The 72,089-nt window shown below is 42.8% G+C and overlaps 2 protein-coding genes across 3 annotated transcripts; one reads left to right on the forward strand and one right to left on the reverse strand.

Annotated features, from left to right (window-relative positions):
* The first annotated feature begins 293 nt into the window (after positions 1–293).
* LOC104028951 (gamma-aminobutyric acid type A receptor subunit rho1) lies at positions 294–33,489 on the forward strand. Of its 2 annotated transcripts, XM_075706940.1 has the most exons (10): positions 294–415; positions 15,388–15,441; positions 17,177–17,283; positions 18,636–18,703; positions 21,614–21,837; positions 27,984–28,066; positions 29,288–29,428; positions 29,869–30,021; positions 31,596–31,792; positions 33,202–33,489. In XM_075706940.1, exons 1-10 carry the CDS (start codon positions 294–296, stop codon positions 33,487–33,489), a joined length of 1,437 nt encoding a protein of 478 aa, XP_075563055.1. The 2 variants fall into 2 exon arrangements, with proteins under 2 accessions (XP_075563055.1, XP_075563056.1); XM_075706941.1 differs by lacking the exon at positions 15,388–15,441.
* A 7,005-nt stretch (positions 33,490–40,494) lies between these two features.
* Positions 40,495–57,260, reverse strand: PM20D2 (peptidase M20 domain containing 2). Its single transcript, XM_009480126.2, has 7 exons — positions 56,808–57,260; positions 56,574–56,722; positions 52,740–52,882; positions 49,560–49,714; positions 47,384–47,519; positions 42,813–42,920; positions 40,495–41,987 (listed from the first exon to the last, which is right to left on the reverse strand). Exons 1-7 carry the CDS (start codon positions 57,258–57,260, stop codon positions 41,785–41,787), a joined length of 1,347 nt encoding a protein of 448 aa, XP_009478401.2. The 3' UTR covers positions 40,495–41,784.
* Between the last annotated feature and the right edge of the window lie 14,829 nt (positions 57,261–72,089).

Here is a 72,089-nt window from a genome sequence, read left to right on the forward strand (position 1 = left end):
TTAAACCAATTAATAAAATAGCCTGTTTGGACAAAAAATAATTGTTCTCTGAGAATACGTGAATCCAACACTGCTAGAAAATCCCTGCCATCTGACGTAGAAGGATTTATAGGTTTAGTGGAAATTGCTTTCCCCACTGTCCAGATTAAATACTGCAGGATGATTTTTTGTATGAGTAAACATCCTTCCAATAACGATCAGACTGATAATGTCTTAAAAAGAGGAACAGGATCTACATTTTGGGTTTCTTCTTCTTGTATGGACTATTTCTGGATACAGAACCTTCAGGTAACATGTTGACTGTCCATAAAATGCATTTTAGCATCTTCCTCCTGTTGTGGGGATGGGTTTTATCCACTGAATGCAGAGCCCACCGACAAGGAAAAGAAATACATGAGGTATACAAAAAAGGCAGGTGAGTCTAATTTTTTTTTTTACATTCAAATAGCTACAGCTTGGACAAATAACTAACAGATAATTAGAGTTTGCATTTGCAGATTGTGATCTCTCAGTGAAAAATATTTGCTGTTGCTTTTTTTGCCAATGAATAAGTTTTAATGCATTTTCTATAGTGAAAATAATTGCTCCCCCCCCAAAAAAAATGGGTTTGTGAGGTATTTCAAAGTTTGAAAGGGTGCAAAAAAAGAAGCATTTGCTTGTATTTATTGTGGTTAAAATGTGGTAGAGTATTTACATGAAAATGGAGAGGAAATTTAGGTCCATGAGGATTGTTGCATTCACTGAAGATTAGATTGACTTGAGTTCCTAAATGAAAACATTCAGAATTTATTTTATTATTCCCATAACATTTGTTTTATAGAGTTTTTGAGAGGAAAAAAATGAAAGTCTCTGCAAAATTCAAGGCTATGATCAGTTATCAGAGGAAACAGAAGGAGCATTCAGTGTATTGAATTAAGATATTAAAAATTATTTGAAATATTGTCTATTTTTCTCTTTCTCTCTCTCTTTCTTACAAAAAGGCTGTGTGACATTTTTCTCCCAGTATCTTGTAGACAGCCATTTTAGGAGGTTTTAAGTTGAGGAAGGTTTTTTGCTACAGCTGAGTTCTAATTATTTATATTCTGTTTGGGGAATATTTGGAACTTCATATGAGGATTTTTATACTTAGGCACATAACAAGGTACATCTGGAGGAAAAATCCTTGGTCTTTTTTTTTTTTTTTTTTTTGAGAATATAGCTGACACATTTAGTTTTCTGTTCAAATGTTGTGTACTTCTGCTTGTGACAGACTAAACCTATGTTGTTTCTGCTTTGCCATAGTCACTCTTTCTGTTCTGTAATGACTCTGTATCTATACCATAAAGTGTATGGGGATGGAAATGCAGGAATGTCACAGTCCTGAGGAATTCAAACCATTCCTGTTAGCCTTCAGAATAAATGACTCAAAGGTGGAAGAGATCAAAAGTGCAGTGCCTTTTTGTTTTCCTGTAACCTCCTGTAGCAAGTCAGGGCTACATTACAGAGCGACTGCAGAGTCCTGGTTGGCACCTGGGGGTCCATGAGCCATTTTATACATAGGAAATGGCTTTAGCAGTGACGCCACCTTCGTGGAGGTATAACTAGCAAAATGGATGATCAGCCCCCAGGGTATGTGTTACCAGAGACAGTATGGATGCAAGACAGCCACAAAACCTCTATTTTCATTGAGGCTCCATGACAGTGGCAGCGGAGGTGATATGCTGGCTGTAGCAAAATAAAAGGGTAAGAAGCAAGGCACCACCATTTGAGCTGAAAAGCATCCAGCAGAAAGGAATGCATACACACAGCCATGTTCTTATTTAGCATTTTTAACCAAAACTCCCACTGCACCAAATGCTTAACAGTGTCAGTGCAATTAAGTGACGATATAACAAATCACAGCAGCAGAGTGTTAAAAACATGTGAAAATCAAAAAGAAATACCTATTCAGTTCATGTAGGAACTGCCTCTTCACCCTTGCTTTGTATATACGGTGTAATTATGCCTGGACAAGCCCATCAGAAAGCCCTGAGGTGTCGTGGCTCTGAGAAGCCGGGTCCGCCGCCCTCCCAGCGCACCCACGCTGACCTGGGAGGTCATTTCTGGCCTATTTCTGCCTCAGTAGAGCAGTACTGATGCTGAGGAGGGCTGATAGGGAGGGAGGAGCAACACTGGTGCATGGCCGTAGGGTTGTCCATCAACAGCATGGTGCCCAGAACAGCGCTCACTTTCTCCTGTGACAGGATAAACCACAAGAGACCTATGGTTTTAACAGCCTTATAATTTGTAAGGTGAAAAAGGATGATTATGGTCATCCATCTGATTTCCTGCTAAGCACAAACAACAAAGCCTTCTGTATGAATTGTACAGCGAACCCCTAAGTTATGATAATTACTTTCAGTGTCAAATAAACCCAGAATAGGATCACAAGTATTTTTTAACTTCAGCTTCCATCCATTTGCTCCTGTTCTATGCTAGCTTGTCTCTTCTCCATCCAGGTACTTGCAGGTGGATCAAGCTACCTCTTCATCTCTGCTTAGATATATCCAGAAGAAAAAGTTTCTTATATTTCTCAGTGTAGGATGTTTCCCAAACCTTGACTCAGTGTCATGCTTTAACCCCAGCCAGCAACTCAGCACCGCGCAGCCGCTTGCTCACTCCCCGTCCTGGTGGGATGGGGGAGAGAATCGGAGGAGTAAGAGTGAGAAAACTCCTGGGTTGAGATAAGAACAGTTTAATAACTGAAATAAAATAAAGTGAAATAATAATAATAATAATAATAATAATAATAATAATAATAATAATAATAGCAACAACAATATAATAATAATAGTAATAATAATATACAAAGCAAGTGATGCACAATGCAATTGGTCGCCACCTGCCTACCGATACCCAGACAGTTCCCGAGCAGCAATTGCTGCTCCCTGGCCAACCCCCCCTAGTTTATATACTGAGCATGATGTCATATGGTATGGAATAGCCCTTTGGTCAGTTTGGGTCAGCTGTCCTGGCTGTGCCCCCTCCCAGTTTCTTGTGCACCTGGCAGAGCATGGGAAGCTGAAAAGTCCTTGACTAGCATAAGCAGTACTTAGCAACAACTAAAAACATCAGCATGTTATCAACATTCTTCTCCTACTAAATCCAAAACACAGCACTATGCCGGCTACTAGGAAAAAAACTAACTCTATCCCAGCCAAAACCAGGACACTCAGTCATTTGCTTGTTTTCCTCTGTCCTTCCATTGCTTTTGCAGGGTTGACATCAGGACTTGGTGCAGTATTTGTACAGTCCTCATGTAGGTGCTGTATACAGAGTTACTCCTGCTGACCTGGGATTGTGGTCATGGTCTCCATTGCAGCCTTGCAGTGGGAGGTCGTGTTTGCCCACCATGACCAGGCTGTGGCAGGACACCTCATCTTAGAGGTATAGCCAGTGCTCTTTGCACTCACATGTAGTTCCCTATACATTAAGATGCTGATCATGTGAGACAGTTTTGAAGTAGGCACAGTTCATTTGCATTCCAGTAAAAGTCAAAGCCTTTTCCCATCACAGAATTAGATCCTGGAAGAAAAACAGACCAAGGGTGGATGCTATATAACATCAGAAAAAGCTTGCCGTGGAGATTGCTCCTGAACATTTTGGTATTGACTCTGTTTCCCCTCCCTTCAAGACTCAGCCCTGAATATCCACTATACAGAAGAAGTTATAGCAATTGATTTTGTTACTCCTCTCTGAGCACTGCTATGTCTTGCTCCATAAGGTTTCTGGTAAGGACCAGGATGGAAATCCATCCCTTCACTGCAGCCTTTGTCTTCTGAAGAGACCCACATACCTCACAGGAAGTTGATGGGGGAAATCTATTTGAAGTGGAAAAGGCTGATTCCACAACACCACAGGATGCTCAGGGTGGCTTAATTTGCACCCATGGCCTCCCTAGCCTCCAGAAGCCCTTTAGGGGCACAAGACCGTCCGCTTGCCCTTCTGCCAGGGCTCAGTGCCAGCCACCGGTGTTGACAGGCTGCGCAGGCATCTGCTGTAGAGACCTGCTGCCTTGGGTGGGCTGCCATCATCCTGCTGTCCCTGACAGACATGTCCAGCTTTGCTCCTGATTCTCATGGTGCAGCTGAGGGAGGAAATACACAGGCTTTTAGCTTGTTGCTTTGGATGGTGCCCTTCTGCAAGTGTTAGTTTCTTCCAAGGAGACTCACTTGCTCTGAACTCTGCTTTCAAATAAAACCTCACCATTTGCTCTGCTGTTTTCAGCCCCAGGGCTTGTCCTTTCACCTGCCCATATTCAGGTGATCCCACAGCCTTTGCACTCCTGTTGATATGAGAATGGGGGGCCACAGGCTCAGACACATTCTCTGTCACGATTTTTGGCACTGCAGGTACCCCAAGGTAGCCATTCTAACACGAGACAGAACAACCTTGAAGAAGGGTGAGCAGACAGGTATGGTTTTCCCCACGAGAATTCATGCATGCAGCATGGTCCTTTGGGGACTGGGTTTGCATGACAGGAATTTTGCAAAAGGTCCCAAATTATTCCTGAAATAAAGTTGACACAGTGCAGAGTGTGACAAGAAAATGGCAAATAAGTGTAGGTCAAAGTATGTATACAGTCACGATGAAAGCAGCAAAGCAGATAGCTTTATTGCATGGGACTTATTACAGAGCCCTCCAATATTGTAATTCACTGTAAAAATGTCTGTGTGCTAGCCAAAGCCTCAGCTACTTATTTTTGCTAATCTCCAGGACGAATCACCTCAAAGGAATATCACTTGAAAAAGCAGCACTATAAAAATAAAACCTTTCTCACCTTGCAGACCTGTTTGCAGTTTGCAGTCAGCCGTGTGCAAATCCTGCAGGGTTTGCAAAGCCTTTTACTCTTGCTCAATCCACAGTGCCAAAACTCCTACGGGAAGGAGCTGAGATCCGGAGCACTGGCAAGAGGGCTGGCTGCTGCTTTCCCAACTGCTCAGGCTCTCGGGAAGCCACCAGGCTGCACGGGGGTCACTAGAAGGGTACAAAGGGTCACTAAAGGTCACAACATTGTTATGCCAAAAAAAGGGCCAAAGCCCGTGTTGCTCATTAGACTTGCAGAACCTGCTAGAGAGGGTGAGCAATAGAAAAAGAACTGGCTTGGAGCTGAGCCCAGGCTGTTCTGCCAGAGCTAACTGCTGGGGAAAAAAAAATCCCTTTTAACACTAAAATCTCCCTGGACAGCATTATAACCACCTTTCTGACAAACAACTCTCAGCAGAAGAGATTTCACTGTACAAGATTTACGGATCTTGTTTGTTTAATCTCAGCTAAGAGACCCTCTTCATGTTTTTAGTCATGTCCCTGCCATTCCCTGGCCATGTTATAATCATTTTGCCTCACTCTGGTCTCCAAATAGCTACTCATTTTCTGCTCCTCTAGAGCTCCCTGTCCATGTTTTTGTCAGTAAGAGCTATCTTTCACAGCAGCTGAATGACATCCTCTACAATAAGCCCTGGGCTTGTTATCACAAGGTCTCTTTCATGGCCAAAGATCTTTCTGACATTTTCAGATGTTATTACAATTAGTGACACTCTTCTTAAGTGACGGGAGCCACCCTGCATCGTTATGGCTATGGTTCCTTCCCAGCCCTTTCTCAAAGGCTCAGCATCATACTGAATATTCACAACATTAAAATTACCCTCCTTTGCTTTTGTTGAATTCGGATGGGACTTCTGCATTGTCAGCTCCTCCGTACCCCGGCCATGTTGTGTGCGAGCTCTCTGCGCTCTGCAAATCACACATGGCTATCCTGGTACCCTCACTGAGGCCGCCTCCTGCGTGTAGGGCAGCTCCTAGCTTCTTGCCCTCCAGATGCTTTCTCTGGCCTTATAAATTCATCCCTAACAGGATTTCTTCCTTTACCTCCCAGCAATCCTTAAGCTGTTCTCCTGACCTAGAGTTTTGCTCTTGTATCTTACCTTCAGGATTGATCCTGAAAGTATTTCTTTGCATGAACAAAGCTTGCTAATGCAAGCTGTCTTTAGATCAGCTCTTCAGAGAGCACGATAAGTCCATAAAGTGCCCGTTGAAAGCACTGCCTATAGGAGCACATTATCAACAGCGAGCCAGATCCAGTGGAGTGCTGAGCACCCGCAGCTCCCAAGGCACTGCTTTTTAAGATCAGCAGTTTGTGCTGTGCCTTGACACCATATGCACCAGCGGTGCTGAGTTGGGAGAGCAATAAGAAGCCCAGAGTGGGCTTCAGGCCAACGCAACCAGAGTGTCTCCATCTCCCCTGTTGGTAACTTGCCTTTCGCTTTCCTCCTTTCACCTCCATCTCCCTCACTCCTTTTCATTCCCCTATTCAAGGTTTATCCTCTTCTCCAACTTGCTTTTTCTCTTTTTTTTATCCCAGACTTTCTCTGCCTTCTGCTGCACCTGCCTCATTTATTTGACCCTAGGCACAGCCATTTCCCCTGTCACACAGTTCTGCCAGATTTTCTCCAGTTGCTTTTAACTCTGTATTATTCTAACTTCCTTCTCTCCTCTGGAAGCTGTTGCTGCTGCCTGTCTTACCTCTTCTTCCACCTGCCAGAAATCCTTTTCTTCTGTCCAACAGTGCTCATCTTCTTTATCTTGCTATACATTGACTTATTTTTCATTATTGCTTTGCTATTTCTCTCATTTTTCCTTTCCACCCCTGGTGTTCTTTCAAGTAACTTCAATCCTGCATGACAACTTTTCTTGGAAGTCTTGTGTTTTTTTCTCACAACCAAGCCAAAAGATTCATTTTTCCACTTATCTTTGTAAATTATGATGCTTTGAAAATTATACTTTCTGTTTTCATCATTATCACCAGCCTCCTTTTATCCTTTCTAGAACTTATTTTGGGTCTACACTTCACATAGCTTCCTTTCTTTATTCAGGTGATTCACGGCAGAACATTGTCTCTAGTGGTACTTCTGTAGCTACATCCATACACCCATGTACTGTGCCACTTCACTGTGCCACTGATGGTAACATCTCCAGTCAACATTGCCACCATATAACTTGCTCCGGATCCACAGCTTCATATTGTCTTCTAGCCCACCATTACTCCAATGTGGTTTATGAGCTGGTGTGAGAAGGCATAACACTCTAAAAACCTATCTGCAGCCCAGAAAAAAAAAAAAACCCAGACCCCGAACGAACCCAAAGACACTGCAAGGCAGTTTTCTGCCTCCTGAGTACATATAAATGGTTTGATTTCCTGATTCAGGGGTTGGATTCACTTCTGAAATGCCCCTGCTGGTCTTTCTTCTATAAACTGCGCGGCCATCTTCCAAACTCACTTGTGTTTTTAGCACTCGCAGCTGTCAGTGAGAGTGAATCTCACAGTGTGATGTCGTGTTTATGTACTTCTTTCAAATGTCTTCTCCTTGTGATGTGTTGTGAAAAGTCTGGAGCTGGATATGTGAGATGTAGGCATGCCTTGGTGTTACTAATAGCATTGAAATGCCGTCTGTTTGGTTTGCTCTTCCATTCCCAATAACACCTAACCTCCTCTTTGGTTTTTTGAGCACTGTGGAGCATTAAGCTGATGTTTACAAAGAAATAGCCACCAAGAAAAGAAAAAGACACCGAGACCTCCTTCCTAAGCAGTAACAGCTGATTTGGAGGCCATCACTGTCTTAACATTGTTTCTGAAAGTACATTGAAAAAATGCAAAAATACAAAGTACAAAACAATGTATGCTATTCTGAATTTACTAACACTAAATTTCTGCTGTCGTTTTATCTGAAGTCACTTGACATCATGAGGTCCTGCTGTAATTCTCCACTCCCAGTTCTGATTTTGACTACCTTGAATGGTTACATATCCTCAGTAAACATTGTTGCCAGTACTTATTCTTTTCTCCCAAATAATTTATAAATTTGTTGAACAACAGAGTTCCTACCACAGATTCGCATGGAACTATACTGAAAACCATTCTTCACAGTGAAAAATCTCCATTATTCCTCTTGTTTCTTATTTTGCAACCATTCATATAAAGGGAACTTGCCTTTTTCTGACCCATTGGTTTCTTTACAAGCCTTTGGAAAGGACCTCTCAGCACCTTTTTGGAAATTGAGGTACTCTGAGTCATCTTGATCACCCTCATTTACAAGGTCATTAACTTCTTAGAGAAGTGTATTACAGTGCCTAACATCCTTCAGGAAAAGTCATGCAGTCTCTTGCTCTTCTTCTATATATACTATATTTATCTGGTGTCTACCATTGGCGGTTTTTACTATGGTTGTAGCTAATTTGTCCAGTGGAGCAGCCTGTAGCTTCTTGGATTCCAGCTGGAGCTCTTTTTCCAAAGAAGTGGAAAATTGTCACCTTCCACTCCTGTGACACCAAGGACAATTTAAATGCTGGTTCAACAGTTTTCTTACTTGGCTTTCTTCTGGGTGAAAGCCTGGTGACTTGTTACTGTTCAGTCCATTTACTTTAAATCTGTCTCTGGTCCTGTGCCAAATATGAATATTTCTTAACATCGGCCCAACAGCAGAATTGTTAAAATTCTGTAGTTTTTGTAGTGCAAATAAATTGCTTAGTTGTTGCTGGTTTTGATTGCCCTTATAAAGACAAAGTGCTTTCATTGCTGTAAATAAGGAACAAAGACAAGCATAGTATTGATAATTAGCTAGTTATTCCCCGTTCTGCATTTGCACAATTATTTTTCTGTACTCCATGCAGTTCTTTGTATTCTCTGTTATGGAAATTCATCTTATTGACATCAGAGCATTTCTCCAACTTGTCGAGGCTGCTTTGAATTCTGATCCTGGACCCCAAATTGTCTATTTCTCTTTCAAGCATGCTGTCATGCATGAGTTTTATACTTCTGTCATCTGCATTATTATTGAAAATATTGACTAGTAGTTCAGGATGAAATCTGTGAGATGTCATTTAATGTCTCTTGACAGCAAAGTAATGGCAGTTATTCTAACCACAGTCTTTCAACCATGCTCAGAGTCACAGTTTCATCTCAACTGTATTTCCCTAGTTGAGTAATGAAATATTAAAAACCTCATTCAAATCTACTTTTCCTCCTGCTTACACTAAGGCGGCCAGTTACACTGTCAGAAAGGACATTAGACTGGTTTGACGTCAATTATTGCAAAGATTCACATCTTTATAATCTCGTTATCCCTGGGGGGGCAGACAAACAGATCACAAGTTTGTCCCAGTTTTTTTCTAAACGTCAAAATTCCAACATCCTTCTTTTGTCCTCTGTTTAAAACCAGGTTTTGTGTTCACCCTCTCCCAGGGTGTCACCCATCTGTGAGGAGTCCTTGGAGGTACCTGTTTACGGCTCAGAGACTGTAACAGCTGGTACTCCCAGTGCTCCCGGGAAGTGCCATCAGCCTCTGTTGACTTAAATACCTCCAGTTTATCTAAATATTCCTTAACGTGCCCTTCCTTGATCTGCACTGTGCTGACATCTGCTTACCAGTCAACTTTTCGTCGAAGACTGGGGCAGACATGAAACCTTTCGGCACGTTCTGCATTGCCCCGTTAGTTGCTCCCCTTCCTTTCATCCATTTCTCTTTTACACTTAGCTGAACTCCGGCACCATGCTTACCTCCTCTTCAGCTGGCAGGTTGGACCGCAGTCATGCTCCTTCTGCTCTCTCTGACACTCCCTTTCAATCTGTATAGCACAAAACTCAACAAACACACACCCACTGGATGCAATTTCTGCCACATAGGGGCACTTTCATTTTTGCAACATCAGGTACATTGCCAAGACCTCAGGTGGCATGACACTTCTGTCAATAATCACTATGTGTAGGTTTATTTCGTTTTTTTTTCTTTTGCCAGTGTTTATGTCCAGGCAAAGAACAAAGAAAGCGCAAAATCTAAAGGGTGTATCTTTGTCTCCTGCCTTTGCATATTTTGCATTTGAGATTCATCTATATTCAAGCAATACTGGATTAAAATGGGGTTCTCATTGAATTTTCTGTATCATTCAAAAATAAGATGGTAGAACAGCTCCAAATCCCACTGTTTCTCAGTCTTTGTGATGTGAACATCAAAAATAGCACTCTCTCCCCATTTCTTTTCATAGATTTAACCACCTATAATAGCAATGTGTCACCTTTCTTCACCATCTTTAAACCTACTAATCATAAGGACATGCAACCCAACATAATTACAAGCAAACAAGTGCTTGTCAAATGCCAAGATAAAATAGATTTCATGATTATTTTTCTTCAGTTTTTAGTGGCTCACAACTTTGTAACTCTCCCAATTTGAGTACCAGTTAGTGGGTTTCTATCCTACATTATCCCTGGGAATTAGCATGTTACACAGTGGATCGTGTCTCCTGCAGTGCGTGTCACCGGATAAGAGCAGCTTCCTCCTGTTGCAAGTTTGCTCTCTCCTCCCTCAGATGCTGGGTGTTTTTTCTCCATGTTTAGCTACCTCACTTTTCCTACTCCTCCAAAGCACTTCTCTGGGCTCTGGACTACCTCTCAGTCTTCACCCAGACCTGCTGCACCACCTGTCCACCAGCATCTCCTGCTTGCTGAGAACGTCTTCCCAATTCATTTGCAAGTCAAAGACACCTTATGGGGGAACTTTCTCCTGCTCCAAAACCTCTTTCTTTCCTTTGGGACACAGCGTGGGAGGTTCTTTAGCCCAGAGAGGCTCATGCACCTCCAGGGGCCGGGCAGCATCTCCCTGTGCCACACCACTCTGTGGTGAGGGGAAATCCCTACTCATGCAGGACTGTCGGGGGTGTCTGTGCCCCAGGAGTCATCCCACACAATAATGAGGCACCCTTGGAGCCTGATGCCTCTCCTCTCTGCTCCTTCTGGTGTCTTCCCCTCTGGCCTTCCCCAGTGTTTCCCCTCCCTCCCCATCTCTGCCTATCCAGCCTCTTTTCTCCTCGGTCTCACCCAATGCATAGGCTCTGTTGCAGATCCAAGCTGCCTCAGATCCAAGCCTCTGCCCCACTGTTTCTCTGCAGAAACCTTCTGTATGTTTGTGCATACAATCCCCAGCCCCTTCCTGCCTCTCCCCCATTCCCTGACCCAGCACCCCCCGCCTGGTTTCTGCCTTTAACATGACGCTGATAGTGCTATGAGCCCAAGTTACTAACTGGTCATAAAACAGAGGGAGAAAAAAACCTAGTCAAATGTTTAGGCATAGGTCTTTAATATGACCTTTACACTTCTCACAGCTCCTTAGTCATACCAATACACCTTTGCCATTCCCGTGTCCTCCCTGCCGAGGTTTTGTCCCCTGCAGGGAGTTGGGCTGCCTCCACTGCTCTCTCCTGGTCTTTCTCCCTTGGGCAGCATTTTGTCAGGGCCTTGCCCAGCCATAATTTTACAGGCAGACAGGAGAACGTGGCTCCTGCCATTCCACTGCCCAGCATGGCCTGAAGACTGTGCAGCATAGCAGGTGCAGGATGGGAGGCACTGCACAAGCTGCCCACCAGTGTCCACCCAGGCACGAGGAGCCCAGAGCTGAGTGCCTTGGCATGGCTGGAAGGGATGAGGGAGTTTTCATCACTTCATTACTTTCCAATTAAAAATCCTGCTGAAAACTAGCTCAGCAAGCTCCACACCATCCCTTGCCTTGCGTCAGTGGTAGGAGAGGCTGTGGATCCGCTGCACTGCAGCACAGTGTGAGCTGAAGAGCTTGCATCTGACAAAATTAAGCACGTGGTGGTTTCGGAGGGTGGGGGGGAGAGTCCACACTCTCTGCACTGGAGAAGGGGTGGAGGCATCACCCAAGCATGAGATAAGCAGAGAGGAAATGGGCAGCCCAGGTGTCTCTGCCCCAGCTGCCAGCTGCCAGGCTTCCTGGGGCAGCAGGCACCTCCACTCAGGATAGGAGGTTTGGGGTCAGTTGCAGCCACAGCCCCGAGCCAAAACGTTGCTGATGATGCAAGTAACTGAAGGGACAGAGATTATGCCACAGCCACATCTCAACAATATTTCCTGAGACAGGATCTGTTCTGGCATCTCTTCTCTGATCTGCCATCCTCTTTGCAGACCTAAGAATGCCATAAGGGATGGAGAGAACAGGCTGTCCCAGAATTTCATGAAATCTGATAATAATAATGTTAGTGTCTAGCCCAGTCTGCCAAACCCACCAGCACCATTCCTTAAGGCTGTCACCCCTTGGACCCAGGAAAGACCGTTTGAATCCGGCTCCTTCAGCAATTGACTTTTGCTTTTCTCTTGAGGAAAATATATCGGATCTTGATTTTTCCTGAAGAACTGAAAACATATCTTGATTTAATTCCTCAAGGAAGAGATGTTCTCAGATCCTAATGAGATTATCCTAACAAGAGTGTAAAATAGGTCACTGTCTACTACAGGTATATTGCCCTCTGTAGAGAAAAGATGTATGATTTATAGGTCGTAAATGTATGCTGCATAAGTAAACACAAACTAAACCGCTAAGATGGATAGTGACTTCTCTCACATTTGTTGTGGTTGCTTCCAAAAGCTCTTATTTCAAAGATGAAGAATACCGTGGGTTTTCCAGTGCACACTCTAAGTGTGGACCAGACACTCCTCTGGTGCACATCCTGTGAAGCTGGGCATTTGGAAATACCTTCTGGGACCTTCAGATGTCATGGTTGGACTGTCTCTTCAGAAAATTGGGCATGGTTATCCCTAACCCTGCAACCTTTTTGCTGTGTTGGAGGGACTATAAGTGCCATAGTAAATCTTGGGCTTTTACAAAAAAAAAAGAGTAACAGATTTTTGCCTTGTGTCTGTAGCGATAGTGATGAAAATCTGGTTTTGCTGAATTTTTTTTCTCTAGCTATCCTAAGCTTCAGTTGCCTCATTCCCCCTCAGCCCCAGCAAGCCTCAGCCTTTGGGGCAGAGGCACCTCATGATCCCTTGAAGCAGTGGGGGGGTCTGGGGGAATAATGATGACTTTGGAGAGGTTGCATCACCCCAGCAGCCATCAGGGGCCTGAGAGCTACTCTAGCATGCACAGGGAGCACTGTGAATAAATGCCACTCTGCTCCAGTTGCTTTTTCATAAAACATCTCAGTGAGCTTCATGAGCCGTGAAATGCCTTTCAGCACTGTTACCGTTAGGAGATAAATATTGACATTGGGGAAAAAAGAAGGTTGTTTATTATTCAGTATATTTTACCTCAAGAGTTATTGGTTAGTTTTAAAGACAGCCTGTCACCCCAGCGAAGGCAGGAGCAATACTGTCACACTGTGTGGCCATGGTGGCAAACAGTTGCGCTGAGCAATCTGTGAGCAACGTCTGGACCGCATCTCCTGAATGTGACTGTCTGCCGCAAACATTCAGGGGCAGCATACGTGCAAGGGGAAGCCGTAGCGGCTTGCCATTGATTCACAGCCCGAATGGGCAGGCTAATGGGGTCCTGTGATGGAGCTGCCATTGATCGCTTAGCCAGCAGAGCACTCCTCAGGAACCGGACCAGAAAAGCCACTTACTGAATAAAAAGAAATGGGACTTCAAATCACAGTAACTGGGGAATGATTGGCAACAGGTAAAAATGTTTTGCTGGCACAGGAGGAGGCAGGAAAGTGTGTGTGTGGGGGGGCTTGGTAACCTCAGAGCTGTGACAAGGGGAATGGGACTGGCAGAAAGAAGTGAAGGAGCTGAACCAAGGCACAAATGAACACAGTGCCCTGTGATGGCTGGAGCCTGGAGACATTTTGTGCCAGTTTGTGATAAGGAAATAAAGTTTAGTTTAGAGGCAGTGGAGAATCACTTGGAAGAAATAAGAGGAACCATCTGGGGTTGCTGGGTGCAGAGGATGGGGAGGATGCAGCCACCAATCTTTGATGTCCATGCCTTGAAAGCTCCCTTGACAGGCAGAATAAGGCCAGGGCCAACAAGAAGCATTAGATAAGTTCTACAAAGAGAAATTAAAATTAGAAATTGCAAGAACATGGCCTGCTTCATCCCTGTTTGAATACCAGCATTATTCCTGAACAGCCAAGAGTTTACTAGGGCACTTTAAAGTCATGTAAGTAGGTCAGCTTGTCACCAGAATCTGCTTATCCCCAAAACACATGAAATTGCTTCCTGATGGTCAGCAGACAAGAAGCAGGCAGCAGTGAGACACGTCAGCAGCAGCCCAAGGGTGTACCGACAAGGCAGAAGAGTCCAGGAAGTTAATTTTGCATTTGCAAGTGCATTTTGCTGTGTGATGTCCAGGTCTAAGCAGCGCCAAAGAAGCTGCTCCTTGCAAATAGCAATGGTGTTGCATAGCCCAAGGCTCCCCCAAACAGTGGTCTGCCTGTAGGCTTATTCCCAGCCCTCCTCTGGGAAGCACAGAGCAGATTCTGGAAAAAAAACAATCCTACACTGCCAAGGCTTCACTTCAGGACAAGTCAGTGATACGGCCCAGTGTGCCCACCCCTCGTCTGGGCGATGTGGAGGTTGCCTGCTTCTCTGTGGCAGCAGAAGGATGAATTTCCCTCCAACGCTATCGGCTTTCAGAGAGGTCCCAGTCCAGGTGAAAACCATCTTCCAAGGCCTGGGGTTTGGCCACTGCTCACCAAAGGGACGATGGTGCTTGGGTGGTGACACTCGTTAATGCAAAAGGCATTTTGCTGCTGTAAATCTCTACAGAGTGATTTGAAATGTATGTTAATAGGCAAAAAGTCTCATTAGTAGAGTTTATTAGAGTTAGTGTTTATTACAGGGAGAAGCTAATTGTTTTAACTTTTAATTAAAGATGAGTTAGAACTGTTAAATGTTTAAAATGTTACTTTTGCTCAAGCTAGCACTTACATCGCTAAAAGCAATATTCTTTCCTTTAATGATAAAGTGAAATACTGGCCAAATACCTGAGAGGAGCTTTCTTGACAGCCAGCTGGAATACAGTATGAAACCAGAAACAAATATTTCCACAGTTTTGGTTTGGTTTTTTTTTTCCCCTGGAATACTTTGAAAAGACTTTGTTCTTATGAAAATGCCCAGCTGCCTCTGGTGAGTAGATGTAATGGCTGTGCTCCCCTCTGGCAGAGGCCCCCGGGCAGCCCGCCTTGGCCTGTGCAGCGTGGCCTCTCTCCAGAGCCCCTGACGGCGCCGGCCATGGCTGCGGGAGGAGGCAGGTGAGCCGTCTGCCTGGGTCCTTTGCCAAGCAGTCAAAACCAGTGGTGTCCCACCTTACAAAAATCATCACTCCCCTCCTTTTGCCCTGTCCTGGCCGCAAGCCCCCGGCACCCCCACCCTCTGCACCCACCGCCATGCCCATCCTGACACTGGCCTTTGGTAAAAAGGTTTAAAAAAAAAAAAAGGTAAGAGCCGTTTCACACATGCGACAGAAGGTGAAACCGCAGAGATCTGGTCCTTCCCACCGTGCTTCCCTCCCGATGCCCTCACCCGCCCAGCCATGACCGCCTGTCTCAGCTCTCCCTTTTCCTGTCGTTTCCGTGCAGCCGGCCGCAGCGGCAGAGACGGGAGGCCCACGGCGAGGCGCACAAGCAAGGCAGGTAGGCGAAACCCTCCAACGGCTGCGGCTGGCCCAGCCCCGCTGGCCGCATCCCCATGGCTGGGCTGAGGCTATGGCAGGGGAAGGGGACACCACTCGAACATGCCAGTGGTGTTTAGGAAGGAGTCATGCCATTAGCAGGATCCAGCGGGCCCCAGAGGAAGCCACGTTGCCTGACACCCTCATGGAGGTGAGGTGTGATACCATGGCCATTTGCCACAGCCCCTTGAGCTTTGCGTTGCACTGCTGCCTGGTTTGTGTCGCCCGTGCCGTGTGAGTGGGCACCTTCCCTCCGAGCGTCCCTTCTGCAGAGCTGAGCCCCCCTCCACAGGCTCTCCATCGCACCGCTCATCCTTCCCTCTGCCACTGCCAGGGAGAAAGCGCCTTTCTGAGCATGGCCAAGCCTCAACAAATGTTGAAGGGTTTGCTGGTGACCTGCTAATGTCGCTCCCCCATCTCAGCCAGGTATAAACCTTCTCCGATGCATGCTCACAGGTCTTTCAGAAGCTGAATTAAATCTAACGCAGAAGCAGGGGCCACCTTTTAAAATGCCTGAGGGATAATTCATGACTAGAAGAACTCACTGATGGAGGTAGATGACTCACCACTCCTAGAAATTATTAAACTGAGACTGAGCATCTTTCTAAGATACTCTGTAGCCCAGATAAATCTGTGGGTTTGAGAGAGGAGTTGCTGAGAACACTGCTGGTCTCCGTTAGGAGATTGTTGTATTGGCTTCTTGTGGTACAAATGGCCATAAGTCTCTGAGAAGTACAGCACAGCTAAGCAGTCTCATTTAGGAGGAGCTTTATCTCAGGAACATAATTCCCCACCAAGTTTCTTTCTTGACCTGTTTTCCTTTAATCTATTTCTGACTTGTCTTGTGTATATTCAAACAAGTGCCTCTCTGAGCATGCCATCTTTTCTCAAACCAAGAAACAGCAAAACATATCCTGTATTTAAGCCCCACTGCCACCTGAGCAGCTGACAGGCAGCTGGCTCTGAGGGCAGCCAGGCTTCACCTACATGATAGAGCAACCAATTTGCTGCTGCCACCACCATCCCAGCCAAAGCCAAAAAATGCCTGAACGGCATTTTGCACCTTGGATGTGGAGGAGGAGCAGAGCATCCTCTGCCCAGCATTTGGCGCAACTCCAACAGCTTCTGGAAATGACCCTCCCAGGCTCTCTAATGTTCAGAGAACTCCCAGGTCTTTAATGCTCCTTTTTATCCTCGTTAGAAATCTGGGGCAGGAGCTAATAATTTTATCCCAAGTTAGGGGATGGCCTGCCTCCTGGCCTGGTTCCCAGCCTGTCCCCATTTTGTTCCTGGGCAACAGCCAGTAGTTTATTTGATATATTGTTTCCCTAATTCCTGGCCTCACGCCCTGTCATAACTCAGTGTCAGAAATGCCTTCCCCCCGTTTCCATTTCCCCACTTACCCACATACACTATTACTCCGGCCCACACTTCTAAATGATTGTCTCCAAACCGTGCTATAGGCAGAGATAATTTTACAGAGACAAAAAGTCACCAAACAAATGTTTTCACAGTGCCAGAATTACCACAGGTGCCTAAGCTGTATGTTGAGTGCAGGAATAATTTCTTAATGACACACTGCCAACCACTGCAAGCAATCCCATGGTTATGGGCTAAGGGGTAATAGAGCAAAGTGGGCGCGTACTTCTCACAGGCACTGCTCAGGGCTCATAGCTGTGCTTCTCTCTTCCTGGTAGCCCAATCCTAAAACGAAGCCCTGACATCACCAAATCTCCCCTGACGAAGTCAGAGCAGCTGCTGCGAATAGATGACCATGACTTCAGCATGAGACCAGGTTTTGGAGGTACGCAACGTGCACATTTGTCACTGTTCCTGGTTCACACTGTTACTTCTTTATACTGTAACATGCACTCAGGTGAACAAGCAGATTGACAAGCAGAGCCTTGTCTGTCTCTAATTTTTGTTACTTTGTGTTGTGAATTCATGACATGCTTGGGGAGATAGGGGTGAAATAGCCTTCTTCCTTGGGTGAGCAAATAGCATAGTCAAAGGCATGGAAATGTAATTACAGGCAATATAATATTCCTCATATTCAGTGACACTTTCTTCTGGTAAAAATCTGCAAATACACCTTATGTTTGTTCCTGGATGATGGGGAAATCCTAAGATTTCATCTTACTATGGTGATGTGTGTGCATAATCAAATCACATACCATGCTTATTGACCTGGCCATTTCATTATAACCCAAAAGAAGATATTTTGACTGCTGAGTTTTGTGGCTGTGTGCTAGAGAAACCTAAGCTTTCAGGGAAACAGATGAAGGAGAACACGTTTTCTTTCAGCCCATCAGATTAGAGAATGTTGTAATTTATCTACCCTTTCTGGCTGACAGATGGCCACTCAAATCCAGGATACCATTATATACTCTGACAGAAGAAGATTTTATTGCTAAATGCTCAATATAGCAAATGCCAGCATGTTCAATTCATTTAGAAAGGTTTCCGTTTCATAGCAGTCCACTAATGTGAGCATTATTTGTCTTGACACATCTCCTGTACTGTAATTGCCAGAGGTATACAAGGGGCTAGTCGAAGCCTGGAGGAGGGAAAAAAGATTGAAATCCCTATTACGTGGGGTCACAGTGGGACCCTTCCCCTTGGGAGCCCCAGGCTCAGTGGCACATGCTTGCGTCCTGCAACACGTCCCCTCCCTTCTCCCTGCCTTTTCCACAGTTGAGCACTGAGTAATGTGAATGCCAAATACATGGAGCAGCTCTCAGGGATGTTATTAGCCTGAGAGGGGAGCAGAAGTGAGGAAAAAAACCCAGAGTAACTCTTCCACATTCCTTTAGCTGTGCCACTACTGCTCTCCATGTGAATGAATGCTCTGCCGGGCATCCGTCTCGTGAGCCCTGGACCTGAATGCTAGAGCTAAAATTGCTTTTACATTTTGAAGGCACACATGTAGGATGACACAATAAAAAGAGAAAGTCAGTAATAGGCCAGTCTCATTGCTGATTTTGATTGTTATTAGGAGGCTTTTATTATGAATTCCAATCGCTTCTACTTTCAATTTGTTTACTGCTGTTTCTATTTCAGACCGAGTACTTTTTTTACTTCTAAGGTACAAAAGCCAGAAGATTACTTTGTCTCACCAGGTTCACACTTTGCCAATGTTTAATTTTTTTCCCTCAGGCCCTGCAATTCCTGTTGGGGTGGATGTCCAAGTTGAAAGTCTGGACAGCATTTCTGAGGTGGACATGGTAAGAGTCACAGAAGGGCTAAGGTCAGATGGGACCTCTGGAGACCATCTAGCCCAAACCCCTGCTGAGAGCAGGGCTGGCTAGAGCAGGCTGCCCAGGGCTGTGTCTGTGGGGTTTGAATACCTCCGAGGATGGAGACTCCACAGCCTCCAGGAAGCAGATTCGGGTTTGATCTGAATCTGCCGACAATTACTTCTATTGACCTCACGTTACCATTTCATCTCCCTTGAAGCAGAAGGAAGAAATCTGACATTTTCTTTTCTCTAGGACAAAATGATACAACATGGCCATAACTGCTCCAAAAGGATTTGGGTTTTTACATTTTCTTAAGAAGTAATAGCACGCTTAAAATCTCTAAGGAGACCAATTATTGCCTTAGCTATACGGCACTTTGATACACTGCATAGTCTTGCTTTGGCCATGCTCTGGGGTGGTCAGGGACCACTAGCTCCCAACCAGAAGCCATGTAGCCATCCTGAGAGCAACACTGGTTCAGACTGGTAAGTCCTGCTCTGGACAGGGCAGCCAAAATGAGCTCAGGGGCGAGACGTTTCTCCAGACCCTGCCTTTGGCACGTTAGCAGTTGTATCACCCCTGTTGTGTGCTGGGGACCAGTGTAAGGCTCTGTTGGTCTTTCCTGAATCTTCATGCCAATGCTGAAATAGGATTTCAGGGCATGCAAGACTGATGCTGGTGCTCTGCACAGGCTAAATTCCTTACTGAGTCTCTGTCTTTTGTTTCCCACCACACAGTAATGTGAAAACAGACAGTTCTCAAATGCTCTCGAAGTGGTATGGATTTTGGTCTTGATGATTTTTGCTAGTGGTCCCAGCCCTTCTGGTTGAGGAGAAAATTTATGAAGGTGGCCAGAGAGCCCCTGGAAGGCTTCAGAACTTGAAGGCAAAGGAAAAGATCTTAACTGCCAGGATTTTAAAAACCCCTGCCACTCATTTTTTAAGCAAGCATTATGATTTTGAGGGACTTCCCCTGTTTTTTAGTATTGCCCCTGCTCCTTGTGTAATATTGTGCTGCAACACTCAGCAGCATAGGAAAAGCATCATATGACCTTGGGTAAAAAAACCATTCAGGGTCAGTTTTGGCTGCTTACAAAACAATGATGGCGAAGACTTTATATTGTCAGAATCAATTCTTTTTAACTCATGCAGCTTTGAAGAAAAAGGCCATGGTTCTTTGCAAGACAATTACTTACTTTTTAAATGAAGAGACATCAGTGACAGAGATCATCACTCTGTCCTAAATTTAAGCTTGAGAAGTTAGATACAGCAATCTTTCCTTTTCTCCTACTTTCTGACTATTTGCAGGAAAGTGGTAAAATAATAGAGGACATTATAGAACTTTGTCACAAACCAGATTCTTCTTGTCTAACTGATTTTAAAATGTTTAAGTATCTATTATGGGCCACTAAGCCTGACATTAACAGAACTTTTGCAGGATGTGTGGAGCAGCTGTTTTATCTGGAGGAAAGGTGGGAAGAAGGAAAAAAGAAGATTGTTACCCAGAATTGGAAATTCATTTGCAAAGATAATGAGAATCAACTAGTGTCTCTGAGAAATGGACCAGAAGAAGAGGGAGATATATGCTTGGGGGATTTTCAGATGATGCATCATAAAATATTGTGATTCCAAGATTAATAACCCAAACCTAGTGTTAATAAAGTATTTCTAATGAAAGTTGAAAATACTTGACTTTTCCACAGCAACCATAAATGTAACTTTACGTAAAAAAGCAAGGCATTGACTTCTCTCAGAAGAACAAATATCTGGCAATTTATTACTGTTTAAAGGACACATTAACACATAGGAGTCAATGTAAAAGGTCTCCCAGAACTATCTTCTTTAAATGTGAATACAGGGAAAAGGTGTTAAAAACCACTATAGAGTAGATCAAACAAAAAAGAAGAAATGACATGGACGGTGGCTTTGGGAGCTTCAGCTGGATGCTGTATAAAGCATTTCCAAGAATAATACTGGCCTTTACTGTAATAATAGCATAGGCTACAACTAACAAATCACTTGTACTGAAAAAAGACTGCAGAAACACCCATGTTTCAAAATGCTTGGAAACTTGTGGAGAAAAAAATCCATATGTCAAATAATTTCAAAAAAACACTCCAAACCCATCTGACTTTCTCTACTCCAGACACCAGGGCAGACTGGTCAGTTGTAGACACTTCCCTGAGTTTATGGGCAATATATTACGTTATACTGGAAGATACCATGTTATAAACACTTGGGTGTGAGCTTATCTTCAGGTATTTGAAGGGTTCCTTTGAAATAAGGAAAAAGGCAAACCCAAGTGTACATGCCTCCAGGGTCAGACTCCAAATACAACAGAGCTCAAAGAGAAGGAGCATGCCTCAGATCTAAGGTAAAATATTTGGGGAGAAAGAGCAAAAAAAAAATCCCATTTCAGCCAAATACTGAGTCAAAAGCATTTCAGTGTCTGTGCTGGAGGAAGAGCTCCCACTGCAGCATGGTCCTCCGGCTGCCTGGGGGAAGGTAGTTGCCGGAGCATCATGGAGGACAGTGCAGGAAACAAACGCTTCTTCACTGTTGCCTCCAGAAATGCACCCTCGTAGGGTTGGGATCTCCACCTACTGCTGTCTTGGCACGTCCGCCTTTCAGTCCCTGGAAGGAGTCCCAGACACCAAAACACAATGTTTGCATTTCAGAGGTGGATTTACCACCTGGATGGGCTCTGATTTCTGAACCCAGTAAGTTGGTCTGACCTGAGGAATAAACAAGCTGCAGCCAGTTGTGTCCCCTGCAGCTTAGGGAGTGGACGTGCCTTCAGCAATGGTGCTTTACAGCTTGTGGTTTGTCCCAGAGAGGAAAAGTCACTGCCATGCCAATAAGGCATTAAGTTGTGACAGAAGCCTGTTTGTTGCAGGACTTCACCATGACGCTTTATCTGAGGCACTACTGGAAAGACGAGAGGCTGTCCTTCCCCAGCACCAACAACCAAAGCATGACCTTCGATGGCAGGCTGGTGAAGAAGATCTGGGTCCCCGACATGTTCTTCGTCCACTCCAAGCGTTCCTTCATCCACGACACCACCACAGACAACGTCATGCTGCGGGTCCAGCCAGATGGGAAGGTACTTTATAGCCTCAGGTAAAGCTACATTGGGTCAGTGTGAGCTATTAGTGGAGTGAGAGAGAAAGCAGTTTAATTGATTCCCGTATTGTGTTTTTGCATGAGTTCATACAAAAAAAAACATAAAAAGCAATGAATGTGCTGACTATCCACTGACATCTGAGTCCCTGTGCAAGTTCATTAAGTGCCTGTTGCTGGAAGCCAATTTCTGTGCCAATGTTGCTGGTTCCACCAGTGTCTCTTTGCCTTGTGTGCATGGTTAGCCCCTGCTCCTGCTGTCGGGAAGCTGCGGCCAGACACCGCAGTCCCCTGGAGCTGTTCACTGGGAGCCAGCGGGCTGCAATCCCCATAGGGCACTGCAGAAGAGGCAAAGCACTATCTAAGGAAGAGGGCAATACCTAGTAATAAACAGAAGTCCAGAGCAGCTATAGTTATTCACTTCACTATACAACAAAGTCTCTGGGCCTAACAAAATGTGTAATTTCTATTTGTAAGGTAATTATGAAGAAGTATAAATTATACTGAGCACAACTTTAGCTTATGATAAACAACAAAGACTGAGCATCCTTCAGCACATGAAGCGACAAGTGTCAGAGCAAGGGTATACCTGGTGACTCACATGTACACCTAGACCAACCCAAATACTTGACCTCGACTCTTTGTGCTTGTTGTGCACTGTTTCATGCAAAATGCATGAAAGCGCTGCGTGAGATCCATGCAGCAGCAAAGATGCAAGGGTTATGGATGTGTTAGAAACCACGGAAGCACCTGAGAATGGTCACATAGGAATTAGGACTTCTCCCCCCAAAAAGGTGGCAGGATCAATACCCCAACTGAAGTCCATCTACACCAATGCACGTAGCATGGGCAACAAACAGGAGGAGCTGGAAACCATTGTGCAGCAGGAAAACTATGATATAGTTGCCATCATGGAAACATGGTGGGATGGCTTATACAACTGAAGTATTGCAATGGATGGCTATAAACTCTTCAGAAGGGATAGGCAAGGAAGGAGAGGCCGTGGGGTAGCCCTGTATGTTAGGGAATGTTTTGATTGTCTAGAGCTTAATGATGGTGACAATAGGGTTGAGCATTTATGAATCAGGGGGAAGGCCAACAAGGCAGATATCATGGTGGGAGTCTGTTATAGACCACCCAGCCAGGATGAAGAGGCAGACAAAATATTCTATAAGCAGCTGGGAGAAGTCTCACAATCGCTAGCCCTTGTTCTCGTGGGGGGCTTCAACTTACCAGATGTCTGCTAGATATACAATACAGCGGAGAGGAAACAGTCTAGGAGGTTCCTGGAGGGTGTGGAAGACAACTTCCTGACACAGCTGGTGAGTGAGCCAACTAGGGAAGGCGCCCCACTAGACCTGTTGTTTGTGAACAGAGGAGGACTTGTGGGTGATGTGATGGTTGGAGGCCATCTTGGGCATAGCAATCACAAAATAATAGTTTTCAATTCTTGGAGAAGTAAGGAGGGGGGCAGCAGAACAGCCACCTTGGACTTCCAGAGGGCAGACTTTGGCCTCTTTAGGGGCCTGGTTGACAGGGTCTTTTGGGAGGCAGTCCTGAAGGGTAAAGGAGTCCAGGAAGGCTGGACATTCTTCAAGAAGGAACTCTTAAAGGTGCAGGAACAGGCTGGCCCCATGTGCCGAAAGATGGGCGGGCAGGGAAGAAGACTGGCCTGGCTGAACAGAGAGCTTTGGCTGGAAAACCAGAAAAAAAGGAGAGTTTATGACATTTGGGAGAAGGGGCAGGCAACTCAGGAGGACTACAAGGATGTTGTGAGGTTATGCAGGGAGAAAATTAGAAGGGCCAAAGCCCAACTAGAACTTAATCTGGCGACTGCTGTAAAAGACAATAAAAAATGTTTCTAAATACATTAGCAACAAAAGGAGGGCTAAGGAAAATCTCCATCATTTATTGGATGCAGGGGGAAACATAGTGACAAAGGACGAGGAAAAGGCTGAGGTACTTAGTGCCTTTTTTGCCTCAGTCTTTAATATTAAGACCAGTTGTTCTTGGGGTACTCAGTCCCCTGAGCTGGAAGACAGGGACGGGGAGTAGAATGAAGCCCCCATAATCCAAGGGAAAATGCTTAGCGACCTGCTACACCACTTAGACACTCACAAGTCCATGGGGCTGGATGGGATCCACCCAAGACTGCTGAGGGAGCTGGCGGAAGTGCTCACCAAGCCACTTTCAATCCTTTATCAACAGTCCTGGCTAACGGGTGGGGTCCCAGTTGACTGGAGGTTAGCAAATGTGATGCCAATCTACAAGAAGGGCCAGAAGGAGGATCCGGGGAACTACAGACCTGTCAGTCTGACCTCGATGCTGGGGAAGGTCATGGAGCAGATCATCTTGAGTGCCATCACACGGCATGTACAGGACAACCAGGTGGTCAGGCCCAGTCAGCACAGGTTTACAAAAGGCAGGTCCTGCCTGACTAACCTGATCTCCTTCTATGACAAGGTGACCCACTTAGTGGATGTTGTCTGCCTAGATTTTAGTAAAGCTTTTGACACCATTTCCCACAGCATTCTCCTGGAGAAACTAGCTGCTCATGGCTTGGAGGAGTGTACTCTTTGCTGAGTAAAAAACTGTCTGGATGGCCAAGTCCAAAGAGTTGTGGTGAATGGAGTTAAATCCACTTGGCAGACTGTCCCAAGTGGTGTTTCCCAAGGCTCAGTATTGGGGCTAGTTCTGTTTAATATCTTTATTGATGGTCTGGATGAGGGGATTGAGCGCACTCTCAATAAGTTTGCAGATGACACCAAACTGGGTGGGAGTGTTGATCTGCTCAAAGGTAGAAACGTTCTACAGAGGGACCTGGACAGGCTGGATGGATGGGCCGAGGCCAATTGTATGAGATTCAACAAGGCCAAGTGCCGGGTCCTGCACTTGGGTCACAACAACTCCATGCAACACTACAGGCTTGGGGAAGAGTGGCTGGAAAGCTGCCCAGAAGAAAAGGACCTGGGGGTATTGGTTGACAGCCAGCTGAACATAAGCCAGCAGTGTGCCCAGGTGGCCAAGAAGGCCAACAGCATCCTGGCTTGTATCAGAAGTAGTGTGGCCAGCAGGAGCAGGGAAGTGATCGTCCCCCTGTACTCAGCACTGGTGAGGCTGCAGCCTCAAATACTGTCTTCAGTTTTGGGCCCCTCACTACAAGAAAGACATTGAGGTGCTGGAGCGTGCCCAGAGAAGGGCAACAAGGCTGGTGAAGGGTCTGGAGCACAGGTCTTATGAGGAGCAGCTGAGGGAACTGGGGTTGTTTAGCCTGGAGAAGAGGAGGCCCAGGGGAGACCTTATCGCTCTCTACAACTACCTGAAAGGAGGTTGTAGTGAGGTGGGTGTCGGTCTCTTCTCCCACGAACAAGTGATGGGATGAGAGGAAATGGCCTCAAGTTGCACCAGGAGAAGTTTAGATTCTATATTAAGAAAAATTTCTTCACCAGAAGGGTTGTCAAGCATTGTAACAGGCTGCCTAGGGAAGTGGTTGAGTCCCCATCCCTGGAGGTATTTAAAAGATGTGTAGATGTGGTGCTTGGGGACATGGTTTAGTGGTGGACTTGGTAGTGTTAGGTTAACAGTTGGACTTGATGATCTTAAAAGTCTTTTCCAACCTAAACGAGTCTGTGATTCTGTGGGAACAAGTGAGAGTTTTGTCCTGTAGTTTGAGGGGTGATACTAACCCTGGCTTTCTCCCTTATTTTGCAACTGGTGGATCAGCTTTGAGAGGAAGGTATTTCCTGCTCCAGGGTAAAGCAGGTGTGTGCATGGATGTCAGAAGGAAGGAGGTGATTAAAAAACAATACAGGATCCCACAGACTGCTCTCAGCATTTCCTCTGACATCTCCCTCCTCAACACAAACTCATCATGGGAAACAGGCCAGACAGGCTCAGCCTGTGAAACTTCGTGGGGTCTTAGGTGTCAATGAGACACTGACCCCCTCAGTCCAATCCGCATGAAGACCCTATTGGGAATGTGCAGCAGCAGACACCAGGTGCCTGGGGACGTCCGTAAGTACAGGCAGAGGCACCCCTGAGCTGTTGGTGTTGGGGAGCTGTGAAATGTGAGGCAAGGCGTGGGGCAGTGGGCTCAGGGTTGCTGTTACAGCTGAAACACCTAGTTGCCTTGAATATTGCTGACCAGAAGTCTGAAGTTTTTCTTTCTAATTGTTACTTTCATGCTTGGAAACACTAAGTGAGGGCATGTGTCAATCTCCAAAAGAAACTAAAATCAGCGCTTCTGTTTTTCTTGGCTGCGGCTCCATCCAGTTAGAAAACAAGTGTTGCCAAATGACCCATAAAAACCTATTAAAGAGGAAATTGCTGTACAATATTCTGATGCAAGAGTGTCGACATCACCTCCACAGCAATGAAATAGCAAAATACGTGACAAATAAACAAAGCATCAGATGATAGATAATGTATTCTGAAGGACAAAAAAGAAGGAAAATCTGACTGATAGGAGGTCAGTAGCAGCAGGATGCATAGATTTAACTTCAACTGAGGATAAGATTGCAGAACACATTGCTTGGGAAAGCTGTGGAGGTCTTTAAGGGCATGTTAGACAGCGACCTTAGGAGTGGCAGAGGTAGAGCTGAGCCTGCCATGGGGTGTTTTATGATTTTATGAAAGGAAGGCAAGCAAAGCAATTCTTGACTCCCTGTGGGGTATCAGTCTGACAAAAATTTTCTTGTTCTCTGGTATTTTTATCTTACTATTCATTGGCATTCACAGCCTGAACAGTGTCTACCTTCTCATTATTAAAGCTTTTTCTTCACTCAGCATATTAGACAAGGTTCAGGTGTTCCTTAGGCTTTTTCAAAGTTTGCTCAGGTCCTCAGTACAATAAATAAAAGACAATAAAAAGACATAAAGTTCAGCTATAGCATGCATGCTTATACACTCTTTCATTTAGCTGCATGATACCAATCATCTGCATTGCAAGCATTTATAGTTGTCTAAAGAAGATGGGAACAGAATATCAAACTACTCAGATTCTGCCACACACAGTCTTGTGCTTAAACAATTGTCCTGCACAAAGTGGTGGTGAATGCCTTGAATAGCAAATTGACAGAGTTTTATTATTTTGTTCACTGGCGACTGCAGATTGGAGTGCTTTATGAATGTTGGGGAAATATGAATGCTGATCTCCCCTTAAGAGCAAACGGGTCATTACTGCCTGCCTTTGCCCATAGATTATATTTTTCCCTCGGTGTCTGCCTTTTTAAGGTTCTTTGCCAGACTTTGTCTTATCTTGGAAACCACCGTAGACCTCACTGGCACCTAAACAACAGATCTGAGCCAAGCACTTTCACTCAAGGACTAAATCCAGACAGGAAAGCAACATCAGTGGGAACCCACACATGCAAAGGACTACTAACATAAGGGAATGCACCTTGTTTTTATCATTATGTCTGTCTACCATTAGCCCTGCTATAATTCATCAATTCTTTCCCCATTATGATTTATACCTCTATTTTAATTTACTTCCCTAGAGTTCAAGCCAGTTGAGCCAAGATTTATGGATGCTTCCAGCGCAAACACAAAATTACGCTATTAAAAATGAGATAATCAGACTATAGCAAGACCAGAGTTTTTGATTGATGGGGCAGAGCATTTCAGTGGTCTCTGCTGCACACCAGCTCCAGCCCTAACTCGAGGCATTGCCTGTGCCCTCTGGTGGTTGATACCCAGGTGTGGTCACCGGATTCTCACTGAGCAGCTGGAAATTCACTGTGTGTGGAGAAAACTACCTGCATCCCTCATGGTACTAGGGTGGCTTTGATAAATGTAAATTATTTTATCGTGCAAAGCATCTGTTGAAAGCACAGGTCTCTGCAGGGAGATGTTTGCTGATCGTCAAGGAGGAAGAAGTGCCCTCTCTGCCCTTTCCCATTTTCTTCTCCAATATTTTTGTCATCTAGTTAGCAATTTGTAATGGGCTAACTTTCTAGTCATCTTTTCTAACACTAGTTTGCTGAGAAGAAATGGCTTTAACTAAAGTGGAATGGCTTTAGCTGAATGGAAGGTATTTATTTTCAGTGGACGCTTACTACTTCATAAAAAAACAAACTCACAGATCTACTATTTTTCAGTCACATAAGAAGACAAGTTTCTAATAGAGTGGTTTTTATTATTCCTAGAGTTACAGTAACAGCAATGTGCAACATGGATTTTAGTCGCTTTCCCCTGGACACACAGACGTGTTCCCTGGAGATTGAAAGCTGTAAGTAAAGCGGAGGCGTAAGGGAGCTGAGGGTTGCACCCTGTGGGCACCCAAACTGTACTTAATTATATCAGTCATTATACCAATAATTAAACTGCTGCTACATTAATGGGAGCTCTAACCAAAGTCACCAGACTTCAACACTAAGAAAAAGTCCCTGCCCATATTTTTTCACTAGAATTAGATGGCATTTGCAACAATGCAGTGTTTTTAAATACAAGCTGTGAGCACTGTCTCACCAGTGTCCCCAAAAGCCAGCCAGGCTGTCCCACTGCCACCCAGTCCCCAGAGGACCTGGACAACTTGCCTGCAGGTCAGCAGTCTCCAGCAGCACCCACTTGTCCATGTGCTCTCAAACACATAAATAAATGGCCGTATGCTCTTCACATGCACCAGCTGATCATCTGTGGTGTAGAAACCATGATGGGGCAGTGACATTTATCACATTCCTCTTACTTTTCTTACACCTATTTGAGATAAACCCAGCTTATACCCACATGTAGCTCCTTTGTCCTGAGTATGATGCACATACAAATTGGCTAGATTTCATACAGCAACCTTTTGAACTTTTAGCTTTTTAGGAGGTTTTTTTTCTTCTTCTTAAGCTTGCAATAAGAAAATATAATCTTAATTCTCTTTTAATACATTTATGTGTGATTTTTTTCTCCCTGTCTGGGAAGGGAGAGCTGCTACTAAACCCATCTGAAAGGATTAACATTACTATATTTCCACATGTATTAAAAAACCAAGACCTGTAATGTTTGTGTGTGCATCATAGTCAGAAAGTTTACCCAAGAGTTTTTTCTCCTACATGCCTCAGATCTTTGATACAGTGCTCCTCCTGTTATCCCAAGCAGGGTCTTTCCTCTAAGTCTCCTTTCCTTTGCTTCTGGTTTTAGGATATTTATAAGGGACAGTTTTTCAAGTTCTGATCTAGTGGGTTACCTGACACATGGGTTATGTGTGCAAAATTATGATTAGAGAAACAAAAGGGTTTACAAAACACACCAGGCGTCAGGACTGAGGGCTGTGATAATGAGCTAGCCCACTCCTTGCCACAGTCATACCCACCATCATCGCGGCTCTCAGGTGGTGGTGGTATTTGGCCTTTGCAACCAGGACCTCACAGGTAGCCTGGAAGGTGTGTGGGCACACCCTGGGCTGTGGGTGCAATAGCAGCTGGCTCAGTGCATTGCACTGAGGTTCGCTCTGCTCCCCTAGATGCCTACACTGAAGACGACCTCATGCTCTACTGGAAGAATGGGAATGATTCCCTAAAAACAGATGAGAGGATATCGCTGTCCCAGTTCCTCATTCAGGAGTTTCACACCACCACAAAGCTCGCCTTTTACAGCAGCACAGGTGGGTACCGGAGTGCCTGCCAGAGGGTGGGCTGGGGTGCAAACCATCCCTCACGACCTTGGCCATGGATAATTGTCCATTGTGGCCCATCAGACCTGCCTCTCTTCCATATCGAACCTGCTGTCCCTGACACAGACTTCCATCTGGATGGTTATGTACTCTGGAAAGACCAGTCTTCAAGATTACACCAAACCTTAACATGAATTAAACTTTCCAGGTGCACAGGTTATATTATCTTCTCTGGAAGGTGTGGTCCTGAGAGACGTTTTGACTGTGGTAGCTGGTTCAGTAAGGAGTGCTTTCTGTAAACTGCAATGATCTGTGGTCATTAACTGTGTTTTTCTAAAAGCAAATGAGGTGCTATGCCTCTGACACAACATTACCTTATCTGAAAGTAGTTTGATGTTGGTGTGACTTCACTTTTTCCTTCTGTTATACAGGGTGGTACAATCGCCTCTACATAAACTTCACTTTACGTCGACACATCTTCTTCTTCTTGCTCCAAACCTACTTCCCTGCCACCCTGATGGTCATGCTGTCCTGGGTGTCCTTCTGGATCGATCGCCGAGCAGTTCCTGCCAGAGTCCCTTTAGGTAAACACAATCTTGTAGTCAGCAGACCTAAGAGACAATTGCTGCAACTGTGGCCTTGACCAAGACAAAATCCCATGCTATGCACTGGCCCTGCATTGCCTTGTGGCATGGATATCAGCTATGCCACACGTGTGTCTGCCATGCAGGGACTGGCCATGGTACAAACTCTCCATCTGCCCTGCAGTGCCAAGTGAATTGCCTTCCCTGCTTGTACAAGCCCTAGCTGCACGCGATGCAAAACAGGGAGCAAATGTCCTGCTCTGCTTTTACTGCTGTTAACAGACATGGCACAGAGAGAGCCCAAGTGTCAGTATCCTTCAGAAACTTCAGTGAGCGAGAAGGGGACAATGAGAATTAGCAGCCCTGACAAAATTTTAGTTTATTGAGTTTTGCTAGAGGAGGGAGGGTGGAGAAAACAGTCACCTGAGCTGCGATGTTCAACTTGTTAAATAAGTTTACAGTGCAGTGTGAGGGATTCAGCTTCCCCTTCTGCAGTATCCTTCAGACAGATGAAGCCATATGCCAGAGAAGTCACAATGGGAGCAGAACTATGCTATGGACATAAATCTTCTTCTAAAGCAGATGCTTTGCCATCAGCAAAGTGCTGTTCGTATTTTTGCAGACTTTGAGCCCAAGCCTGCTTCTGCTTATTCCAGGCAACACTCCTCAGGATTTTATTTATTGTTAAAATTATATTCCTCAGTGGAGAGGATATATGCAGGCATAACAAAGATAGAAATGGGCAGTTATCCATGTCTGTGTTTAGAAACAGCATCCATTGCCTTGAGACATCATTAAAAGGAGCATAAGAGTTTGGGCCATGGCTTTTCAAGAGATATAGGCACTGCCTTTAGCAGTACTTTTTAGTGCCTAGACACTCTTGTGAATTCAGTCCTTTGTGCTTATATACGCCATTGCAACTTTCAAAGGGGTCATTAATGTGACATAATTAGCCCCTGGAATAAGAGGGTTACAGAGAGCTTCCCTCAGAGCTGAGATAACTCTGAACTACAAGGCTCCTGCCTTCGCTGATGTGCTCATTGTGCTCATCCATGGTGTAACGTGGGGCAGCTTTGCCCTTTGGGGCCCCATTAGTCCCTGCTCTTGCTCCAGGGAAGGCACAGACCAGGCTTGGGAGCCGGCTGGTGACTTCCCATGAAGCAGGACTCCCCAGGAGCAGACAGAAAACACAGGCTTGGGGAACCTGGTGGAAACAGCAGCAGCAGCAGCAGCAGCAGCAGCAGCAGCAGACGGGCTTCACTTGTGCCTGTGCTGCAGAGGGGGTGAACTAGAAGCTGAGCTACTTGTACACCTCCTCCGGGGACTGTCCTGAGGCGGGAGATGGGGCACAGCCAGCGCAGGGTTAAAGCTGTTCTCACCAAACAGACAGAACAACGCCAGTAGGAAATCAGGGCTGCCTGGACCCTCCTAGGGCAGTGAAACCCACCACTCACATGTGAAAAACAATACTGCAAGGAAAATTCAAATGTCAGGAAATTATAATGACAGCTGTATTTGTGATGAAGAGTCTGGGTTGAAAGTGCCTTACAGGCTCTCTGCTGGTGTATTCCCAGGGATAACCACCGTGCTGACCATGTCCACGATCATCACTGGGGTGAACGCCTCCATGCCCCGTGTTTCCTACATCAAAGCAGTGGACATTTACCTGTGGGTCAGTTTTGTGTTTGTCTTCCTCTCGGTGCTGGAATATGCAGCGGTGAATTACCTGACTACGGTGCAAGAGCGGAAGGAGAGGAAACTGCGGGACAAGGTGAGATTTTCTATCTCCGATGCAGCTTTATGCCCCTGGGAAAAGGTGTGGCAAATGTCTGGAAATGCTCAAAATGTTGCAACCACAGTGTACTGCTCTCAGCTGCCTGGGGAGAACACAGCGCCTGTAAAAAGACACCAGCAGTGAGGCCTTCCTGGTTATAAAGATTTGCTACAGACAACCCACACACAAACCCACTGCTCTTCCCTCAGAGTCTGAGGGCACTCAGTCCCTCCAAATATAGTGCTCCACTGCCTGTATAAATGGGATAGAGTTTAGGATTTTACCTTTAAAAAAAGTTTTGTGCTGAAGATCCAAGCCTGTGAATAGCACCAGATGGATACTGTGTTTTGGGTTTCAGATAACATGCCAGATTTCCCCCACCTTTCCCCAGGCACAGTCTAAACTTACACAGAGCAGTCCTGTCATGGCTTGGCCCCAGCCAGCAACCAAGCACCACGCAGCCGCTCGCTCACTCCCCCTACCCCGATGGGATGGGGGAGAGAATTGGAGGAGTAAGAGTGAGAAACACTCCTGGGTTGAGATAAGAACAGTTTAATAATTGAAATAAAGTAAAATAGTAATGATAATAGTAACAATATAATAATGATAATAACAATAATAATATACAAAGCAAGTGATGCACAATGCAATTGCTCACCACCCGCCGACCGATACCCAGACAGTTCCCGAGCAGAGATTGCTGCTCCCCAGCCAACTCCCCCTAGTTTCTATACTGAGCATGACGTCATATGGTATGGAATAGCCCTTTGGTCAGTTTGCATCAACTCTTCTGGCTGTGCCCCCTCCCAGTTTCTTGTGCACCTGGCAGAGCATGGGAAGCTGAAAAGTCCTTGACTAGCCTAAGCAGTACTTAGCAACAACTAAAAACATCCGTGTGTTATCAACATTCTTCTCCTACTAAATCCAAAACACAGCACTATGCCTGCTACTAGGAAGAAAACTAACTCTATCCCAGCTGAAACCAGGACAGGTCCAAACTTCCCCCTTCTGCCTTCATTACATCAAATTACAACCTAAGCTCTGCTTTTCAAATGGGGCAAGCCTGACACATTCCTCCTTGCAGATTCCCTCTGCCCTCTTCTCTGATTTTCTCAGCTTCAAGGTACAGGTCCAACCTTTATTTACACCCTGATACCGATGCTTAAGCCAAATGAGCTTTTCAACAGACAGCCCCGCTCCCTCCCTGACTGCGCTGTGTCCTGCAGACATGAAAACAGAGAAGCAAAAAGCTGCTGCCCAGCTCCATCCTCTCATTCTCCCTTTTGTGTCCCCGCAGCCTGAATTCCCCAGGCTTGTCCCCTCCTCAGCTTTTGTAAGGAGAAAAGGGACATCTGTGTGTATCGGGACACAACTCAAAACCACCCTGCACTTACCTGTGTCCACAGCTTCCCTGTGCGTGCAGCGTACCTCAGCCTCGGCCCATGATGATGGACGGCGGTTACAACGACGGGGATGTGAACGAACTGGGGCACTACGTGTCCGAGAACGGAGATAAACAGGACCGAATGATGGTGCAGCTGGCGCTGGGGTCTGAGAGGGGCTCAGGCAGGAGGAAAAACCAGAGATACGTCAGCATGCGGATCGACACTCATGCCATCGACAAGTACTCCAGGATAATATTCCCTGGTGCATACATTCTATTTAATTTGATATACTGGTCCATTTTTTCATAAATATACGCAACTTGTGTAGTCACAAAGCATTGTGACATCAAACAAAAGTACTGTCTCACAGAAAGAAAATGGAGAATTGTTTTAATTGGAAAGGAAGATTGATTTTTTTTCAGGATTTTTTTTAATAGATACAACTCATCTGTGGCATAAATAATTGTGCAAGTTTCACATTTCAGCAAAACATAGGATATACAATCTAAAATTTTATACTTATTTAAAGCTGTGCTATGTTCCTTCTTGTGCCTCACAGGCCACTGTAAACTATTTTAACAAGTGACTATAATTGCCGGTTGCTTATATATGGTGCATCCTCCATTTTGTGCCCCTGAGATCCTCATTCCCTAAGTACTTGAATGCATGCATACATCTCTCAACTCAGCAGACTTATCACATTCGATAGCAATAAATGCAAAGAATATGTAAATACTTGCATGTTTGCAGGATGAGGTCAGAAATGGTCATTACAAACACGAAATACCCAGTACCGGAAAACACTTCGGCTAAAGCTTGCTTGCACTGCTAAATGCATGCTGCCCTAGCAGTACTGCACTGACAGGTCCATGTAGGAATACTTTCAGATTTGTGCTTTGTCTTGATCATATTTAAAACACAGAAATCTTTCCAAGCTGTTTTGACTATCTTTTTAAAATATGACTTGCAGTGTACACTTACTAAGGAATGAACAGAAGCCGGACATTCTGAGACCACATCCTCTGGGAAGCACAGGAGCTCTCCTTGGATCTGCTTATTTGGGTCAGTAGGAGTTTTGCTCTTGAATTTTCTGGGAGACAACACAGGTTTCTCTACAAAATGATCCAGTGAAGACAATCAGGTGTCTACAAAAACAGTAGAACTACTATAGGAGAAGCCACTTCTCTCTGAGATAGTCTGGGCGTTACTGGTCTGTACAGCCTGAGAACCTGTTGCAGCTTGTAACTTCTTGTCCCTGCTAAAGCCACTGGTAATTGCGCTCGCTTCCAGGAAAAGCCTAGTCCATCTGTTTTTAGTAAAAGTGTAATAGAAAGGTGCTCAACAGGTGACAAAGCAGTTGTAAGGACTTTATACCTGAGTTGCTAAAGATACCATACCAAAAACTTTGGAATGAAGTGAAAAGGAGCTTCTACCATGAGACAGCAGCTCCATTGCAGACCCAGGTACATCCAACCCACTCTGCTTTCATGCTGCATCCATCCCCCCAGCACCCTGCAGCCCACCATGCCCTTGGAGGAGCTCAGCACCTTCCAGGGCAGGAGCAAGGAGACACAGCTGGAGCTGGGGGCACTTGGCATTGTCTTTAAGTCTCAACTCTCCCTCACAGTTTCTGCAGAGCAGCCAGCCAGCGTAAACACTCCATATGGAAAAGGCAAAACCTGTAATGCAGAAGTAATAAAATATTTCAGGAAACCAGGAATCGGCTGAATGGAATCAGGGGCCTTTACAATAACAGGAGCACCAAAGATGTCTCAGAAAGTGAGGTCGTTCAGTTGGTCTGCTGCCGTGTGTCATCCACCTACATCCACAGAGCTAACAGGGTTTGGATTAACAGGACTTGAAACACATGCATGATTTTGCACACAATGACAAATTCCATTATTCCCTGCACAGCAGATGCTGTTGTCTTTTACAGGTGTAGCTGCTCTGAGAATCAGACCAAAGCAGTTGTGCCTCCAAAATGAAAATTAATCTTCTTACACGAAATCTGCCCTGGACTGACTGATCTGCCACTCTATGCATTAGGCTCGTGACACAGACATCGCAGTTGTTTGAACACTGCTGGTTGCTGCTTTAACTTCCTATGTAAATAAATGCCATGTAAACATACTCAGCATTTCTTACAACTGCTAAAATCATGACCTGCAAAACTACCTACACTCATCTTGCACTTACAGCCTACACTCCCTAGGCAAGGCAATGAAATGACAGAAGCTAAAGTCATTAAAAGACACATCCACCCATAAGATAGTTTTACTACTCATTTCTACATAGGGGTTTTTTTCACATACACATACTATCTTAGCTTCATTTTACCAAGTTTCCTTCATATCATATTATTCTCCAGTGAGTCTTTTTCAAGAGATTAAAAAATACATATTTTCATAAACCATAAACATTTCAGTCAGATGAAGGCAGAAAGGTCACTCTAGCAAAAGCAGGTGACAGGCTGGCTACCAGGTTTGGCCACCCAACCTTATTCCGATGGCACCTTCCCCCACAACTAGCGCCAAGATTTCTTGGGCACTGCTTGCACAGGAATGTATTTAGATCCTCAGCATTGTAAGAACCCATTTCTTTCTACAAATTTCTTTCTACAGTTAATAAGAATAGCACGAACAGGAGTGCCAGGTCTTATAGTAAGCTCTCCAGCTTCGGAAGAAGCCTAAAGCTATGTAGTTCGCTGCAGTACTATACATTCCTTTATAAACTTGTTAATCTCATACATTCTTTGGCATCTGACCAGTATATTAAGGGAGATTTTGAAGATACAAATGGGAGCTAGACTTTCAAATTCCCTGGCTTTCAGTGGGAACCTGGTTTCTAACTTCCAATGTGATTTTGAAAGTTTCCCTTCCAGCATGTCCTCCTAAACAGGTTCCCCAACCTCCATGTTTGGATTTACATTGTTAATTTACTTGTGTTTTATTTGGAAGACTCTAGTGCCTTTTCAGTCTTATATAAATGTGTATATAGATGTATTCTGTAAGTACAGGATGTCATATACAGCCAGTGTTTGCTATCGACAACTGTACTCAAACATATTTACATACACAGTTTTTTGGCTTTTAACCTTCCAATGTATAGGTTTTGTATCCAATCATTAACACTCTGCTCCTTTCCGTTTCCACAATAAATCAGAGTGATTTGTTTAGTTTTGTTTATTTCTAGAAACACTCAAAATCACAATAAAACTTCACATTTGTACAGCATTGTTGGTTTTCTACCTTCAAAATAACGATCTCCATGAGTTTATACATGTACGCTAAGACCTTTTTGCTCAGGACCTGATCCGGTCAAGTACTGAATATCCTTAAATCCTGTGACGCTGGTAGGGCTGGAGAGCCCTGGGATTTCACAGGCAGGGCTCTCATAAGAAGCCTGCACACAACCTCAAAATGACAGAGAAGATAACATTAAGCTTTCCACCCCAGACTGCGTAAGTTACAGTCCTCCTCCTTCTTCCTTAGGGTGATACTTTGAAATACATTTCAGACCGATTTCTTGGAGGTTAATCCAAAGCCCAGCCTGGGATGATGCTGTTTCTAGAAGTTGAAGTATATTGGCAGGTCTGTGTGGAGGATGGATAGACAGGCACAAGCTCTGTCAGCATGTCTAGATTAAGAGCTTTGGAGACTGAAGCCTTTAATAGTCTTTTAAGGATGATGATAACTACTGGTGGGGTGAAGCAGCACAAAAGTAAACTTCAGTCAGAAAACAGATAGAATAGTGAGAAGGCATGAAGAAAGATCAATGATCTCTTTTCTTCCCCAGTAAAAGGATATTCTCACAATAATCAAATCATTAGATGTCTCTTTTTCTACAAGTTGCATGACTGAGCAAGTGATTCTCTCAGTACAAAACAGATCCAAATGCCCTGCAAGCTCCGATGAGCAAGTAGAAGCCCCTGGGACTCCCCTCTCCTGTGCTTGCTCATATGGCAGCACAGTATTTGATGGAGCACTGAAGAAGCAGCTATGAGAAATGAAAAGCAACTGAGACCACCCATGCCACACATTCCACAACAGGACACAACTAGCTCGATGGCTGTACAATATGTGAGGGCTGTTCAGACACTGAAACAAATCCATGAAAGCTGAACAAATGGTAGGGTGTGAAGCATGTTTTGGTCTCCAAGAACTGAAAGCATACATAAACAGGAAAACTAAGGAAAATTACAACTCTTGATGAATTTTAAGTACTTATCAAACAGTTGTTATGAAACAAGACTCCAGCACTGCAATTCTGATGAGCATGTACTACATTTGTGTGCTTTTATCCTTCCATGGGTCTTGAGGAGCTAAGGAGAGGTAAGCCAGTATTGCATTTGCCAGTTACCTTCGAGACTGAAGGGCTGAAAAGGTAACTTTGCATAGGTGCTCTAGAGCAATCAAACAATAGCACTGCATGGCAGTGCATAGCTCATGGCTATTAAGACTATCCACAACCATGTGGACTTCATTCTTTCCTAGGCCTGAGGCATTTGGCTTCTCACTACTTTTAAAGAAGGAAGTTCAGATGCAGTTGTGGTTGAGAAAAATACTTGAGTTTGTCAGATGATTTTGGCTTCCATTAGTGCCTAAAGGAAGCTAAAGCAGCAGCAATCTTACCCAACTTTGGCTTAGCAGAGAATTTGGGTTAGAACTCTTAAGAGGGATGCACTTTTGTATCCTTCATAAAACCACCAAAATCTCACACTGCAGTTACAAAACAGCAGCACAGAGCCATGCTGCAATCTGGCCAGGCCAGAGCATGGAGGTGAGGTGACTGCACTAATAATACCAGCAGCACCACACAGATGCCAGCAGCAGTCCGCCAGGCTGGCAGACAAAGGCTCTGTGGAGGGCTGCTATTTTCAGGACCAGGAAATAGTAACCTTAGGGAAAAAGCAGGAAATCATATAGACCGACCAACTTTACTTTCCAATGATTTAATCCCAAAGACTTTGCTCTAAATAAAAATCTGTTTTAAGAATGCTGTTAGAAAGTGAGTAAACCACTTTTAATGAATACTAGACAAAGACTTATTTCAACAGCTCATGTGTTATGACTCTTTATTCCCAGGAACAGCCTTGCTCTCTGTGACTGCAGTGTGACCAGGCACAGGGCGCTCAGGCACTGGGAACTAAAGGATTACAGAAATAAGAGTCACAAGAGCATAAGCTGCTGCATGTTTACTGTTTGAAGAAAGGCTGCTGGACCCTTCTACACCAGGTAGCTGAGCTCACAGCTTACAAGTGCTCTCCTTCAAATCTTTTCACAAACAAGAAATCCATCGCATTTCACATTTTGTTGGGTTTTTTTGCTTTGTTTGTTTTAAACCAGGCATATATTTCTCTCAAGTTCCAGGACAGGTATTAAATAAGGAAACACTGTAGCTTGGTATGCTGGCAGAGGCTTTAATTTCTGGACTTAAGTCTGGACATAATCACCTCACCTTAAACAGCTGTGATTTGCTATCAGCTGTTCAGAATCATTTCAGCAATTATAGTTTATTACCTACACATCTTGATTCATTGCTAAAAGTACTAGCCTTTGACAAATATTCCAATATTTACATTAAAAACAGCATGGGGAAAACTGCAGTTAGGGTAACTTAAAAAACATGCCACATTTTCATATACATATGATTTATGAGCAAATTACTGAAAAAAATCAAACTGACTTTCATTCCACAGGAAATAAATTCCTCTCATATGTACTATCATTGTGATAGTAAAATCATAACGTTAAATCCCCAACTGCTTTAGTTCTGGACCTCAAGAATGAACACTCTGAGAAAAATCAGAATTAACTTGCCTAGGGAGGTTGAAAAGTTTCTATCCTTGGAGGCTTCCAGGATTCAGCAAATGCAGCCAAGCTCACCTGATCAGTGTTGGTAATAATCCCACTTCAAGCTGGAGGCTGGACCAGGTTTAGCCTAACAGATCCTCTGAAGAGCCCTCCCAAGCACCATTCTCATTATTCTATGAATTCCAACATTTGAATAGTTAAAACAGCCCTAAGATTATAAAGACTAGATTAATACTGTATTTGAAAAGCACTGACCCTCACAAAAAGCCTGCTCACTTATGTCAGACCAAAACTGAAAGCTTAAAACACCCTCACTCTTACATAATCATACCAAACTGGGGGGGAAGGGGAATAAAACATGCTATTCAAAGTCATGCAGCATCCCAATATTAACCAAAGGACAAGAAAATTCAGTCACAATTAAATTGCTTTATTGATATCAACTCATCTTTAATCAGTGCTTCAGTTTCATTTTAATTCCAGCAATCATTACAACAAAATTAAGACATGCTTTTAGTGCAGAAATGTTTAATTAAATGATCTTGGACATGATGCAGCTAACAGCCAGCGAGTCTGGACAAAGAAGACTGAGAAGGCTGTAATGCACATCAGCTTGTAGGAAACAACACCACAGCATGCATTGCTATCACTGGGATCCCAACACTCCATCTTAAAAACAGGAAAGCAAGAAGTTAAGCAGTTCGTGCAGGAGGAAATGAAAAGCCACATATGCTAAGGAAATTCATGAACTAGCTTGTTAACCCAGTAGAACGTAATGAATTGCAATTGTGTCCAAGAACTGGCAAGTCAGGGTTGAAATTAAAAGTTGAGGAGAAAGTTCCTTTGACAAACCTTGAACCAAATTTCAGTTGGATTTAGTATCCAACTTAGTATCCTCGACATATCTATAGCTCAGAGTCCAACCCTCATCTGTTTCATGCATCCATCTGTCAAAACTGTCTGCTAATGAAAGCAAGGATACTGGTGTAAGGATGGACCCACTGGTCACCTGGAATACTTATGGTCATGCTCAACTCTTCAAATAACTGGCTTGGAATACAGAACAAACACCTTTAATTGTGCCTCTGGTTCTCACAGAAACAGATAAACAGTTACTTCCTTTTGCCAAAGACACTGAGCATTTAATATATCAGATAATCTGTGTCCTATTACTACAAGCACAGAGAAGTATCAGAAAGTCTAAAAACTGTCAAAGTATGTTGTCTACACTGCCAACATGAGATACAAACAGAAGCCAGCCTAATCACTTTTTATCTTCCAAGAAGGGAAAGTCTCAATAGAATTCTTAACTAGCAGCTGGAGGTCTGTGTTAAAGAGTGCACAGAAATGCAGAGGGAATGCACAGTTAAACCAAGATAAGGAATCTGTTTTTCCAAAATTAGAAATTGAATATAGAAATTAAAATAGAAATTCTCATTAGAATTCTAGAATTTACCATTTAGAGACTGGTACTGTTAAAAACAAGGTTTCTGAAATTCTGACTTCCTGGGGAATACAGCTTGTCTGACTTCTTCTCAGAAGCTCACTGTAATACCTATGCTTAGGAAAATGTTAACCAGTAAGCTGCTTTTTCAGTCTGTCTGTCCATTGACTCAGCAATTTGTATCTCAACAAAAGCTTAGTTCCTTCTCTATGTATTCACATGATCCTTTAACAAGCAAAATAAAAACCATTCCTAACAGGTTTGGACACACAGACCACCACCTAGATAAAATTTGCAACATTAGTATCTCTGGGAAGCAAAACAACAAGGATTAAACTGACTAAAGGAACATACAGAAAGGACAACTGGCAAGACTTAACAGATCTGCTGCTTACGCTATAGGAACAAACAGGTCTGAGAAGCCAGTTATTGCACAAGCAATCCTCAGTGCAAGCTTCTCAGAGCATAGTACAGGGGTTTGCACACAACCAGTTTAAGATTACCTTCATTTACTGCTTCACAGTACCACGCTTGCATCTTTGCGGAAAAAATTTCCACTTGTTTAGCTAAATTTAGACATATCCTTCACATCAGTTAAGCTAGTGCAACACCTTGTGTGGACACTTGTACTCCTTAGAGTAGAACTTAAAGGTGCACATGCATTTTCCGGCAGTAGTTTAAATGTGTTAAAGAAATAAATATTTAGCTGCTTTCCGATTTTTTGATGACTTCACAACACCTCCAAAATTTATTAAGGAGGAAGGTAAATGCATTTCAGGACAACCAACCTTTACCAATTGCATTTCCATACAAACAGTTCTCTTCCATTGCTAGAACATAATATTTTCAAAACCAGGCACACTTCCAAACCTACACCCTTCTCTCCAGTGAAACCAGCTCAGGTTTTAATCCTCTATCTTGTTGCAAGAAAAAGTGACTGGCCAGAGAGAAATGCTTCATAGATCAGATTCAGCCTATGATCACCGGGTGAACAGTGCTTATTTTAGAACAAAAATTTCCATGTAAATGCCACATTTCCCCTATAAGGAATATTACTTTAGCAATACATAGAAAATCACTGACAAGGGATCTAAACACTATCATTTATTCAACACTGCAACTTAAAGACAACACATTTGAGATCTCTCTCTGAAATTCATCACCATATTGAATACAGCAAACATTATAACTAGATTAAATTGCACATTTTTGAAACCAACGATACTATTTGCTTCTAAAGTCCAAAAAAATCAACATTTCTTCAGCTATGTGTTTATTCATCCCCTTCTGGGATTTAAATACAGCATCTCCATTAAGTCAATCCTACTGAGAGACGTTTAATAAAGTTTAGTGTGATGCATACTCTCCTATGCCAATGCCAGATTCTTTGTTAGGTTCTACTGCATTTATCTGTCCCTCTTCCTTTAGCTTCACCTGTCTAAAGTCTTCCCTGACTTCTTCTAGCAGACTTGGCTTGAAAATGACATCCAGTGCTGTCATTGCCAAAGCTTTTGCTGTGCGCAAAGCATAGAACTGAGCATTCTGTGACCCTGCAAAAAAAGTAAGAGAAATTTCAGGTTAGATTACTAATATTAGATACAAACCACTAGCTTACCACATAAGGCATATTCTATAAAACAAGATCTTCAAGTCTCAATTGCAAAAACAGTTTCTTAAAATCTACTTGCATGAATGAGATGTCTATTTTCTGATGCCTCGAAACAAATTTTCACATGAAAGTACTTAACTTTCTGCTACTGATGTAAACAAGTAAGACTGAAAACAGGAAAATGAGTGTTCATATTTTCCTTTTTAGAAAAGGTAGTTTTATACAGTTCTCTACTACATTTCCAGAGTACTGTGCTTTAGGAGTAAAAATTCCTTTCACCTTTTGGCTCATGTTTAGAAACTCTCCTGAATATGCTACTAGGGATAATCCTTCTAATTTCTTCCATCTAGATGGCATACTAAGTCAGGCTTTTAGTATGAAGAGTGGTCATCCTTCCCATACACATTTAACTTTAAACACAAAAATAGAAATTCTACATTTTGTCAGCTTTTTTCTTGAACTCTACAATTAACTAATTAAATTGTTTCAGGGTCTGTATTCAGCTCAGATCCCATCATGCTTGAAGAAGGCAACTCCATTTCTATACAGGTATTCACATGCAGCCACTTTCAGATCTAGTACTGACACTTTATACATTTACTACACAGTAGCTTTGAATACCATACACACATGTGAAAGCTTTGATCCTTTGTAATTTGAAATATTTATAATTTCTAGATTCGCAGCAGTGAAGAGTCAGCAACCCGTTCCTACAATGCATAAGGGTTCCAAACACAAATCTCTAACACTTTTCAATTCCACTCACCTGCAGCTTCTGTGTACTGCTCCGTATGATTCAATGCATCAGAGCCAATATAAAAATAAGGATGAAGCCCAGGGACTACAAATGTAACATTTCCAAAGTCTGTGGAACCTAGAAGCAGCATAGAAAGTTTCTTAATGAACAAGTGTTGAAAAGTTTTGAATGCTGTAAGAAAATGTATGATAGATATTATCTCCAGCCCATATGTAAAACAGAATGTCCTTTGCCCCAAATATTAAAATAAAAGCATTTCTAACAAGTCATTATCCATACAAAAATCTCGCATCACCGAGATGTTTTCCCTAACTAGCCATCTTCAGATGCTGCTCTCCAGTGCGCTTCTGATCAATAATCAGTTACTGGACTGCAAGGAAGACTTATCAGCATGTTCCTATTCCATTTACTTTTTTTTTAATCAAGCATCTCCTGATAGTAAGCTGTTAATTCAGAAACAATGAGAGCTGTAACCTTGGAGTTTCAGGCAGTCCAGCTACTTTCCTGCTACAGCCCTTAGAACCAGACCCAATAGTTACTGCTTTTCACCAGCATGCAAATATTCAGCATTAGGTAGGGGACTCTGAAGTAGGAACAATCTATCTTTAAACAAAAACAGATTGAGAACAACTTTTTCCTGTGCTTTTTGGTTTTTCTCAGTTATGGAAACCTTAACAGCACAAGCACTCTTGAAATAACAAGATCAGAACTAAACTCCAGACAAAATGCTAGTGCTTTGCAGACATAAAAAAAATCTTGATAGCAATGCTGCAGATTTTAATGATTCTTTCATGCCTGACTAGCACCTTCAGTATTAGCTAGTCATAGTACCTATCTCAAAGTACTGCCTTATCTATTTAATGATACTATCCAACAGTAGTAGATCCTTCATAGTAAATCATCCAAGAGTCTGCAACTACTTCCTGAGTGCCTTTTTTTTTCACCCAAACAAGCAATCCACTCAATATTTGTTAAAGTGACTTTTAGAAGCTGGAGAAATCAACACACCAGTTACTGTGAAATTCAGATAGCAGAGGAAGCATTGTTTTGTAGCGGGGAAAAATAGGGATGACCAACTAAAACCTCAATTAACTTTTTTCAGGCCAAACAGAGCTGTAAGATTTTTTTTTTTCCCCGGCAACGGCATATAAAATGACTGCTCCAAAGATTTTAAAATTATTTGTAACACATCAGGTAGCCTCCATATCATGATACTTCATGGAGACAAGATATTGCTAATGCCTTAAGACTTGGTAATGAAATGATTGAAGAATATAGGTTTTACTTGGAAGCATACAGTTATTAAAAGTGAGTCCACAGAGCCTACATTATGTGGATCAAAGAGGACAAGACTAGCTTGCTATTTGCTCTGCCTACAGACAAATGCAATCAGCAAAGCTTGTCCAAAAGAGACCTTTTCCCATAAATTCAGTATGCATTTGAAGAAAATCCAACTCTTGGCACAGCAACAAGTTATTTTAATTTTCAGTAGTCTACACTATTGATCCATTCCTTCATCGGTCTGGAAAGACAAACCAGAAGTCTAGAAGTTCTGCCTACTCCAGACTAAATCAAGAATTCTAGACTTGCCTTACTAAGTCCTAATACACAAGCTGCTAAAAAGACTGTTTTGGCCTTTTTCCCTGCTCTCACCCAGCAAATGAAGCATTAGCAATTTCAGTGCATCCCAGCTCTCAGTCATGTAATTCCACTTAAAATCCATATCCAATCTACTACCAGTTTACAAGTTATTTTTGCTGAATGCAAGAGATTTAAACTTGGCATTTTCTAGTAAGATGGAGAGCTTACCAAGCCAAAATCCCAGCAGCTTTTAATAAAAAATGTCACAGTCAAGTCTTCCCCTCTAATCATAACTAGCAGAATGTTTAAACATCAGGTGGAAACTATAGTTTCCATACAAACATCTGGAACCGTATGCTTGCTAGAAATGTACAGATTCGGTTTCCTCCTAGAAGCAAAAAAATCTTCCCCTCTATCATACCTAGCAGCAGCATGTTAAAAACATCAAACATTCCAACAGTTTCCATACAAACATCTGGAACTGTATGCTTGACAGATGTACAGATCAGGTTTCCTTCTAGAAGCATAAATAATCAGAATTATCAATGCAGTATACAGACTTGTGCACCACCTGCCATAGAAAGGTACTGGGAGCTCCAGCCTCTCAAAAAATAGCCTGAAGCTGATACTGCAGCCCCTTCAGGTCACCAAGCACATAATAGAAGCCAGTAACTACCACAAACATGAATGGAGGGGAAAATGCAAGAGATTCCATGAAGCATTTATATACAGCCCCAAGCTTCAAAAGTGGTATTTTCAAAACATACTGGCTCCTTCTTAAAATTATCTGTATCAGCCTTGTGCACAGGAACCCAATGAACCCCATGAATGCTAAAAATATCAGAGTAAGTTATCACAAGCATGGGTGCCCCAACTAAGGCATGCTAAACTAAGTCATCTGTTTGGGAGGTTATCAATATCCTGTAGCAGAGCTACCCTACCAGCAGAAAGAGAAACAGGTCATGGCACCTGGTCAAAGCTAACTCAGATTCACATTATTTCACATCATCCTGGCTGTGTGCCAAATGACTGGAGCGTGCACAAGGCACACGCAAGGTAGTGTGATTTGATGGACTAAAGGAATTCTTCATAGTGCTTAGCTGCCTAGAGCGATACCTGTAAGCAGACCGATACTAATACCCATGTAGAGGTGGCAGCGAGTATGCTCATCTCTTAACGACTTTTCTGCTGCACAGACATGGAGAAGCAACTGAGCTATCTTCCTTCCCTTTCAACAGAAGAAACTGATATCCTAAAAGAAAACATTGAAAACCATATGAAAACTAAACAGAAATAGAGGTCTTGAAAAAGATGAGACAAACACTCAACCCCTCCCAAAAAGGGTAGCATACAAAATTCCACTCCTATGTCTCTGGAGACTGTGCCTCATTATCACTCCTGAACGCCCATTGCAAAAATTCAGAGAAGCAGCTGTGGAAAGAAAATTCAGTAAGGCCTACTGCAGTGTGCAATAAAGACATAATTGCTCAAGCACATTTTGACATTTGACAAGCAATTTAAGGACAGGACAGACATATGGAGAGTTTCAGTTTAAGCAAGTTAATGTTTAACATTTAGCATATCATGTAACTTATATATGAAAGCCCTATTACAATTAGGTGTCTGTACTAAGTTCATTTAAAGTCCTCTGAACCAGCTGATCACCAGTATTCATGATCTTCACCATTAATACAATGGTTTGAGGGAAGCAACGCAGAGCTCCAGGAAGTTTCACTACAGTAAACATTCTAAAGAAGGCTCCTCAGCACCATTCTTGGGCTCAGTGAGCAAAGTAGTTGTCTTACTTGTACCACACCAAATAAAGAAAAATAGAAATCTGCTTTTAGTTATAATTTGTTTTTAAACCCGAGACAATGAACCAACTGGAGACAATATGCTAGTGTTGCCTTAATTTGGAAGGGAAGCAAGAAATAAAAGAAAAACAGCCAGAATATGCTGTCTCCCCCACACAAATAGAAGTTTGGAGAACTCTATCCCCAAACATCAAGATCTCAACTATCCAAAGATAATCTGCATTTAATATAGAGAAAATTAGTACTGCAATCAAACTAATTGGAATAACATTTTTTTACTGAAAACAGTATTTTCCTTCTAAGGAAAGAGAAAAACCTTTAACATGAGTGGAGCAAAAACATTTATATATACAGTTATGATCAGTAGTGAAGGCTATCAAGTATCAACAGCAGTTATAAGACTTGAACAGAGCTCCTGTAGGAAGATTCTGGAAAAAACTGTTAAGGGTAATAAGAAAGCCACCTGAGAATTCAAGAATTCACACTCCTATTACTATACCTCTGAGAGACCAAGAAAGTGAAATGTTTGAGACATAGTGAAGACCCAGAAGTGAACACCTACTTCAGTGGCACCCTTTGGAAAACTGATCTGTTGAACTCATGAACTAAAATTAGAGGCACAGAATTACCTGTTAATGGAAAGAGGTTTAAATTAGGGTTACCGAGATGGTTAAATTTCCACTTAAAAATCTTTTCAAGAACTCCCTCTAAATTATTAGTTAGATGCTTGTAAATTTGTTGATGTATAAGCTTGGAAAATATTGTTAAACAAGGTTCCTAAAACCTAAATCTCCTCTTCATTCATAGCATAAACCAGGATTCTGTAATTCAAAGCAACAGAATGAGCCTCAATTCATTCCACATCCTCATGTTCTGAGTAAGGCAGTTATCTTTCCATCCTTCCATCCCTCCCCCCAACGAAACTGTTTCTTACTTGAAATATTTTCACAAATATTATCAGAAAATGATTACTGCTTTCCATACCTGTTGGGAAAAATTCTCAGCTTCTACAAATACAGAATCACAGGCCAGAGCTACAATCCTTTTACAGTGCTCACATTTTCTAATTTGGCTTTTTTCTTCTGACCAAACTACGTTTAACCTACCTCTATCCCATTATTTCATACACTTTAAGAATTAAGTCACTAAGCTTAAGTCATAACAAAAAAACCCAGATCAAGTTACCTGACAAACCATTCAAGATACAGTCTTCTGATATAAACTCTATTCCAAGCTTCTTTCCATTCTCCTTGTAAACTTTCTGCAGACTCTTATTTGGAAGCACATTGTAGTAATCATTTTCACCACCTTTTATTTCCACCTAGACAAAAAACCCAAATGATTAGTAATCTTTCAACAACCTAAGACAGTTTAATGTAAACAATTTAAAGCCCAGAAAAGCTAAATACATGTCCATACTTCAAGCCCATGTCAAACCAGACGTAAGTGCTAAGTTTCTTTCAAAAATATAACATTCTGCCAAATATTAGCTTTCACCAAAACACAGCTGGTATTCTGTCAAGCCTGCACTACCCAGCCAAATTCCAGAAGCACGGATTTCAGAGAGCATCTCCAAAAATAGTAAGCAAATGTCTCCTGTAACAGCCTCTAATGATTTACACTGCAGTTACTATTAAACTACATAGAAATCAATTCAGTCTTTCACCAAATTCTCTTTTACTATTTTTGTTCAGAGCACTTCCAATAACTACAGCCCCATTCATGAAATGGCTTCACACAGGCAAGAAGTTTGAAAACAAATGTAAAAAACCATACCAATGTCAAGTTTCAAAAGAGATCTTAACTGTTATTCTGCATAAAGTAGACTTTCTGAAATTCTTTTCTTGTTAGAGTGGAGGGGCCACACTAGGAAAACAGCATCTAATGCCTCAAATAGACCTTACAAGTCACTAGCTCACATTCATATACACTACCTATTTGTTCTCATGACTATACTCATTCTTTTCACAGCCGTATTAGCCATCAACCTGTAACTGCAGAGCAGGTAGAACTGCCTATCTTAGCAATACATTGCAAGGTAATGATATTGCTGGAACCAGCTAGGAGACACTTCCACTTACTAAAAGCAAAAAAAAAAAAAAGAATGCCAACTGAAAAAATCACTCTGTTTTTCACATTTGGTTGCTACATGGGCCTGCTGTTTAATGGCACAAAGGAAACAGAGGGATGCTCCAGCTCACTGAAAAAGAGCTAAAGGTCACATACATCTTGAAGGGCCAGGAGGAAGATCTTGGAAGTTACAGACTGGTCAGACAATCCTATCCTCAAGATCCAGGGGAGATTATAGAGCAAATAAATCCTGCTAAGACTCATGTCCAGGCACATGAATCAAGGCTATTATGACTATCCAGCATAGATTCACAGAAGAGCAGATTGTGCATTACCAAGCTTAGCTTTTCATGATGACAGGTCTGCCTCAATGGACACAGAAGACATTCAGGCTCAAAGCATTATGGTCAGTGGCACAAAAATCCAAATTGCTGCCTGTTACTTGTAGCATCCATCTGCAATCAATATTGGTGCCATTATGTTTTAATATCTTTATTATTGATGCAGACAATTCCTGTGAGACCACGTCTGGTGTACTGTGTTCAGTTTTGCAACCCTGAACTCAAGACTGGAGCAAGTCCAGGGGAAGGCCACCAAGATGATTAGGGTGCTGGAGAACATGACATACAAGGAAAGGCTGGAAGAACTTGTTTTTTGAGCCTTCAGAAAAGAAGGCAAAGCTGTCTACACCTACCAGATGGGGAGGGTAGAGAGAAGACAGAACCAGGCTTCTCAGGGATGCCCAGTGGTATGACGAGAGGCAAAAGAAATTCCTATTAGATACAACAGAATCACATTAGTTGGCTTAAGTTGGAAAGCACCTCTGGAGGTCATCTTCTCCAACATCCCTGCTCAAGCAAGGTCACCTAGAGCCGGTTGCCCAAGACCGTATCAATGCAGCTTTTGAGTATCTCCAAGGATGGAAACACCAGAATCTCTCCAGTCATCACAGTATAAACATCAGGAAAAACCTTGTTTACCCTGAGGTGGTTAGAGCACTGTTGAGAGAGGTTGTAGAATTTCATCCTTGGAGATACTCAGAAGTCCACACAGCACTGAGCAATCTGCTGTAACTGGTCCTGCTCTGAACAGAGGGTTAGACTAGATGACCTCTGGAGGTCTCTCCCAACCTAAATTATTCTATGATTCTGTGGCATTCTATTTATAAAACAAAGCTTTCTTTCAGGACATAAAGCAATGGAAGAGCAAATAGCATCAAGTCTTGATTTCCTGTTCTGGCCAACCTTATCTCCAGTGTAATAGAAACACATGACCATGAATACATTCTTACTTTGCATCCTGTGGCCAGTGCTGCAGCTTTGAAGCAGTTCTCAACCTTCTCTGTCAGAACAGCAAGATCTTGCCTTGAAGGAGCACGCAAGTAAAACTCTAGTTCAGCGTAAGAAGGAATGATGTTAGGTTTCACACCACCATTTTTTATTACACCTGCAGAAAGAGAGAAGTCATGTTACCAGTGTTAAATACAAATGCTTGGTCTTCAGCCCTGTCATGAAACTCCTTGCTCAAGAACTAGATGTATAAGCAAAAACCAAAAAACCATCAACTGAGCATAAACATATAAAGACTGTAAAAAATACAGTATGTGGACAAAGTTTCTTCATCACATCAGATTAAGTGGAATGTGCACATGTTTTTCAGCACAATTTCATGGCATTCTTTGGTTATCTGTTATAAACCTAAAGACAAGCAAAACTGTAATTAATTGTAAAGAAATTGTAATTAATCCCCTGAAATTCAATGCATCAGAGTCGTAAAGCAATCTGGCTGCCATTGAAAAAGAAAATTTTGTTATAAAGGCTACCTTGGATTCCAACTTTTAAAGCTTTCTTCAACTAGAATGTTTCCAACTTTACCAGCTTGGAGAGAAATTAAGTTACATTTCTCAGCAATACTGGAGCAATGTGTGTTGCAGTGCACAGAAAGTTCATTAGATTCCTCATACTAATTCTTTAGAAATATTGGGGTGTATAATATATGTACAGATTTATTCAAGAGTGAAGTTTGAGTTGAGCATTCCCTCAAGGAAATGTGGGACAACTATGTAGTTTGATTATGGCATCAGAGGCATCACCTTAAAAGACCATAATATTTAGGTATTTCATAAAAAAAACCATTGTAGACCTCAATTCTGTATTAGATTTCAATGCATTAACAGCTCATTGTTTTCAACAGGCTGGTTTTTTCCTAATCTCAATTTATGTGGAATAAGATTTGTTTTCTGTAGAACCTGAGAAACTATCTACCTTAAATGGAAATACTGCACAAAGTTACTGATGTGTGTCACTGAAGCCTGAAAAGACAGCACTATAGGATGCAAATAGGCAACAAATATTTACTGTTGGTGCAGAAAACCTATTAAGACTATGAACTCTCCCCTCAAGTAAAACCTTTCCAGTCTCAAATACAGTCAAAGTAAACAGAGTGCCAAATTAAACCACTGTCAGTACTAGTCCATAACAAAAGGAACAACTCAGATGAGAGGGACAGACATCACAGAAAAGGAACCAGCAAATCAGCAAGTAAGTAATTATGCAAATTTGCATGACACATCATAACATGTTTGCTCAAAACAAGTAGCCTAATGAGCTTTCATTTGTCTTCCAACATATTTGTAAATGGAACTGGATAGAGCCTAAGAGTATGTCTACACAAATTTCAAAACAACTGTAATATGGGCTGGACAGCAGATCTAGCTTAAAATTAGGCTGCCTGCACACTCCTAATAGCACCTAGTTTGCCCTGCTTCTAGATGGAATTTTTCTACAGCCTGTTTAATACAGTTTCTTGAACAGGAAAAAATCTACATTCCTGTTTTTCAAGGGGGCAACATTTACTCCACTCATAAGCAGGGAAAAAAGAAACTTATCAAACATTAGACAAACTCAAACCAACATTGTTCAAGTACATAAAACATTGCTTAGAAATTCTGGACTTCAAGTAATGGAAATTTCAGTTACTGTTAGTGGGTTAACACTAAGATTTTTAGGATCACTTAAATCAGCCACAGCTGTTACTGCAAGCCTGCAAGACAAGACCTCCAACACACTGTTGTAAAGAAAGCATTCTTAAAATTAAATCTCATTCTGGCTGCTTATACTTTCCCAAAGGTATTTTAAACATTTCCAGCTTGAAAACCCAGGTTTATGACAGCAGTTGTATCAACACAGCGATTTAAAGTTTTGCTGTGGTGCAGGAAGCACTACCTCTAGGAGGCTTGTTTAGATACCTATTTTTTCCCCCTACATTACCCATGTAGCCTTTAGAAACTATGAAGAAAGCAATATTTACTGTTTTAGGCTTAGATCCAACAGAAGACTTAGGCACCTCCAATCTTACACCTGCAACACATGAGTTTCAGACACCAAAACTCATAATTAAGTGCCTTGTTTCCTACAAAGCAATAGGATATAGACCTAAGGCTACGCCCGCTGTCTGAAATTCATTTGGGTATGCTGGACAGCAGAACTGCAAACATCTTCATCTAGTCAAAAGGTAAGGGCTTCCAGATTCCATCCAGATATCCTGGAGAGAAATACACAAATGTATTATACAGCACAAGCAGCCAAGACATATAATGATCATTAGCTAGGAAGTTCTGGAATCATTTTAAGCTCATAACAAGTATTCCAAATAAACAATTCTACATTCAGAAGTCCTGTAGAAGTGACAAAGTTTCTTAATTTCAACTTGGAAAAAGTTGTGTTGGATGGGATAAGGAAACCTGGGTTTATAGCTAAAGGGCAGCTTCCATCTCAACTTCTGAAACAAGAAGAAACACATCATGTTGGAGTGTGAGTCAAGCTTAACAGTTAACATGTCTTACTGCAAAATGACCTTTCTACTTCAAGGTCTACTAGGTATTAAACATTAGAATCCAGTGCACATCTAGTTGATTGGGCTACTAGCCACAACTATAGGCTTCTGTTATCACTTGTTTTTTGTACCTCAGCAAATAAATTTCAGTCACTCTAGACCACTACACCTTTCCATTAAGTGTCACTATAAATGCCACCTAATTAATGGAATGTCTACTACAAAAATGCTTAAGTAATACTTCATTTTTCAGAAGCATTTAATCTTGCACCTTTGCAAAAACATGTACATTAACTTTAATGAATTCAAAGCCATGTACCAAAATCAACTTAGCACTCTTTCTTTCCAAACTGCAACTTCAAGTGCAAAGACTTAAAATCTGTCTAGCCTCTACCTAGGTACTGGTGTCCTCTTTTGAATCTGACCCATGAGCCTATTTTCAGAAGTTAGTTCTGGACACTGACTATTTTAAAGATTCCAAGCTATTTAAATGAAACGGTGCTATTTCATAATATCTGAAGTGACTGTACTAATTTAGTGCAACAATGCAATATTTTAAATTGTGGGATTTTGTAAGTTAGTATTTCAACAGCCTAAACTCTTACTTGCTGGACATTAGATTTAATGAAAATCTCACCATGAACTCTCCAGGTCGGTTTCATTTGCTGTCTTAAAACAGACAGATTGTTGTATGCAAGAACAGCAGCATCTAATGCATTAACTCCTTCCCAAGGGTAAGCAGCAGCATGAGAAGCTTTTCCATAGTATTTCACAGTCACACTAGGAAATAAAAGGCATTGCTTATTTGTTTTTCATTCACTGAAAAAACCTCTAAAATAAAAAGTTCCTTTCGTTCATACAAGTATTTGTTATTTTAAGATTTGTGCAGCAGTACACCAAACAATTTACCTGGCACTACACTGTTGCAAAGTTGAACTGTCTTTGAGTGCAGGAAGATGCTGAAAGATTTGTAGAAAACCAATGTAATGGAACAATATCAAGAGCCAATCAGGCAAAAGAGCTACCCATAGCATACCACTATACAGCTTTTTTCTTAGAGGTACAGGCTTCACATACTAATTAAATGTCTCCAGTACTTTCTTTATACCTCCTGACTGTTCTGAGACTTAAAGTTACTAACATTCTTCCCAGAAGATAACAAACCCTTTTCTCTGATTCAGAATTAGAAGCTGATTGTCCTAGTTCTTGTCAAACTTCAATAAAATGTGTACAGTATATGACAGCAAAAGCACATTACTAAGATCACATACAAGCCATGTCTAAGTAACAAAAGTCAACTGTTAGAAATGCAGTAAAGGCATAGCCTAGTATAAAATATACATTACCATGCTACAGCAAGGATGTTCTTTCCCTGCACACCTCAAATGCTGGTAGAAAGGCTTGCAACAAGGAAGAAATCTAAGTGCAAAGGTTATCCTCCAACTTCTATGAAGTCATAAAATGCTGCAGCACCTAAACACATCCAGTAAGAATTCATGCTTGGCTTCATCTTATGAGGGCCATTTATAGTAGCCTTACAAAATAATTTAGTATTTCAAATTATATGAAAACTCTTAACACAAGAGGCAAATATTAAATACTGACAACTACATAAGGTATTACTACTTACCAAATACACAAGTATTTTTTTTTAATCAATAGTAGAGATTTTAACTAAATCTGTTTGTACTCAATACCCAGGCCTTTACATAAACTCTACCCTCAAGCTCAAAGAGTTCCCCCCAAGACGCACAACCGGTCTGTTACCCAGCTAGGACCAGCCTAACTTGCTCATCTCTGTTTTGCACAGATGCCAACTTAGCCACTTATCCTGAACTGACCTCTCATGCTCTGAACCACACCACAGCTGTAAGTTAATACCAGAACTTAAATACTGGATAGCAAAGAGGGACACAATGGAGCATACTGTTGCAGCAGAAAATGTCTCCTGCTACTGCCTGCAATCAAAATTAAGCATGTCCTTTTCCATCCTCCCTCACCCTCCAAGACAACCATGCATCCCATTCTGTGAAGTACAGGTTTTATTTAGAATTTATCATTATGAAATCAAGATAAGAAAACTTATCCATTAACATCCCAAGTATTAGACTGCAACCCCCCAAATGAACTCACAGATCCCTAGATAGTCTCCAAAAACTGAAGAGAAGGCCAAGTAGAAAGTCATGTTGCCATCTTTTTTCCCCACAAGAAACATGTGCTTAAAAAAAATGTTATTTCAGCACTCTTCTTGCACTTCTATTGCTACACAAATGTCACATACTCTCAGAAAAAAACACCAGATTTTGGTGAATAATGAAACCCTAAGCCAGTTTAAGAATATTAGCAGAAGAATGCAGATCCTGTTTGACCAACAATAAATAGGCTGATTATGTGAAGAGTAAGTGAATAAGAATCAGCAAATTTTGGCATGTATTCACCACAGTTATCCAAGTGTGTTAATTTTACTTCAGGCAGAAGCCAGCTTTGAAGTCTGCAGATGTAGCAAGACTTGCAATTTAGTGATCACCAGTTCACCAGTCCTTAAATACCTTGGAAACAACCAAAAGATCAATTACAAGTCATCAAAACACTCTTTGTACCTTTGGAATCTCATAATTAAGTAAATCATGACATAAGCTGAGTATTTCAAGCTTTTGGAGGTAGCAAGCTGTTTCACTCAGTACTTCAATTCCATGCCTCCTCCATATTCAAGGTTTAAAGGCTGTCTAGGACTTGCATCCTACAGCAGACCATAACCTCTGAAGGGAGATTTCCAAATCTTAAAGTATCAAACTCAGAAGGCTATTGCAAGAATTGAAATGAAGAGAAAGACAGAACTATTCATGAAAACTGCATCTTGAAGTTTATAAATACTAATCTTAAGTTACAGCAACCAAAAACCAAGCTGAGATAAGTCTTGAAGGACATTGCAATAACCAGTTAAGACTCTCTAGAAACACAATGATGGAATATAGCAGAGAACTAGCTAGGTAAGGAAGACTAGGTGTTGCTAACCTTGTCTGTTTTGCCATAAAACTTAGCAGTAACAGAATCAAATTATCCACCAGGAATAGCACCAGCAAAAGCAAAATGGCCAATAAAAGTCAAGCACACAGCAGCTGGAAGGTAGCACAACCAAGATGAAAACAGCTCTCAGTACATCAAGCCAGAAATGGTTGGAAAACCAGTTATAACAACAAAGCCTCCTGACAGACTGCTGCTGGGACACTATGAAAACAGAAGACGTTTTCTGTTAAAGAAAGATAAAGCTTCTGTTAAAGCTTGAAATACTCAGCTTATGTCATGATTTACTTAATTATGAGATTCCAAAGGTACAAAGAGTGTTTTGATGACTTGTAATTGATCTTTTGGTTGTTTCCAAGAAGATAATATGAAAGGAAGAACACCATGGCCTTGCAGACCAGTAAAGAAAGAACAGAATGAAACTCAAAAATATTTTAAAAGATCATGTACTTACAGACTAAGCATGTGTCTAAGAGCTGACTGCTTGAAAATGACTGAAGAGGAAGCCCCAAACATGCCAGCTGTCTCCAAAATAAGGAGACACTATAGTCCCAGCATCAGCTGAGTAAAGTCTAAGGAAATTCCACCTGATGTACTGTGTACAATTCTGGTTATGCACATCCAGCAAGGATTACTTCAGGGCAAGTCAAGTCACTCCAAGTACAAACGAACAAGTGCTGATGCTGCACAGTAGGGCTAATCAAAAGAAGACAAGGCATAATTTCCAAAGAGTTATACGGCTAGCTGGCAAAAAAAACCTGAGTGAGGGTATGACCGCTGTCTATAGATACATATTGGGGGTAAACATGAAGGAAAGCCAAGAACTACTTTGAATAAAAAAAAAGGAGTTGATGTGAGCGTTAATAGATATAAAATGGACATAGACTAAGTTTAGGCTGGAAGTTAATAAGGATCCAAACAGCGGTCAGGCTCAGCTGGCTGGCTCTTTCAAAAGTGGGAAAGAAAACATGAAACACTTTCAAAACTGATTAAAATGTGTACAGAAGACAACATGACCTGGTGCCCAGGAAAGCAAGGAACTAGGATCCAGGAGACTCCCTCCAGTTGCATGTTCTAAAATTTAAAGAACAAGTGTTTTTTAAATGCAACTTTTTTTAATAGATAAGATAATCACACACATGTATAAAAAGAAACATCTAAGAACATCAGAAGAAAGAACGGATTTTGAGGACACACACACAAGATTATCTCAGAGTAGTCAGGGATCTTTAACACCAGGCTGAACACTGCACTTTGAAAGAACTGCTCAGTGTCCAGAACAGCGACCGGGCTCCTTAGCTGCCTGCAAATACTTCATCTGAAGGGCACCTGCAAGGTCCCCGGCCCTAAGTTCAGCCCCTTCCAAAGCAGCTCCCCTGCTCGGGGAGGGGAGAAGAGGCTAAATAACAAGCCAACCCTCTCCACCTGAACCCGCTCGCTCACTCACTCGTGCTCGGCCACATCGGGCAGGTAAGCTGCGTTTTCTTGTGAGGGGTGTGCCATAAAAACCACATCCAGGCCGTCAAACGCTCCAGCGTTTATCAGGTCTATTTTGCCTCCTCCTTGTTCTTCCGCAGGCGTCCCCAGCACCGTGATCTGCAGCACAAAGGCAGAGTCAGCGGCCGACCGGTTCTCAAGGACCGGGGCCACAGCCTCCGCCCTCGGGACGGCTCGCTCTCACCTGGACGGCGACGGGCGCCGGCTGCGGCAAGCTCTCCAGGGCGGCCTTCAGCCCCAGCGCGGCGGCGGCTCCCACTTCAGCGATGAGGTTGTGCCCGCAAGCGTGACCGATGCCGGGCAAAGCGTCGTACTCGCAGAGGAAGGCGACGCGGAGCGGGCGCGGGCCCTGAGGGGCGGCCGTGCCCCACTCGGCGCGGAAGGCCGTGCCCAGCTTGTAGCGCGGCTCCACGGCCCAGGCGGCGCCCGGCAGCTCCCCGCTGGAGAAGAAGCGGGTCATGGCGTCGTGCGCCTGGTGCTCCTCGTAGGCCAGCTCGGGCCGGCTCCAGATGTGGCGGCTCAGCGCGCCCAGCCGCGCCGCGTTCAGCTCCACGCTCTCGCACGCCCGCTGCTTCAGCCTCTCCAGCGCCGGCAGCGGGGCGGCCGGGCCGCCCTGCGGCGGGTCCTGCGGCCTCATGAGGGAGCGGCGGGGCGGGCCCGGCCCACACGCACCTAAGGGCGCACCAACCGTCCGCAACCGCCACCCTACCGACCCGCACCAACCGCCCACACCGGCCTACCTGTCCGCCCGCCGCCGCCCCCTTTTTATAGCCGCCTCGGCGGCGCGGGGCACGCTGGGAAGTGTAGTTCGCCGCCCCGTCGCGGCCCGCGGGCGGCGGCCGGCCGGAACTACCCGTCCCAGCGCCCCAGCGGGGCGTCCCTCGCCTGGCCGGTGCCGGCGGGAGGAGTTCCGCGGGCGTGGGGCCTCCGTTACCCTGTGCTGAGCCTGCGGGCAGCCTTCCCGCTGCCGCTTCACGGGTTGAAGCGCTGTATTTTGCTGCTGACCTAACACACGTCTTGCTCGCACGTGTGTTTACCATCAACACAGGCCAATGCCAGCCTTCAGCCACTCTCTGTGCGCCATTTCCCAGAGATTACGTTCCAGTGCCAGATCTGGAAAGCAACGCCCTATTTTCTCCAACATCTCCTTTGGACTTCTAGTTGAAAAAACAAAGGAGGTGTTGTAGAAAATAGAATCATAGAATGCTTTGGGTTGGAAGGGAGCTTTAGACGTCATCTAGCCCAACCCCCCTGCAGCGAGCAGGGACAGCTTTAACCAGATCAGGTTGCTCAGAGCCCCGTCCAACCTGACCTTCAGTGTTGCCAGGGATGGGGCCTCCACTACCTCCCTGGGCAACCTGTTCCAGTGCCTCACCACTATAAAAAATTTCTTCCTTATATCCACTCTAAATCTATTTTTCTTTAGTTTAAATCCATTACTCCTTGTCCTGTCACAACAGGCCTTGCTAAAAAGATTGTCCGCACCCTTCCTGTAGGCCCCCTTTAAGTGCTGAAAGGCCGCAATAAGGTCTCCTCGCAGCCTTCTCTTCTCCAGGCTGAACAACCCCAACTCTCTCAGCCTGTTCTCACAGGAGAGGTGCTCCAGCCCTCGGAGCATTTTTGTGGCCCTCCTCTGGACCCGCTCCAACAGGTCCATGTTCTTCTTGTGCTGAGGGCGTTAATTGCCAAGCCCTGTGGAGTTACCGCAGATCTTGCGCTGGAATGAAGTCCTGTCTGCCTGGATTTTGTTTTCTCCTTTATGTTTCTTGGCTATTTCTGAACCCCAGACCCGTGAGAGCCGCTGCGCGGTGTAGCTGGCTGGGCGGTGGTAGCTCCAGACGCTACCCACCATGGTCACGCCACCTCCCCTGCTTGCAGCCTGTCCTCTTCCCGCACCCGTGGGGCACGTGCAATGCCCAGCCACGCACCTGAACCCGCAGCACCAGGCAGCGCGGGTGCTTCGTTTATGCGCGGTAAAGCTGACGCCATCCACAGCACTGCACGCAAAGCACCGGTGCTAAGCCTCTGCACAGTCCAAATGCAGAAAGTTCAGCGCTCTCGGGAAGCCTTGGACTTGCCACCTTTATGCTGCATGGCACACGGGCACATAGTGCTGTCCACAAACGCCCAAGCAGTAATCGTCTGTGGCTTTGATGACTTTCATAATGAAATCCTGATGGTCAGGTGCATGGGGTTTGGGGTTTTTTTTCTGAAGTTGTTGTGCAACACGGCATTTGTGTAAAATCTCATGGGCACATATCACTAATGATGGTTTATCGGTAGCTGGAATAGGCGTGAAGTGCTTGTCGGGAGTTAATATCAGATACAAGCCAGATAGCCAGGATTGCGCCAGATAGCAGGGACCTTGCCTATCTAACCAGCCTATACCTGACGAAAGCTGAAGTCAACAGAAGCAAAATGACAAATGCTTGTGTTTTTCCTGTATTCACTGAATGACCAGAAATTCGCTTTTTGTTCATTTTAATCATGGTTTATCAACTGTGCCCTTTCTATACAACTTTTCTGTCACCTGGAGAGGTGCTTTGGTGTATTGAACTGCAGGTTTCCCTTCTCCACATAAGATGAGGAGGTCTTTTTCCTAGTGACAGCCAACATGACCCTTGGTCACTCCAAGCAGAGTTCAGGCTCCCATGCCTTATATTTGTCATGATCTATTTTTACTCTTGTAACCCACTCCAGCAAGTATGGTGGTTGTGGTCAGTTCTTTCCCTCCACCCTCAAATCCTTCCAAGTGGAATAAAGCCCTCCACCCAAAAATATGCACTGAACTTCCAACTGCTGGAGCGTGTTCAGAGAAGGGCAACAAGGCTGGTGAAGGGTCTGGAGCACAGGCCTTATGAGGAGCGGCTGAGGGAACTGGGGTTGTTTAGCTTAGAGAAGGGGAGGCTGAGGGGAGACCTTATCGCTCTCTACAACTACCTGAAAGGAGGTTGTAGTGAGGTGGGTGTTGGTCTCTTCTCCCATGTAGTTAGCGATAGGACGAGAGGAAATGGGCTCAAGCTGCGCCAGGGGAGGTTTAGGTTGGAAATTAGGAAAAATTTCTTTACAGAAAGGGTTATCAAGCATTGGAACAGGCTGCCCAGAGAGGTGGTGGAGTCACCATCCCTGGAAGTGTTCAAAAAACGGGTAGATGTGGCACTTCGGAACATGGTTTAGTCTAGTCTACCCTTGATTGGTTTAGTGTGGACTTGGTAGTGTAGGTTAATGGTTGGACTGGATGATGTTGAAGGTCTTTTCCAACCTAAACAATTCTATGATTCTATGATTCTATGATTCTATGATACATGCAGTTAGTATTTGTCAGCAGCTGAGGGGGCACATACTCAGCAAAGGGGTCATGTAATTCAGGTCTGTTTGCCAAGGGATGTCTAGGACTGGAAGCATTTTGGAGCAGTCAGGGTGTCCCTGAGGATAGTGCCAGTGTGCTTTGGGAACAACCACTCTAGGCATCCATCCAACTCAACCACTTTTGCACTCATGGAAAGAGATGACTCCCACTTTAAGTTTTAGTGAGGGGGGAAAAAGCCCCCCCCATGTTTTTTCTTCCTAAGTACCTGGTTCCCTGAGGCACTACTGTTCACTATATAGTTTCATATTTCCTCAACAAAAACATGGGGTCCTGCTCAGCCTGCTGTACCTTTAGCACGGATTCATCCTGTACACTGTATAGCTTTATATGCTTGATCAGTAGTTCTGAACCCAAAGGTGGGTGTTTGCAATAGTTTTATAATCTGTAAACTGGAAAAATAAACATTCAATGATGTGACATTTAAGTGGCTTGCACATGATTCTTCAGGAGGGTTAAATCTGCTGCATAGACCTCATCCATTTGCTCTAACAAACCAAGATCAACGTCTCAGGTCATGGCTTTCTGAGGGGGAGTACCATGGGGGTAGCCCTGCGTTAGGTTTCATAGATATTTGCTGACAGTGGGGAAAAGGTGGGAGTCAAATGGGGACTCTTGGGCTCCATTTCAGTGCAGAAGAGGAGTATCCTCCACAGAGCACAAATTCTTTCTCCCTTCCATCCCCAGCCATCGCCTCCTTCCACTAATGCCCCTCCAGTCTGTCTTTGCCCCATCTCTGGGTGCTTGTTACAGACCCACTTACCACATCCAGCCAGTTGTAGTGTTCACTCCTCAGCATCACCCAAAAAGTACTACTTTGCCCCTCTGGGCTCCAAGTCAGTGTTTGCAGTCCCATTCTCCTCACCTAATGGATCCTAATTCTCCTGTCCCGCTCCCTCCTCCTAGCTGTATTCCCTACCTCCACCAGGCACCAGTCTCTCCCTCCCAGCTCTTTCAGTCTCTACTGAAGGCAATCCCAGTTTGTTGCTCAGCCATCCCAGGTCACCTCTTCACTTGTTTCCTGTCCCAGTGTCCCTAAACCCTGTTTTCTTTACAGCTTTCAAAGTCTGCTCTTCTACTTTTCCTCCTTGCTCCTACTTCTCCCATACTTTTTGTGCAGTCTCCACTCCATCTGCATCTGATGCAGAGAACTCCCCGTATGATGCAGCCTGTGATTTGAGAATTGAAAACGAGGGGCTTTTTGGCTGAGTCAGTTTTCTGCCAGACCGCTGAAGTGACTCTGCATGGGGTCAGATGAGAGCAGTCAGCGCAGCACGCTGCAGAGGACATGCCAACGCGTGGGCAGGGTGACTGCGACACGAAGGGCAAAGCCAAAGTGGCCAGTGCACTGGCTGGTTCTAGTCTAGGGCTGGCTGAGGCTGCTTTGGCATTACAGCTGAGGATGTTGAGCCTCAGAGCCACAGCTGAGCCTGAGCTAATGGCCACAGGAATGGCGAGGCTTGGCCACGGAGTAGGTTGTGCTGTGGCAGCTGCCTCTGAACAAACTGGCTGCTCATTCAAAGGGCTGAAGAAAGAGCAGGGAGTGCGCAGGAATGCAGGCATTTGAAAGTGAGACAAACTTAGCTCTGGCTCATCCAGGGAAAATGTATCACTCGTGGGGAGCGGCTAAATTACTTTTAGGGATTATGTTATCTGCTCACAGCTTGCCTTTTTTTCCCCCCCCAACTGAGACATCTCAGGTAATCACAGGGTTGACTTACTCATGTGACCACACTCTTAATCATTTGAAATTAACCTTTAGGATATGTTTAAAATCCTCTTTGTCTGCCATGAGGACTTGTGAAGCATGCATCAGTAACAGATCCAATAATTTTAAAAAATTAAGCATTACAGGGTTTATGCCAGCTTGAGAGTTCCAACTTGCATGTTTGAAAACTGATAATATGTATCATAATTAGTGCTAACAAGAGTTAACATGATAATGGTATGTTACTTTGGTATCTTCCACTTCACAATCCCAGATAATTTGCACACTCCATGTACAACATAATTTTCTATCATTAGTATTGTGTGTCTATTTGTGCTAGGACACAATTTTCTATCTGTATATAATTGATCTTTTTGAACTACAATATTTGAGAGTGTATAAATACATTAGACTTTTATGAATGCTGAATCTATAAAATACAATACGTTTGGCAGGTGTCCATTGGACATTCCATTGGAATGCTAATATTTTACAATGAGCCTTTGCGATGTGGAAGCTTTCTTTTGTCTGGCAGAAGTGTGAGATGTTCATTATAGGACAGAGTGGGCAAAAGGAGGAATGTGCTTCAATCTCATGAAGGTGAGGAAAAATCACTATGTAATCTTTACTTACTCCTTTTCCTTCTTTTACAAAGAAAATGCATGGCCTTTTGTGGATTTCCTCATCAGCAGCATTTCCTAGATAATTAGCTATGGACTATGTTCTAGCAGCATGGGGAGTCTCAATCGCCTTCATGTATGCTGCAAATTTTCACAAGGTGATCTATGAATCACATCTACAGATAATTTACAGATGACAGAATCACAGAGTCACAGAAGGTTGAGGTTGGGACCACTTCTAAATATCATCCAGTCCATCACTGCAGGGTCAGCTGGGGCAGGCTGCCCAGTTGGGTTCTGAATATCTCCAAGGATGGAGACTCCACCACCTCTCTGGGCAACCTGTGCCAGCGTTTGACCACCCTCACAGTAAAAAAGTGGTTTCCCGTGTTCAGATTTCATTTAATGGTTTTTAATTTGTGCCTGTTGCCTCTTGTCCTGTCACTGGACACCACTGAGGAAAGTTTGTCTCTTCAGGTATTTAAGCACGTTGCTACAAGCCTCCTGAGTCTTCTTTTCTCCAGGCTGAACAGCCTCAGCTCTCTCAGCCTCTCCTCATATGACAGATGCTCCAGTCCCTCAGCCGTTTTCATGGCCCTGCGCTGGACTCATTCCAGTAGCTCCTTATTTCCCCTGTACTGGGGAGCCCAGACCTGGGGCTAGGACTCCAGCTCTGGCCTCACCAGTGCAGAGTAAAGAGGAAGGGTCACCTCCTTCGACCTGCTGGCAAGGCTCTTCCTAGCGCAGCCCAGGTGGCTGTTGGCTTGCTTTGCTGCAAGTGCATGTTGCTGCCTCATGCTCAGCTTGGTGTCCACCAGGACCCCTGGGTCCTTCCTGGCAAAGCAAGGCCACAAGAACTTTTTTTCTGTTGCAATAAAGCCAGTGTTATGACTCCTGGAATCACATAAATTTAGGAAAGACAAAGGAAAAGGTGTATTTTTATTCATAAGCAATGGATACATGCTAAATTAAGTCTCTTTTATGCAAAGCCCTTGCCATCCTAGCCTTGTTCCTATTCCATCTCCTCCTCAGCATGTGCTAATGGTTTTTGTGGCAGAACACAAATATTTACAGCAGAGATGTGACGGTACCTATCAAAACAAGCAATAACTTTTTTGCTGGTTATATTAGAAAGCTTCAGTTCACAGTTGTTACACTATCACATTTTGTCTCCTATTTTAGGAGAAGGCACCAGTCTTTCAATGTTCTATGCACATTTGAAAATTCATTGAATGACCCAGTAGGAGGAAAACATTTATATTTACTTGTTTATATTTACTTGTGCCTTAGGTTATGATCATGAGAATGTTGTATTATAGTCAATCTAAATGATAAATCTACAAAACGCAAAACATATATCCAAAACATGTTGTGGTCTACTAGACATAAGGAAAAAAAAAATCAATGCATTTTTTAAAAACAAGGTCAAAAATACTATGTTGATATTTCAATTGTGATAAACAAATAATGCAGTATTAGACAGTTAAAAATACTGTTACTAACAGAGGAAATACAATCCAGACATCATCACAGTTCTTTGGGAAAAGCAAGAATTGTGCATATATTTATTTGTAAGTAAACAAGAACAAACTTTGCAGCTGCTAATTTGATTCATATTCCTGGAATCAAGCTGTAAACAAATGCTTGTATTTTTGTTTTAGAGGGTGGATGAGGTTCGGTAGCTTTCCATTGGCCTAAAGAAGGAACATCTGTTGTGGCCATAAAAAACTTGATGATCAAGTTTACCACATCCCACATTAGCAACATTAGGCATTTAGGTTGAAATCCAGATCAGACTGAAGTCAGTGAAAGTTTTGCTGTTAAATTCAGGGTGGCCTGGATTTCGAACCAAAATCCAAAGGTTTAAAAACAATAGCACAGTGAGTATTAAAAACAAAAGTAGGCTGATGCTGTGTGTAGGAGCTATACACTGACTTGCCTAAAATAACATTCCGGTCTGGTTTACAAAGAGCTTTATATTAGGGAGTATGTATCAAGATATTCAAGGCTATGAAAGTGGATTGTATGTTTAGAAAGCAAGCATGGTAAGAGCTGCTTTGGTCAGATCACAATATCAGTATCACCATAGAGCAGAGGAATTTTAAAGATCTCACAAAGAGAAATGGCCAAAGTCAGTAAGCATCTTCTCTTCTTTAACCATTAATGGATCAAGGATGCCACTATGTCTTTATACATTGCTTATCAAGGGAGAAGAAATGCAGGATAGGTGGATTCAGAAGAGCAAAGCCTTCTCCCTATAGACACACCGTTTCCACCACTTAAGAGTTAATCATAGTGGGGTCAAAATTTCATTGTCCAGAGCAGACTGAGTCAGAAAACATGAACTCAGATTTGGTCACATTATGTACAAAACTTGGAATTAAATCTGAAATTCCTCACACAGCATGTTTATTCCTCAGGACCTTTTCCACCTTCCTTTCCCAGCCACCTGTGTATTAGCTGTTTGACTTAGTGGTTAAGACCTCACCATTTGTCCAAATGCTGTGAACCTGTACCCAAAAGGGCAAGGTAAAAGCCGTGCTTAGAGCTCAGATATGTTGACTGAGAAAGCAGCTGTGGCTATTTGAGACGCCGCTGCCCCCGTCTCTTTGTACCTGCCAAAGATGCCTGCCCCAGCTCTGGTGGCAGAACGCGACGCAAGTGCCTCTGAGCTGTTTCAGTGCAAAGTCCAAGAGCTTAACTCAAGCTGCCCCTACTCCCCTTGGCATTTTGTGCTTTGAACACAGGACTTCATCCTGAATCAGCTTAGAATTATCTGTGTTTTCAGTCTGCTGACTCCGCTGTGTGGGTGGTATCCTCTGGGAGAGAGGCAGTAATATTTTAAACCGACACAGTTATTTTCAAAACAATCACTTTCATGCACCATTAGCCACAGAGGCTGGTATAAGCTTTGCTGGCTTTAGACTGGTTTAACAAAACAGTTCTATTGTATCTGCTGCAGATTTTCATTTGCACTCTGAAAGCTGCAAGAATGCAGTGAGGGGCTTAGTTGTATTCATATTTTTGCTGCTTTTCCATCTAGGGTGTGATTTTTTTAACAAGAAACATTAGTTAACTTCAAGAAAAGTTCAAAAATTGCCTGAGTTAAGTATTGCCAGCTAGGGCAGGTAGCTGCTTAAAAGACAGGGCTAGGTAAACTCGCATTTCTTTCTTTGGTTTGGCTCTTTGAAGAGTTACATAAAACTTAGCAGCTATTATGGGGCTCCTTGAAGTTTACACAGAAGAATGTAAACAGAGAGTTAAATCTTTGGTGTTACTGATATCCAGTACTCTTAATACACACCACTTACTGACTGTTTGCTCTCTCTTCTATATTCAAACTTATTTAGTTTTGTAACAGCAAAGGCAATGTCGAATATGAGAAATCTTACCTCGGAGAAAAATGCCTTGAACCCCTCCCACTCCTCCAATAAAAAAATCTTGTCTCAACTATGCCCTTTTATTTCTTACACCATTAAATTTACATATCTATTTTAACCCATAATATGGTAATGTATTTCACATTATACTGTAGGCCAAATGTTACGTTTGTATGATTTCTGTAGTAGCAGCGTCATTACCGTCATAATGCTATCCCCACTTGAAAAGATTTGTGATGAAAATGGCCTGAGCACATAGGTGTCCCATCAAGACACGTGATGCTAAACCAGCCTCATTACTGACACTGTGAGCCTCTGTTTATATTAGGGGCTTTGTTATTTGTTTGTGTCTTAGATGTCTAGTTCCTTTCTCCCTCTAAAAGGAAGATTTTGCTTATTTAAAGTCAGGTAAATTCAGCGATTCATTTTGTAGCATGACTTACTAGCTGGTCTATAAACACAGATTAGAGGGGAAGGAAAAAAGTGATCATAAGAGGCAAATCTGAAGTCTCTATCGCTGCCAAATCCTACAGCCTGAGCAACAAGCTGCCTCGCCCCTCAGGAAGGAGAGGGGCATGCACATCAACAGTTACTGCTGGCTTTCCCGCTGTACGTTCATCCTCCGGCTGACACACAGACCGCTTGGGTTGTGGACAGCACAGTAAACAACCGCGCAGAAAACAGGCAGCCGTATAATGGTCAAAAACTGCAGGCACCTTGCACATCATCATTGACTTCCCCCCACTACCTGCAAAAGAGACAATTAATCCATCTCTGTATTCATGACACCAAGTGTTTTCCCTGTTAAGTCTTTATACAGCTAAAGAGAAAGTAAAAAACTGTTACAGAAACCTCCACACATTTAATTCCTGCTCTCCGCTTTGGATTTTAAAGAGGTTGATAATATTTTTCATATTTACGACAATGCAAATGTAAGTGAAAAATGAAATCTAGCCTGTGCTAAATCTTTCAAAGTAATGAAAAAAAGTCTGATCTTTCCTGATGTTAAAATGCCCCTTTATTAACATATATATGCCACCAGTTATTTACAGTGACATCCTATGTTGTTAGAAATAAAGTTTAATTCTGCTATTGATTCAAACAGAACCACAGTCAGGCCCTGGCTCTTTTAGTCGCTTGGAGGAAAAACTTATTTTGCAGCTGTTACAGATCTTTATTTTTAATCCGTTGACTCTTTGAAGCATTACAGCTGTTTGTTCATAGACAGTATCTATTTGTGGGTTAAACAGACAGAAGATGACCACTCAACTCAAACAATTCAATCATCAATTTTCTTTTAATTTCAATTTAAATGGAGATTTTTATCTCATAAAAAATTATGTGCAAGCCTCTAGGTCGTTTCATATGAATGTACTATTTTGCAGATAGACAGCAAAATTACAATATATTTACAATCCACAGGAATCTTAAACGGATTACTTCTGTTAGGCATCACAAATTACTATTAAGTGCTTTGTTGTGGATTTAGTGGTACTGAGGAGCTATTGAGACAGAAAACCAGCAGCTTACTGTGTCTAATTGCAAATCTCTTTACCCCCAAAGCTTTTTTGTTATTAATTTTTTAAAATCTGAAGTATGATACATTGCATAATCATAAATACATTTGCATTAAGTGTTGACATTTTCCATAATACCTTGGGAAATTACATTAAAAAGAGTCATTATTTTTGCTCCTATTACTGAACAGATTTGTACCAATCATGCAAATACAAACACAACAAGCCTTATGGGTGTTCATTAATAACGATTATTTGCTTAAGATATTAATTTCAAAATAAATATTTGCAAACCCATACTTTATCTACTCACAGTGGGAATATATAAAGCAATAACACGCTGGTAATAGCCATTATAAAACACAATGATTTTTTTAGTCTTTATTTAATTTATGTGATATCACAAACTTCAAGAAACACTTACAGAGTATGTTTGCACTCACCACATATATTCCTGGGTTTACTGCTGGCAAGAAGAGGTTTACAGATGTAGTGAATTTGCAGATTTGTTCGAGTTTATATCAGTTTTCTGGAAAAAATAAGCAGATAAGTGAAAGAGGAAAAAACATATTTGTCTGCAGGGCTATTAAAAAGAATCATATTTCTAATTTACATTACTATGAACTTTGCTGACCTTGTATATTTGAATAACTCAGGAGAGTACAGTTGCATTTTTTCAGGTCAATGTAACACACGTGCAGAACTTTGCCAGAATTTTAGGGTCATCTGAACTTGTGCAGTCATCACTGTGAAGTGGAACAATTATGTTTTTATATTTTTAAAATCCAAGGAAACTAGGATATCCCGTATATCCAGACACCTGTGAACAAGTACTGAAAATTGCAAGCAGTTGTGGTTAAACTGTATTATATTACTGAACAAGCTAGTCCAATCCATTTTGGTTTCAGTTAATGGTTAAAATGATTTTGAGGTGTAGACATGCATTGCCCAATGACATCTGGCAAACTTAAGTAATGTGTTCTAGTTGTCTCTAGTCCAAGAGAGCTTGATCTTTAGTTACCCCAGCCTGTTTGTCATTGCCTAGAGTTAAGCTATTTTGGTTTTAGACACATCAGAGACCCTGAGTTGCAGTTTGTTCAGGTACTTCATAACCTAACTTATTACCTTTTCATAATTTATTATAAATCTCAGATCTGGTCTGTGCATTTACACTTTACAGAGATCCGACTCTCCTTCTACTGTCTCAATTTTTTTCATGAAACAGGAGACAGGGGTGGCTCAACGTTAGCAGGTGGAAGATGGGTGTACCTCAAACAGCATCCAATTAGTAGCAAGGTGGCCAGGGCCAGTTCCTGTAATTAAAAAGTTCATCTCCTATATTCTCATGCACAATCTCCATACAGATGTTTGTGTGCTCTGTAGTATGCTTTATGTATGTTTTGTATCACATGCATGTGACCTCCCCTCTCCTTATCAATGCTGCTTGTTGTATCACATACCAAAGGCACTTGTTAGGACTTGTGTGCGATGCCAGTGATGCATCCCCTATTCACCCATGTGCAGATGCGCCTTTCCAGAAATCTACCTGTGGATAACTTGAATGTCATCACTTCAAATCAAAAGCATTATTTAAAAAAAAAAAAAAAAATCCTTGCAGTGTGTGGGTAACCCATACTGAACAGGCATGTGGGAGAGAGCTGAGGGTGCCGTGCAAGGAAATTAGAGAGACAACTGTGGACAGAAATGCTCTTTATTTCACATGCTCACCATTAGAGAACAAGAGAAGCAAATTTACCTGGAGCCTGACAAGACCTGCTATATACTTATCTGGGTCCCATTGCTTCCCTAAGCTTTCAAGAGGGCTGCTGGAGAGGCAGAAAGCAGACGGACATGAGCACCTCTGTGCTGAAAGCAGTGTTGCCCAGGATTCACCATCAGCAAAAAAATCAGGCCCTTCTTGTTGCATTCCCTCCCCACTCAGTTATACTCACTTCTAGTGTATTACTCGAAGACCTGCACTCAGTTGCTAAAAACACTACCTGATTGAATGAGCTCTTGTGATTAGTGGTCTCGCTACATACAACAGCTAGGTAGAGCAAAAGGGTATTAAAAATATATGTTAAACTGCAGGATACTGTGGGGAATCTGGAAAGTTCTGGGGCTTTTAAGTGTCAACAGATGGCACAGAGTGACCTACTTTAGAATAAATAAATAAAAAAAGGGAGGCTAAAGTTGCTCTGGCAAGGAGCGCCTGTGCTGGTACTGGGAAGCTGCGGCGACTGCGGAGCGCAGGGGACTGACAATGGGGCGTCTCGAGGCTGCCAGCTGACTTCACAGCCCAGGCATCATTAGTATGTGCTGGCTGTTCTGTAGCCTACTCAATATGTGCCGGTAATATTAATCTGGGTTCCCTAGCAGCAGGTGCCTCTATCATAAGACTCTCTAGCATGATTACTTTGCAGATTGGCAGAAAGTCTAAGGTTTGAGTGACTCGAAAGAGCAAAATTAAATTTCCAGCCCTAGCAATGTCTTTTCTGGAGTCAGGCTCGGTATTGATTCTGCAGTATCACTTTTTACTTTTAATAGATACTTAAGAAAAAATGACTTCATTCTCTAAATAAAAAAATAGACTCCAGTACTTTCAATCAGCACCACTGACATGAAAGTAATTGTCAGATTTTTCTACTCTCCTCTTATAGCTGCTTTAAGGTATACACCATCTATTAGTACTACTGCTAATTTCAATGGGAAAATCTCTAAATTGTGTTATTCCTATAACATCAAGTGTCCTCATTCTCCTCACCAGCTATTTTGTAAATTCCACCTATTTTCACTATCATATCTAGCCTTTTCCAGAGCTTTCCTTAAACAAAGAGCACATAAATCCTTCTAAAAATATAAAGGAAAATTAAATTTGGATAAAATTTTATGCTCTGAGACACAATGTACAGGCAGGTCAGGTACTTTACTGAGCTCTGCTTGTACAGTAGCACGGTTGTGAAACTCACAGTACATGTATTCACTTGATTTTATGGACAGCTAATGCAAAACTACCATATGCCACCCAGAGAGCAGAACGAGTTATCTTAAGTCTGCTGAGCATCCTGTTTGTAGAACAATATAACAAATTAATTATCCAGTATGGATCATTTAGTTTTTCTCATCTGTTCAATTTTTTACAATTTAAATCCATATAAACATTCTGTTCAGTTATGAGTACAGTGTATGTGCTTGGCTGCCTGTGTGTAACATAAGGATATGCTTTCCCACCAATCTGGGACAAATTCCCTCAAGGGACACTAGGCTAAATATCTATTTGTTTTTAGATGACAATTGCAGAATTAAAACACTTTACACAAGATCCATTGTGATTTTTTAATCCCTCCTGCTCATTCTTAAACATTTTATACCTTTCAGACGTTCCAACTCAACATGCAGAAACCAGGGACAGATTGATGTCAAAGCTTTTGTTGTCAGTCTGTGACTGCAGACTGCAGAAATTTGAATGCAAAGAAATTATTGTTAAATATGGAAAACAGTGTTGTGTGGTACGTAGATATGAGACCAAGCTACTTAACTTCAATAGATTTCAAAATGGAAAGCAATAAATATGAACACTGTTCACAGAATTGACAAGATAGCTCAAGGATACATGCCTCAGATGCAATTTTTGCAATAAAAAATACTGCAGTTTTACTAAAGAAGTGCTGTAATAATACTGTGTCTGTTTTGCCTGTCAAAGTATAGATGACACTCTCACAGCCAGTCTCAGTTCCACTCCAGATGACTTCCAAGGTGCTGTAGATCAACAGGGTGATCACAGACAAAGTCACAGTCCAGGTTATTAAGGGAAGGGCCAAAGTATGTGGACAAATCACGGTCAAGATCCCAACAAAGATCCTCCAGTTAAGGAACAAAATTAAGATTTTCTTCTTCAATGCTGAGACCTCTGTCCCAATCACCCCAGAGAAATGCATGGACATTAAAACTAAAGCACAGTGTAAGGAAACATTACAACATCCAGATTCTCTCTTATGCTCCAGCTCTCAGAGTTTCTGTCATGAAACCGGTTATTGACTGCCATTTGAAGATGACTGACAGCTGTTTCAAATGGTTACATTTCTCAAGAGTACAGAACATAATAGATTTTAAAGTTGTTTGAGACCTAGTAACCTTATGATAACCCATTTGCTGTCTTGAAATGAAAACAATGAAGAATCTCACTGATATTTGGTATTTCGTTGGAAGGGGACATCCTCAGAACTCTAAATTTGGGCTTACACTTAAGTCTTTCCACTGGCAAGAGAAAGTGCGGCCTGACACAGTGATGGTACAAGAACTCTATTAAATCAGAATGACTGTTCATGTCAGGAAGCCGAGTACAAGGAGGACTTCCATTTCTGATGTTCTGTACCTAGATGATGTTTAAGTGCCTATGACATTGAAGCAATGTCACGAGTGCCTCCAGAACAGAGCTGCAGCTAAACTGTCAAGTCTTGCAAAACCTGTCAAAAGCTTTGACAATTCCAAAAACCAGCTAACTCAGCAAAAGGCCAGGCTGAGTAAGTCTGAAATGTGATCCATGCTCTGAACTTCAATTAGCTCATCCAGGTTAGATGAACGGTCAGGCTAGTTTCACAGGGTATTGTGAAAAAGCTGGTGTTAAGCACAGTGAAAGGTGATGCACAGGTAAACCAGACACAGTATCCATCTGACATCTCATATAGAAACTCTATTTAAAGAGTCAAAATTAACTAAAAGGTGTATTTATGCATATGAAGTCATATTTTGCTGTAATGAAACCTTGCATGTGTCTGAACTTTTCCATATTTCCATATTTACATTACATCACTTTTACATATTGCTGAATGATGGCTTTCATAGAATCATAGAATTGTTTAGGTTGGAAAAGA

The sequence above is a fragment of the Pelecanus crispus genome, chromosome 3 (assembly GCF_030463565.1).
Source record: "Pelecanus crispus isolate bPelCri1 chromosome 3, bPelCri1.pri, whole genome shotgun sequence".
Taxonomy (NCBI): domain Eukaryota; kingdom Metazoa; phylum Chordata; class Aves; order Pelecaniformes; family Pelecanidae; genus Pelecanus; species Pelecanus crispus.

Excerpts from the sequence above, each read along its gene's own strand:
- PM20D2 (XM_009480126.2), bottom strand. The coding sequence starts at position 57,260 with ATGAGGCCGCAGGACCCGCCGCAGGGCGGCCCGGCCGCCCCGCTGCCG. Across the intron at positions 56,723-56,807 it reads CGGCGCCCGTCGCCGTCCAG|ATCACGGTGCTGGGGACGCC; the intron begins GTGAGAGCGAGC and ends TTTGTGCTGCAG. Across the intron at positions 52,883-56,573 it reads CCCGATGTGGCCGAGCACGA|TGTGACTGTGAAATACTATG; the intron begins GTGAGTGAGCGA and ends TTTATTTCCTAG.
- LOC104028951 (XM_075706940.1), top strand. The coding sequence starts at position 294 with ATGTTGACTGTCCATAAAATGCATTTTAGCATCTTCCTCCTGTTGTGG. Across the intron at positions 15,442-17,176 it reads GAGGCGCACAAGCAAGGCAG|CCCAATCCTAAAACGAAGCC; the intron begins GTAGGCGAAACC and ends TCTTCCTGGTAG. Across the intron at positions 29,429-29,868 it reads CGCCTTTTACAGCAGCACAG|GGTGGTACAATCGCCTCTAC; the intron begins GTGGGTACCGGA and ends TCTGTTATACAG.